A 72,089-nucleotide genomic window follows, 5' to 3' on the forward strand; every position below is an offset into this window, starting at 1 on the left:
CAAAATCCTGGAACTCCCTCCCTAACTGCACAGTGGGTGTACCCACACCTCAGGAACTGCAGCGGTTCAAGAAAGAAACTCACCAGCACCTTCTGAAGGGCAGCTAGTGATGGACAATAAATGCTGGCCTAACCAGCGACACCCACATCCCGTAAATGAATAAAAAATAATCAAGTGTCGCCTATTTGTCCCATCAGTGACCTTCCCTCCATAACGAGGTTAGACTGTAGGTGTTCACTGTTAATTAAACCTTCAATTTCAGAATGTTCAGGGGAAGGGGAAAATGCAGGAAAATAGCACAAATTCAGAATGCTGATTTGGTGAGTCAGTGCAGACATGATGTGCCAAAGAGCCCCTTCTACGCTGTAGCAATTTTGTGATTCTGTGACTCATTGAAACATCGAAATAGAGAAAATAAGAGCAGGAGGAGGCCATTCAGCCCTTCAAGTCTGCTCCTCTGTTCAATATGATCATGGCAGATCACCCAACTCAGTAACCTGTTCCCACTTTCTCCCCCATATCCTTTGATCCTTTTAGCCCCAAGAGCTATATCTAACTCCTCTTTAAAAACAGATTAAAGTGGCCAATTCTTTTTTTTCCCGTAAGGGCAATTTAGCGTGGCCAATCCACCTACCCTGCACGTATTTTGGGTTGTGGGGATGGGACCGATGCAGATACGGGGAGAATGTGCAAACTCCACACGGACAGTGACTCAGGGCCGGAATCGAAGCCGGGTCCTCAGCAGCAGAGCTAACCACTGGGCCACCATGCTGCCTATCGAACTTCTTCTTGAAAACAGGCTGGGCGGGATTCTCGGTTTCTGAGACGAGGTGTTGACGCCAACGCAAAATTCGTGGACTTTCACGACAGAAAAACTGGCACCGCACTTGCATCGATTCCGCTACTATTGAGGGGCCAGCACCAGCGCCACGTGGAACACAATCGATTCCAATGAAAAACGGTGCAGGATACGCCGGGCCCGTGATTGACACTCGGGAAACTGACAAGCTGCAGCCTCACATACACGTTACACGCCCCGCACACACTCATCCCAGCCAACAAGGTGGAACTGGTTGTGTTGGAGCGCACAACTATGGCCATGTTGGATACTTTCCGTACCCCCTCTCTCCCCCTCAGCAGCCGCCACCACAGTTTCATAGTTTTTCAAAGCACAAGCGCACCGTCAGGAACTCGTCCCATCGCAGGCGGAGAATCGCGGAGGCCCCGCAGATTACTGGGTCGCCCCCTCTAATGATATGCAAATGGTGTCTACTGTGCGTGCGTTCCGAAACGCATTGACACCGCTGTCGAGGTGCTGGAGCGTTGCGAATTGGCGTCAAATCAGTGCCTGCCGTGGTTTTGGCGTCGGAACCGATTCTACGCCCAAACGCCTTTCCCGATTTCGGCGTCGACTAATGGAGAGTTACGCCCACAATGTTTCGGCCTCAATTGTTTTCTGTAGTAGCAAATCCCACACGCTCACCACTCTCTGGGTGAAAATATTTCTCCTCATCTCAGCTCTTCATAGCTTATCCTATAACTTCAGACTCTGACTCCTGGTTCTCCCACCATTGGGAACATCCTTCCTGCAACTACATCTCGTCCTGTTAGAAGTTGAGAGGTGTCTATGATATCCCACCTCATTCTTCTAAACTCCAGCAATCTGAACCAACTCACTCTCTCCTGATGCCTGCGTCCTGCCACCCCAGGAAACAGCCTGGTAAACCTTCACTGCACTCGCTCTATAGCAAGAACATCCTTCCTCAGATAAGGAGACCAAAACTGCACACACTATTCCAGGTGTGGCCTCACCAAGGCCCTGCATAGTTGAAGCAAGACATCACTGCTCCTGCAGGGCTGGTTTAGCTCAGTGGACTAGACGGCTGGTTTGTGATGCAGAACAAAGCCAGCAGCACGGGTTCAATTCCCGTACCAGCTGTGAATTCAAAATTCTCCCACAGTGAACCCAAAAAATGCCGGAATGTGGCGACTAGAGGCTTTTCACAGTAACTTAATTGGAGTGTTAATTCAAGTCTACTTGTGACAATAAAAACATTATTATTATTACTCAAATTCTCCAACTCCCCAGATACTAAAGCAATCTGTGCCAAAGTGTAGCAAGGCAACATTCAAGTTCAGGATGATAATTGACAAGTCGTCTTTGTGTCACACACGTGCCAGGCAATGACCATATGCAAGAGGAGAGAATGGCGGACAACCACCATTTCACTTGCACTACCCTCACTGAATCCCACAACATCAACATGCTGGAAGTTAACAGGACGAGGCACATAAATGCTGTGGCTACAAAGTTAAATCAGCAGCTGGGAATTCTGCGACAAATAACTTGGGCTGGATTCTCCGGTCGCCGGCGCCAAAATCGCGTTCGCCGACCGGTCGGAGAATCCAAGTTTCCGATGAAATCGGGGACGGCGCTGCTTTCGCGGTGCTCCGCCCCCTCCAAAGTGGCGTACTCGGCGACGGCCTCAGGACATTGCCTGAGGCCCGCCCTCCGATGCTCCGCCCCCGACCGGCTGCGAACAAGGTGTGGCGGCCGCGGACTCAGTCCACAGTCGGGGGAGGACCGATCTTCAGATGGGGGGGGGACATTATTCGGGGCTGGCGGCACTGTGGGGGGTGGTCTGGGGCCTGCGATCCGGCCAAAGGTAGGGGAATATTTTGCGGGCCGGTCCGCGAGCGGCCACCGCCGTGCGCATGCCAGCCTCCCCGGACAGGCGCCGGAATGTGGCGACTAGGGGCTTTTCACAGTAACTTCATTGAAGCCTACGCGTGACAATAAGCGATTTTCATTTCATTTTCATGCGCGGCCACGGACCCGGTAATTCTCTGGGGCTGCCATCCTGCTAGCCCCCAGCAAAACGGGGAATCGGTGGCCATTTTGCGCCAATTTCTTTTTGGAGTAAAACGCCACCGTTCCCACTCCGGCGTGGGGACATAGCCCCAGAATCGGAGAATCCAACCCCTTGTCCCCTGACTCGCCAAAGCCTTTCCGCCATCTAATGATTGCCTGGATTGTGATGGAACACTGACCACTTACCTGGATGAGTGCAGCTCCAGAAACAGGCAAGGGAATACCACCCAGGACAAAGCAACCTGCTTGATTGGCACCCCATCCATAAACTTAAATGTTCACCGCTGGTATACAGTGGCAGCAGTGTGTAACATATATATAATGCATTGCAGCAACTCAACAACCCGTGACGTCCACCATCCCGGCAAAATAGGCAGTATGGGAACACCACCACCTGCACGTTCTGTTCCATCCTGGCTTGGAAATATCTCACCGTTTCTTCACTGTTACCAGGTCAAAACCCCAGAGCTCCCTCCCAAGCAGCACAGTGGGTGCACCAACACCACAGGGACTGCGGTGGTTCAAGAAGGCAGCCCACCACCACCTTCCCAAGGGAAACTAGGGATGGACACCAAATGCTGTCCTGGTCAGAGACGCCCACACCCCATAAATGAATTAAAATAAAGTGAATGCGCGTTTGAGAATTGGGTTCAGTGGGAAAAATAAACTAGGCCTTTCTCCCAAATTGCAGAAATAGGAGTTCATGGTCTTCATTAATGAGACCGAAGAAAAAGGGATGGACATTTAAGAGTTTCCAAATGAATGTTGATAATGTTCACAGATGAAAGCCCTCGGCTGGAATCTCCTTTTCTGAGACTAAGGGCGGGGTTCTCCGTTGCCCGATGCCGATATCGTAATCGGCGATCGGGCGGAGAATCCCTTTTGATGTCGAAATCGGGGGTGACGCCTATTTCAGATGCTCCGCCCCCTCCAAAACGGCGCCATCGGGGAGTACACCGCACGCCGTTGGATGGCTTCAGGACGTCATCTGAAGGCTCTCCCCTGATGCTCCTCCCCCAAAGAGTCGAGTTTCCGACGACGCGGGGCGCATGTGCTCTGAGCTTTCGTCAACCTTGCATGGCGGCTGCGGACTGTGTCCAACGCCGTCACCGCTTGCGAGGGGCGGGGGAGCCATTCCACTGGCCAGGGGTCTTCGGCGGCACTGGGGGAACTGGAAGGGGGTGGGCTGGGGTGGCGAGGAGGGTACAGGGGGGCACTATCTGGCAGGCCGGGTTGGCACGTGGCTGGCGCCATGTTGTGCGGGATGGTGTACGTGGGGAGTGAAGTGTGTCTATGCGGCTGCAGCTTATCAGCCTCCTGAGTATCAATCATGCGAACCTGACAATTCCTCGGTCATTTATGTCAAGAACACCGGGAACTCTACAGCTGCTAGCCCCCCACCGAGCGGAGCATCGGCCCGGGGGGGTCGCCTTTTCCATCGTGAAACTAGACACTTCCTCCGGACATCACCTCAAAATCGGGGAATTCAGCCCTCAGTGCTGACGTCGGGCAGGACTCGTGGACTTCCACAACAGCAAAACTGGCGATACACCTGGATCAATCCAGCAACTGTGGAGCGGCTGGCACCAGCGGCACATGGGACACAATCAATTCCAATGAGAAATTGTGCCAGTTTCGCCAGGCCCAGGATTGATACTCAGGAGGCTGATAAGCTGCAGCCGCATAGACACACTTCACTCCCCACACACACCATCCCAGCCAACAAGATGACAGCGAGGAGATCAGCACCATGCTTCACTGATGCCGAGCTCGAGACCCTCCTGCACATGGTGGAGGAGAGGCAGGCCACCCTGTACCCTGGCCCGGGAAGGAGGTTGCCAGGTGCCGCTGTTCGCCGGGCCTGGGAGCAGGTGGCAGAGGCGGTCAGTGCTGTCAGCAACACCATCCGGACTGGTCTGCAGGGCAGGAAAGTACTGCACAACCTCCTCAGGATGGCCAGGGTGATTAGCCAGCACTGTGCCCCCGGCACTAACCACTGTCCCTCACCCCCGTCACCCGATCCCCCTGCCCCCACCACCTGGAAGGTGCCCGAACACACACCCTGTACCACACGCTGGCACCCATATCCCGCCATGGCCGGGTGCCCTGGCCACTGAGGCCACCAGCTACCCACCCCCTGGGCTGCAGATGTCTAACACTGTTTTTACTGTTCCCCCCCCCCTCCCCCCGGCACCCCCCGCCGACCCAGGAGACGGCCACCCATAAAAACCGGGAACCTGGGAAAACCGGAAGGGGACTTCGGGCCTGCGGCCCCTCACTGTGATTGAGTAGAGACCCCTGGACATGGTCTGCGGCCCAGAGGAAAGGGAAGCTGCCGGGGTGGAGATCGGCTGAGGATGAGAAAGTAAGACCCCGCTGAGTTACGGTGCCACGTGTGTCAACCCCCCTCAACACCACCCTCAGCCTCACCCCCCGGACCACCCCCACGCTCACCCCCACACCTCCCTCACGCTAAACCCCACTCTCACCCCCACACTTTCCCCATCCCCCTCACCCTCACCCCCACACCTCCCTGACCCTAAACCCCACTCTCACCCCCACACTTTCCCCATCCCCCTCACCCTCACCCCCACACCTCCCTCACCCTAAACCCCACTCTCACCCCCACACTTTCCCCATCCCCCTCACTCCCACACCTCCCTCACCCTAATCCCCACCCTCACCCCCACACTTTCCCCATCCCCCTCACCCCCACACCTCCCTCACCCTTATCCCCACCCTCACCCGCACAGTACCCTCCCCCTAAACCCCACTCTCACCCCCACACTCCCCCCCATTCCCCCCCACCCTCACCCCCGCACCACCCCCACCCCACCGCCCTCATTCCAGCCCAATCATGCATCTTGTCTTGTGTCTTGCAGGACCTGCTGGTGATGGGTGGGTCCATCTGATGCTCCCCCACCCCTAGCATGAGCCCCCCCATGTCCCGAGCAGCGCGCGATGTGAGACCATAAACACCCTGGAGCTCGTGCCTGGGGATGACACGGATTTCCCATCACAGCTGTCTCCAAAACCCTCTACCATCCCAGAGACACGCACCCCGGTTGGGCACTTTATTGAAGAGACTCCTGGGACACCATCTGGTGCACACCACATATCACATCTGGTACAGCAGGTGGAGGTAGGAATTCCTGAGGGGGTAGAGAGTCAGAGGGCAGGCCGACCCCAGGGACTTTCTGCCGTCCAGACAGGTTTCGAGCTTCTGGAACGGACAGTCCCATCCATAGTGGCAATGCAGTCACAGAGCCAGGGGCTACACGAGGGGTTGTCGGCGAGCATCCAGCACCTGCAGGTACAGTTAGAGGAGTCCACCCACGAGCAGGAGCAGGGGCTGGTGCCACGTGCTAGATTCACTTGGAAATTGCGTTGGCGCTCCTGAGCGTGGCCCAGTCACAGTGGACCATGGCCTGGACGGCAGCATTACCCAGGCGCTGGCCGACATGGTGCAGACATAGAGGGAGGTGGTCCAGTCCCAGAGGGAGATGGCTCAGTCACTGACTGCTGTGACACAGACCCAGAAGGTGGTAGCATATTCAATGGGTGATGTGGCGCAGTCCCAGACGGCGATGGTCCACTCCCCGAGCTCCATGGCAGCAAGCATGCAGACTGGTTGAAACCAGAGCATGCCTCCAGGACTGGAAGCAGCAAGTGGTGGGGGAGCCTCAGGGGATAGCTCCGCTCGCACCCCCATCCCATGAAGTAGCCCAGGGGCCATCAGACACCCCGAGGGAGGAGGAGGTGTTGGGGCCCAGGTCAATGACTCCAGCAGCACCTCGGACACCCCCCCACCCCCTATCACTGGCGAGTCTGGTGGGCAGCGGGCAGAACATGGCAACACCACGCTACATGGGACACCCGAGTAGTAGTTAGGCCCGTACAAGCTGATGGGTCGACCCAGAAGATGCATGCCAACGGGGATCCAGGTCACAGGGCGGGAATCACAGCAGGCCGCCCATTCCTGATGTACCATCTTGGAATCCACCTAGATGTGGCATTCGGGTCCGTAAGGCACGTTAGACACGAGTTAGGTTGGCACAGGTGCGGGGCACAGTTTAGTTATAGGGGGTAGGGCACATAGCTGTATATATTCATGCACATTAAACACCTATTAACACTGTTACAACCTGCACCGGTGCTCTGTCAAATTGGTGTGAGGGGTGGACTGGACTGGCCAAAGAGGGGTATGAGGGAGTGGGGGTGGATGGGCAGACATTGCGAGTGGACTGCCCCCCCCCCACCCCCACGCCCCCCCCACCCCCACGCCCCGGCCGTCCCCACCGTGCCACCCCAGGGATCCGGTGACACTGTGTGATGGAATGTCCAGCTTGCATGCAGCAATCATCCAGGTGAACAGTGGGATGTGCTACGGTGTGTAGATGTTAGCTGTTGCCATACGATGTGGGACACCAGAGCTCATCACAGAGCGGGTTGTCATCATCCTCCATCCCATGGACCAGACCCGCTGTTACTGCCGACCCAGGGCCCACAGGGCGGCAGATATGTATCACTGAGGGGAGTATAGGCAGGGGTGGTGAGCAATGGCGGGGTATTGGTGTGGGTTGCAGTGTCTGTGCCCCTGGCCAGTTCCCCCCCCCCCCCCCCCCACCAACCCCCCCACACAGTTGGGAAACATTGAGGCGATCAGAGCGCCCCTTGCACATTGGCACGAGAGCACACGTCATGCAGCCTCCCATGCCTGCCTAAGTCTTATGTACTGCCCATCCTCACCCTCCCCCACATCCTTCTCGGTGATGAAGCCTGGCGTTCATCCTCCTCCTCCAGCACATTGCTCCTCTGCTGTGTGATGTTGTGGAGGATGCAGCAGGCTGCCACGATGCAGGCGACCCTCTGAGCGTCATACCAGGGGGCCCTTCCAGGGCTGCCTGGATGGATGACATAAACCACAACCGCAGTGGATAACAACTGTGACCCAGGAACCAACCCCCCAGAAGTGGGAAGGGGGTAGTCTTGAACATGAATCGTTGAGTGTGCCAGGATGAAGGTGTCTTGCTCACTGCCCGGGTATTGGGCGCAGACGCGTACGATGCGCAGCTGATGGTCACATATCAGCTGCACGTTCATCGACTGGAACCCCTTTCAGTTTGTGTAGAGCAGCCGGTCATCTGCAGGTTCTCGTAGGGGGACATGCCTCCCATCGATGGCGGTGAACCCCGCTGCCCAGAAATCCTGGTGGGCTCAATCCACATTGAAGTGGATGTATTTTGCCAACCAGGCATAAGGCCTTCCTGAAGGCACGGCTGCACCTGTGCACCGAGGTCTGTGAGATCCCAGATAGGTCCCCACTTGTCGCCTGGAAGGACCCCGTGGCATAAACGTTCAGGGCAACCGTCACCTTGAGCGGGTGTCTTCCCTCAGTCCCCCGCGGTGCTAGAGGCGGCAAGATCTGGCAGATATGTCGCACAGTCTCCCTGCTCAGCCAGAGTCCGGCAGCCCGGTCCAACAGGTCCTCAAATGACAGATGCGAGGTCTTGTCCTCCTCGGCCTGTTCGGCGGCCGGCTCTCCATCCTGGGTGGCTGTCTCCTGTTACTCTGGGGCATGCTCCACTGCTGCACACTCCGCTCGTACAGCCGCAGGGTACCCCCAGGGCTGTGGCAACCAGCAGGTTGATTTATAATATCCATTGTCCACAGGGAACGAAAGGCTGACATGTCAAGGCGGCCACCGTGCCTAACCAGGCCCAACGGGCTATGTGGTGCCCCCGGTTGGCACTGTGGACTCTGCCCCCACATGTCTCCCCCCCCCCAATCTCTGCACCCACGGCCCCATTGGTGCCGGCACTGTGGGTACTCTGGCCCTCGCATCCATTCCTACAGCCAGGGTATACCAACGGCTGACGCTGCCCATGCCAACGGTACACTCCGCAGCCCTCATCAGTCGGGGCTACTGCAGGAGGTGCCCTTGAGAGGGCTGCAAGATGCCCCGAGGGGGGGGTGGCGGCCGGAGGGGTGTGGTATGGCGGAGGGCGGGATGCAGGTGTGGTGGGGCGGAGGGTGGGGGCTGGGGTATGGGGAATCCAGGTTGGGCAGAATTCAATTCCCTTATTCCCTTACCCTGGACTGGTACCCATTCACTGAGCTGGAAGGTGACCATGAGAAATTCGCCATATCACAAATGCATTTCTCTCCCCCCTCCCCCCCCCCCCTCGCTCACAGACTGGCATTATCGCAGAGAGCTCCTCTGCTCCTTATTCAGTAACAAAGTTTGCCTTGGCAGTATTTCCAAATAAATAAAAGCTGCCGCAGTTGACATTTCTAGCTTCCATTTATTTTAGACTATGAAGGGCAGACTGTCTGATACAGTGAGCTGCCGTCAAATTTCCCAAAGCAATTACTGTCTGCTACCAGACATGGAAAAAATATTTCGCTTCAATTCAGCGTATGAAACAATAGCAAAGAATTTGAGTAAGGTTTGCTATCCCAGTTGGGCTGGCTGCATCCGATGCCTAGCAGTTAGGATGCTACCCTCCCCCCCCACCCCCCCACCCTGCCGTCCCCCCATCCTCCCACCCCTGTCCTGTGGGAGAGGTGGCAGAATAGAAGGAGATAGCAAGACAACCAGTTCCACCCTCACACACTTCCAAGTAAAGCATGTCTGAATAGTTTTGGAAAATTTGATTGAGTTGCCTCGATGATACAAAATTTTGTTTTAAGTCGTCTGGGAAAAGTAAATTTGAAGATTGTTTCTTTTTTAAATTGTGGTTGTTCAGCAGATGATGATTTGAGAGACGTGATGCAGTGTCCTGCTGTTTAATGTGGGGACATGGGGCGGAATTCTCCGACCCTCCGCAGGGCCGGGGATTCGCCCGGGGCCGCGTAAATCCTGCCCCCGCCGTGGCTGGAATTCTCCGCCACCTGGGAATCGGCGGGGGCGGGAATCACGCCGCGCCAGTCGGCGGACCCCCCGCGCCGATCGGCCTGGCCTCCGCAGCGATTCTCTGGCCCGCGATGGGCCGAAGTCCCGCAGCTGTCAGGCCTCTCCCGCCAGCGTGGTTTAAACCACTTCTGTGCCAGCGAGATTGGCGGCGCGAGCGAGCCCTCGGGGTCCTGGGGGGGGGGGGGGGGGGCGATCGGACCCCGGGGCGATCCGGGCCCACCGTTCGGCGGGCGGGCCAGTGCCGTGGGGCACTCTTTTTCTTTTGCCGCTGCAGAAGAGACCCATGCGCGGACCGGCGAAGGCCTTTCGGCCAGCCCCGATGCCGGGCGGCGTCTTTGCCGCCAGTTTTGGCGCCAGTCGGCGGAGCGGGAGCCACTCCGGTGCGGGCCTAGTCCCTTTGGGGAGGCCCGACGCCGGAATGGTTGGCGCCACACCGCTACGCCAGGACCCCCTGCCCCGCCGGGTAGGGGAGAATTTCACCCATGGAGTTAAGTGTAATGCTCTCACATCTAGCCAGTGAAAAGAATGAAGATAATGGAACTTATTCAGCATAATTGTAATAGTTATATAATAAATAGGCGTAATTTTTAAGTCGTGAGAATAAATCTGCATTTTCGGGCAGCACGATGGCGCACTGGTTAGCACTGCTGCCTCACGGCGCCCAGGTTCGATCCCGGCCACTGTCTGTGTGGAGTTTGCACATTCTCCCCGTGTTTGCATGAGCTTCGCCTCCACAACCTAAAAGATGTGCAGGATAGGTGGATTGGCCACGCTAAATTGCCCCTTAATTGGAAAAAATGAATTGGGCACTCTAAATTTATATTTAAAAAAAATAAATCTGAAGTTTCTGAAATGTTAATATTCATACTTCACTGTTCAGGTGATAGAGGCTTACCTCACCCAGTAAAAATGACACTTATTTTCCACAAATTAATCCAATTTTAAAGCAAGGCACATTCCCAGGCTTTCACATCTTATTTCCAAGAGATACTACGTTAGGCATTAAACATTCAAGTCTTTATTTTGATCCTTGCTAAATTTCTGTTAATGTTTTAAATTAAAACTCAATTTTCAGATTCACTTACTCCTTGTTCCCTTTTCCAATCTAGGCAATCAGCTCTAAAATCCTGAGATATTCTGACGACAACAACAATTTGCTTCTGGAGAGTGCCGTTGTGTAATGAAACCTCCTGAGGTCCTTCGCAAATGCTACATAAAATACCGTTGCTTGTTTTTCTCACTTTAATTCCTGATACCGGGCACAAGTTGGGACTGTGATGGAATCATAGAAATCATAGAATTTACAGTGCAGAAGGAGGCCATTCGGCCCATCGAGTCTGCACCGGCTCCTGAAAAGAGCACCCTACCCAAGGTCAACACCTCCACCCTATCCCCATAACCCAGTAACCCCACCCAACACTAACGGCAATTTTGGACACTAAGGGCAATTTATCATGGCCAATCCACCTAGCCTGCACATCTTTGGACTGTGGGAGGAAACCGGAGCACCCGGAGGAAACCCATGCACACACGGGGAGGATGTGCAGACTCCGCACAGACAGTGACCCAAGCCGGGAATCGAACTTGGGACCCTGGAGCTGTGAAGCGATTCTGCTATCCACAATGCTACCGTGCTGCCCACAAATACTCTCCATTTGCCTGGACGAGTATAGCCTCAAAACTCAAAAAGCTCGACACCATACAGAACAAACAGGTTTGCTTAATTGGCGCCCTATCCATCACTTTCAACATCCATTCCCTCCACCATTGACATGCAGTGCCAGCCGTGTGTACCACCTACAAGATGCTCTGCAGCAACTCGCCAAGGCTCCTTCGACAGCACCTTCCAAACCCACGGCCTCTTCCACCCAGAATAAGAAGGGCAGGAGATGCATGTTAACACCACACCCTGCAACCTCCCCTCCAGGCCACACTTGACTGCCTTTCTTCAGTATTTGTGACTCCCAAACACCAAATCTTACAGATTGGTGTCAGGAATGGAATCCACGGTAGTTGAGTTTGAAGTTGGAGAAGGAACTGTCGTGGGTTGTAGACTTTTTTTATTCTTTCATGTGATGTGGGCATCACTGGCTGGGCCAGCATTTATTGCCCTTCCCTAATTTCCCCTGAGGGAGCATTTAAGAGTCAACCCCATTGCTGTGGAGTGACGTGTCGGACAGACCAGGTAAGGACGGCAGATATAATAATAATAATAATCGCTTATTGTCACAAGTAGGCTTCAATGAAGTTACTATGAAAAGCCCCTCATCACCACATTCCGATGTCTGTTCGGGGAGGCCGGTACGGGAATTGAACCCGCGCTGTTGACATTGTTCTGCATAACAAGCCAGCTGTTTAGCCCACTGTGCTAAACCAGCACAGGAATTTCCTTCCCTAAAGGACAATAATGAACCAGATGGGTTTTTATGAAAATCGACAAGTTTTCATGTTCATCGTTAGACTGCTGATTCTAGATTTTTAAGCAGTTCAAATTTCACCATGGTGGGTTTCGAACCCAGGTGCCCAGCGCATTAACCTGGGTCTCTAGATCACAAGCCCAATGACAATACCTGCACACCACATGTACAGAGTAACTATTAAGTGAAGCAGGAGTCTCAAATGGCATTTGCTGGGAAAGCGGCCATGATTGTTGAGGTTAGTGGGTTAAATGGATAGGGTTGAGGTGTGGGTTTAAAGTAGGGTGCTCTTTCCAAGAGCCGGTGCAGATTCGATGGGCCGAATGGCCTCCTTCTGCACTGTAAATTCTTTGTAAATTCTATGATTGAATGGTGGAGCAGACTCGATTGGCCGAGTGGCCTAATTCTGCCCCTATGTCTTATGGTCTTAGGACTGATAGTCTGAGAACATAAGAACATAAGAACTAGGAGCAGGAGTAGGCCATATGGCCCCTCGAGCCTGCTCCGCCATTCAATAAGACCATGGCTGATCTTTTGTGGACTCAGCTCCACTTTCCGGCCCAAACACCATAACCCTTAATCCCTTTATTCTTCAAAAAACTATCTATCTTATCTTAAAAACATTTAATGAAGGAGCCTCAACTGCTTCACTGGGCAAGGAATTCCATAGATTCACATCCCTATGGGCAGGCATGTCAAGGTGCGAGAGATATCCTGGGAGCTGTAATAGGGCGTGACAGAGATTACAGGAGTATCCTTGATATGCTTTTTAAAGAGATTCTCAAAGGAAAGATGACGTTGAAGAATTTACCAAATAAGTTGGCTGATGGTGCACATGTGTTTGCCTTACAGCTGAATTAAAAGTACAAGTAGTGGAAGGAATGGGGCCAATAACTTTCAAAAACGTAAGTGACTTTGGAAAAGGAGGCATATGACAGAGCACGTTATACGAGGAAAAAGCTAGCCTGAACATTGAAACCCATGAGGGGTGAAGTGCCTCAGGAGAAGCAACTTGAGTCAAAAGAGGCTGATTCTAGGCCATTGAGTTAAAAAGGGTCCTCGACACGCAGTGTGCCAGCCGCCCGTCCTTTTGTCCTGTCACGGGTCGCAAACCTTTCTTGTCTATTTAATTACTGCATCATGTCTAAACTCTTGCTTCTTCATAAACTATCTTAGAGTTACTTTCTCTCTTGATCTTAGGTGTCAATGGCTTTGAGGAGGGTATAGAATGATTCCAATTGCAAGAAATGACGGTGACTTGATAGACAGGAGACACTGGGGGTTGTTCTGTGTACAGCAGTGATGTGGAGATGCCGGCGTTGGACTGGGGTGAGCACAGTAAGAAGTCTTACAACACCTGGTTAAAGTCCAACAGGTTTGTTTCAAACACGAGCTTTCGGAGCGCAGCTCCTTCCTCAGGTGAATGGCGAGGTATGTTCCAGAAACATTTATATAGACAAAGTCAGAGATGCTGGACAATGCTTGGAATGCCCGCTCGGGAATCCCTCGTAAAATGCGTACATTTGCATGGCGAAGGAACAGGAATTGATTCCTGATTTAAATCAGGTGCAAGTCACTTCTGGCGGGAGAAAATAGTCTCCCAAGTGGAAAATCCCGGCCCCTATATACAGGGCAGCACGGTAGCACAGTGGGTAGCAATGTTGCTTCACAGTTCCAGGTTCGATTCCCGGCTTGGGTCACTGTGTGCGCGGAGTCTGCACGTTCTCCCCGTGTCTGCGTGGGTTTCCTCCGGGCGCTCCGGTTTCCTCCCGCAAGTCCCGAAAGACGTGCTGTTCGGCGAATTGGACATTCTGAATTCTCCCTCTGTGTAACCCGAACAGGCCCCGAAATGTGGCGACTAGGGGCTTTTCACACTAACTGCACGTTCTCCCCATGTCTGCGTGGGTTTCCTATGGGTGCTCCGGTTTCCTCTCACAGTCCAAAGACGTGTAGGTTAGGTGGATTGGCCATGATAAATTGCCCTTTGTTTCCAAAAGGTTTGGGAGGGGTTATTGGGTTACGGGGATAGGGTGGGAGTGAGGGCTTAAGTGGGTTTGTGCAGACACGATGGACTGAATGCCTTCCTTCTGTACTATATATTCCATCTATCTATCTAAAACCTGTGGTGAACCTGACAGAATTGTACAGTCATTTGATTTTCGTCTGGGCAACAAGGTACCAAGGGATTGCATTCAGAGATACCTTCTCTGATTAAACACAATTTAGTTCAAGATCCGATGGTCGTCTGTCTTAGGACCGTTACTTTTATTTTGTTACATTAATGATCTACCTAAAGTGTATTTACACCCCCAAGGTATTTTTCTTATCATATTTTAGAAAACTGTTAAAAAAAACGTTGGTTTCACATTGAAACATAATTTAGATATCGTGGGATGGTGCAAAACAGATCATAACTAATCTGCAATCAGTCGCACCCCCCCTTTATTTCCAGAAATAAAAGGTGCAAGAGATGTAAAATGGGTTATTGATTTGCAGTCATCTGTTTTACATGATCACACAAAGTGAAAATTATCATCAGTGAGTATGATCAAAGTGTCTTATCAAAGAGAAAACACAAGTAACATTTATCCTCATTCCCTAGCTATACATTATTCAAATTAAAATACTGCGTTCAACTATATTTACTTCTCATGAATACTGAGTAGCTGGATATGATAAATCAGCTCTCGCTGCAAGAAAGGAAATGTTATTTATTTCCCATACACTGTGTAGCTGGATAATGGTGAATCATTATTTCTGAAAAATGAAAGCAAATTCCATTCCTTAATAAATGACACATCGTAATTTATTTCCTGAAGGTCTAACTGATCAATGTTCTCTGATGATCTGCAGTTGTGAAAATGGCGACATAATGGAAGCTATATTTTCAGTTACTGATGTAAATCAAAACAAAACCCTTGAGCACATGATCGTCGGAAGAATCTCAGAGAGGCCCAATGGTTTTAAGCTTCCGTGGAAAAGGACAACTTTACATAGCCAAGTTTCCATTAATTCAGGGCCATGACTTGAACGTTCATTTAAATGGGTGGACAACATCTGACAGAGGCTTCTGACACCTCAATGAAGACAAAGTGCCCCCTGCTCATGAACCAAAATCTATCGCTTTTTCTCAGGTTCCAATCAAAATCACCGTTCTGAACCTGTAATTGATGTTAAAATCGTAGTCGTTGCTTTTTAGAATGGTTTAGGTTGCAAACAATAGTCAGATAATTCCCAACGTCACACATAATGGTGCAAAACGAAACACAGAGCACAGAAAGAGGCCAGTTGGCCCATTGAACTTCTGTGGAATGTCAGCAATGTTCGAAAAGCCACGTTTATTGGCCATCGACACTTTCAGAGAGGAGGTGGTGGATCACCGTGAATTTGGTTTGGGAAAGCAATGGATAAAGAACCATCCTGTCCAATATAAACTTGAAGGCAGCATGATTACATAGCAGGCAACCACACGAAAAAAAGGACTCAGGTGCTGAAAACCTTATTCAGTAACATTAACCTGCTGGAAAAGTGTTGCAGGATAAAAGATGTGCTCGAATATTTCAGGTATGTACGCTCATCAGACATCTTGCAACAGCACTTGTAGAAGAGAACCTAGTTCATGCATTTAGACCGCAGGCAAATTCATTTTCATTGCAGTACTTTTGAAGTGTCTCTTTAGAATTGTCTGCTAGGATGATCTTTTGATTGTCTTTCCTTGTGGCAATACATTCTCCAAGTCCCTCCATATGTGAGTGGGAAATGCAGGCAAATAGAATTGGAATAAGTTATTTTAAAGGCACCATTTGATGTCTGAAAGGACTATGGTGCACAATTAATATTCAGAGTGTTGGCCAAACACCCACTGTAAATGGCGAGTATAGTTGAAGAACCACACTGGTGTTTTAGTTTTGAGCATGAACACTCAAATCAGTGACCAATATGGAGAAAGGTGGTCTATGTTAGCATGTATGCTCCATTTTCGTCTCCTCCCACCCCTCTATCAGCATAATTGGGGCATTTTTAAAGGATAGGGTTGCAGACCCTAAAGGTACAAACAAACAAGGACTTTATTGGAAAGGGGTTTTCTCACAGCCCACTGTCGTTGACGTCATCAGTATGTCACATGATCGAACTCTTTAAACTGACCTTGTTCCAACTAGGAACAAACATGAATACACAACACTGCTCTCCCCTATTACATCAGAGGTTCCTGCAATGAAACACAATACAACAGTAACAATCAAAATTTCATAGAATCATAGAATTTACAGTGCAGAAAGAGGCCATTCAGCCCATCGAGTCTGCACCAGCTCTTGGAAAGAGCACCCTACCCAGTCACACACCCCCACCCTATCCCCATCACCCAGTAACCCCACCCAACACTAAGTGCAAGTTTGGACACTAAGGGCAATTTATCATGGCCAACCCACCTAACCTGCACATCTTTGGACTGTGGGAGGAAACCGGAGCACCCGGAGGTAACCCACACAGACACGGGGAGAACGTGCAGACTCCGCACGGACAGTGACCCAAGCCGGGAATCGAACCTGGGACCCTGGAGCTGTGAAGCAACAGTGCTAGCCACTATGCTACCGTGCTGCCCAACACGGTTTATCTACAACATAAACAATAAATTAACACAACAGTCAATAAATTAGATGTTCCGGAGGATGCCGTTTTCTGTGTGGTTGTCGGCAAACCTCAGGCGTCTGCTTTTTCCTATTGACTGTTGTTGTGTTACGTACTCTGGATAACACAGGCTGCAACTGGATGCAGCTTTAACCAAAAGATACTCCAGACCTTGAAGTTAGTTCAATCTGATTTATTGAACCAGTAGCACAGTTTGCACAGTTCTCTATGAGTTCGACCCTCTGCTAACGTCAGTGTGGTTACTCTGTCTGACTGAACCAGACTAGCTCTTAGCCACCTGCTGGAGGTGTGATACTGTAAATACACCCTGACTCACTCTGTAGATGTTCACCAGTGGAAAGAGGTGGAGTGTGAGTGCTTTGTGCCTTTTATAGTGAGATACCACCCCTGAGTGTCCCGCCTGCTCATTGGTCATGTCCTGTTCTCTGTGTTCATTAACTGCCTGTCTGTACCTGTCTGTATATCATTATCTGCATGTCTGCATATCATGACAACTGTGAACTCGGGTGTTTTAGGTTGAGTTTAGACATCGTCCACTGTTGTCTCAACCGGAGTCGATGTAGGATTTGGAGGTCAATTCGGTGTTGAAATATCCTCAACTGAGTCTTCCATAGTTGTCTGAGGTATTGTCAGGTTCTCAGGAATGTCTCGGTCTTCACTTGTCACAGTTTGTTGGGGATTCTCGGTTGACTCTGTCTCTGACAACCTTATTTTAGCTGCTAAAAGTCGATCTGTTTGTCTTCTCCACACAACACCGTCCCGAGTTTAACCGTGAGGTTTCCTAGTGTCACACAGGTGGGTTTAGACTAGGATGGCAGGGGGCTGGGTACCGGAGCAATAGGTCAGAAGGTGAAAAAATTGAGGGAGAACTAGGAAATAGGGCCAGTATGGCTCTGAGGAAGAGCAGACAGGGAAATGTTGCTGAAAACAGTGGGACTGGTAGCCTGAAGTGCATATGTTTTAATGCAAGAAGTATAACAGGTAAGGCAGATGAACTTGGAGCTTGGATTAGTACTTGGAACTATGATGTTGTTGCCATTACAGAGACTTGGTTGAGGGAAGGACAGGTTTGGCAGCTAAATGTTCCAGGATTTAGATGTTTCAGGTGGGATAGAGGGGGCTGTAAAAGGGGTGGAGGAGTTGCGCTACTGGTTAGGGAGAATATCACAGCTGTACTGCGGGAGGACACCTCAGAGAGCAGCGAGGCTATATGGGTAGAGATCAGGAATAAGAAGGGTGCAGTCACAATATTTGAGGTTTACGACAGGCCACCCAACAGATAGCAGGAGATGGAGGAGCAGATAGGGAGACAGATTTTGGAAAGGTGTAAAAGCAACAGGGTTGTTGTGATGGGAGACTTTAACTTCCCCAATATTGACTGGGACTCACTTAGTGCTAGGGGCTTAGACAGGACAGAGTTTGTAAGGAGCATCCAGGAGGGCTTCTTAAAACAATATATAGATAGTCCAACTAGGGAAGGGGCTGTACTGGACTTGGTATTGGGGAATGAGCACGGCCAGGTGGTAGAAGTTTCAGTAGGGGAGCATTTCGGGAACAGTGACCACAATTCAGTAAGTTTTAAAGTGCTGGTGGACAAGGATAAGAGTGGTCCTAGGATGAATGTGCTAAACTGGGGGAAGGCTAATTATAACAATATTAGGCGGGAATTGAAGAACATAGGGCGCGATTCTCCGCTGCCCACGACCGGTCAGAGAATAGCGGGAGGGCGTCCCCGACATTTTTCACGCCCTCCCGCTATTCTCCCCCCCCCCCCCCCACAGCCGCCCCACGACACGAATCGCTGCTCGCCGTTTTTTACGGTGAACAGCGATTCTCCCCAGGCCGGTGGGCCAGGTTCCCAGGCCTTTACGGCCGTTGTTATGGCAGCAAACACACCTGCTTGCTGCCGTCGTAAAAATGGCCGCAACATGCCCGTTCTGGGCATCCAGGGCTCCGATTGGCACGGCAGTACCACGGCCGTGCCAAGGGGGGCATGGGCCCACGATCGGTGGGCACCGATCGCGGGCAGTGCGTCCGTAACGGACGCACTCTTTCTCCCTCCGCCACCCCTCAGGATCAGTCCGCGGGGCGGCCGAGGGAGATGACGGCCCTGCGCATGCGCGGTTTGGAGCCGTCCAATCCGCGCATGCGCGGCTGACGTTATCGTGCGCGTCAGCCGGCGTGACGCTTGGCGCGCCGGCTTAGCGACGGTCGCTAAGGCCGCGATGCTGTGGTTCACAGGGCCCCGCTGCTAGCCCCGCCCGGGGGGGAGAATCAGGTCCGGGAGGGGGCGCGGAGGCTGCCGTGAAACACGGCCAGTTTCACGGCAGCCTTTACGACTCGCCGCATTTGCGGAGAATCGCGCCCATAGATTGGGGGCGGATGTTTGAGGGCAAATCAACATCTGACATGTGGGAGGCTTTCAAATGTCAGTTGAAAGGAATTCAGGACCGGCATGTTTCTGTGAGGGAGAAGGATAAATATGGCAAATTTTGCGATCATTGGATAACGAGGGATATTGTAGGCCTCGTCAAAAAGAAAAAGGAGGCATTTGTCAGAGTTAGAAGGCTGGGAACAGATGAAGCCTGTGTGGAATATAAGGAAAGTAGGAAGGAACTTAAGCAAGGAGTCAGGAGGGCTAGAAGGGGTCACAAAAAGTCATTGGCAAATAGGGTTAAGGAAAATCCCAAGGCTTTTTACACGTATTTAAAAAGCAAGAGGGTAGCCAGGGAAAGGGTTGGCCCACTGAAGGACGGGGGAGGGAATCTATGTGTGGAGCCAGAGGAAATGGGCGAGGTACTAAATGAATACTTTGCATCAGTATTCACCAAAGAGAAGGAATTGGTGGATGTTGAGCCTGGAGAAGGGTGTGTAGATAGCCTGGGTCGCATTGAGATCCAAAAAGACGAGGTGTTGGGCGTCTTGAAAAATATTAAGGTGGATAAGTCCCCAGGGCCTGATGGGATCTACCCCAGAATACTGAAGGAGGCAATAGAGGAATTGCTGAGGCCTTGACAGAAATCTTTGGATCCTCACTGTCTTCAGGTGATGTCCCAGAGGACTGGAGAATAGCCAATGTTTTTCCTTTGTTTAAGAAGGGTAGCAAGGAAATCCAGGGAACTACAGGCTGGCGAGCCTTTCATCAGTGGTAGGGAATTTACTGGTGAGAATTCTTCGAGACAGGATCTACTCCCATTTGGAAGCAAGGGGTCGTATTAGTGAGAGGCAGCACGGTTTTGTGAAGGGGAGGTCGTGTCTCACTAACTTGATGTTTTTTGAGGAGGTCACAAAGATGATTGATGCAGGTAGGGCAGTGGATGTTGTCTATATGGACTTCAGTAAGGCCTTTGACAAGGTCCCTCATGGCAGACTGGTACAGAAGGTGAAGTCACATGGGATCAGAGGTTAGCTGGCAAGGTGGATACAGAACTGACTAGGTCATAGAAGGATGAGAATAGCAATGGAAGGGTGATTTTCTGATTAGAGGGCTGTGACTAGTGGTGTTCCGCAGGGATCAGTGCTGTGACCTTTGCTGTTCCTAGTATATATAAATGATTTGGAGGAAAATGTAACTGGTCTGATTAGTAAGTTTGCGGACGACACAAAGGTTGGTGGAATTGCGGATAGCGATGAGCACTGTCAGAGGATACAGCAGGATTTAGATTGTTTGCAGACTTGAGCGGCGAGATCACAAATAGATTTTAATCCGGACAAATGTGAGGTGATGCATTTTGGAAGGTCTAATGCAGGTAGGGAATATATACATTGAATGGTAGAACCCTCAAGAGTACTGACAGTCAGAGAGATCTTGGTGTACAGGTCCACAGGTCACTGAAAAGGGCAACGCAGGTGGAGAAGGTAGTCAAGAAGGCATACGGCAATTTTGCCTTCATTGGCTGGGGCATTGAGTATAAAAATTGGCAAGTCATGTTGCAGCTGTATAGAACCTTAGTTAGGCCACACTTGGAGGATAGTGTTCGATTCTGGTCGCCACACTACCAGAAGGATGTGGAGGCTTCAGAGAGGGTGCAGAAGAGATTTACCAGGATGTTGCCTGGCATGGAGGGCATTAGCTATGAGGAGAGATTGAATGAACATGGTTTCTTCTCACTGGAACAACGGAGGTTGAGGGGCGACCTGATAGAGGTCTACAAAATTATGAGGGGCATAGACAGAGTGGATAGCCAGAGATATTTTCCCAGGGTAGAGGGGTCAATTACTAGAGGGCATAAGTTTAAGGTGCGAGGGGCAAGGTTTAGAGTAGATGTACGAGGCAAGTTTTTTGCACAGACGGTAGTGGGTGCCTGGAACTCGCTGCTGGAGGAGGTGGAAGCAGGGACGATAGTGACATTTAAGGGGCATCTTGACAAATACATGAATAGGATGGGAATAGAGGGATATGGACCCCGGGAATGTCGAAGATTTTAGTTTAGACGGGCAGCATGGTCGGCAGAGTGGTTCACGCCACTCCTCGGCGCCGGTGCAGCCCATCCCGCCGGTTTGGGAAGAATCCCGGCCCATGACTTCAAAAGCCATTTTTATGTTTAAGTTGTTTTCTATTAACAATCTTTTTGGATGCCTTCACTTCTTGACCCACGCACAAATCTATCTCTAATAGTGTCATCCAAGACATCTTCTAATACACAGACCTCAGCTAATTTCTTTCGAGTAGCTGTGGACTGTGAGATTGATTCATCATCTTGTTGGTTACATTTACGGAACCTGAACCTCTCTGTAATCACCAAAGGTCAGAACATCGTCATACATTTTCGAGCCTGCTTTTTCTGGTTGCACCAGACTTCACAGGATGTTTAAAGATTCTCTCCATCCCTCCCCTCCTCCCCCCATCATGCTTAGGAAAGCCTGGACTACTATGTCCAGCAACATTTTGTTCGCCGAGAGAAAGTATTTGAATCTTTCAATGTATGAGCTCCAAGGCACGGTGCTTTTACCATATGGCCCAATGGTACCAAACTCTTCTGCCATTTTACTATGGGAAAGCTTGTGTGAGCACAAATGTGGCACAATGCATTTCGCACTACCTCACTTCTTCCTTTTATCTTTCAAAAAAGGGGATAAGCCTGAGCTCAACCTGTTTCCTTCTAAGTTTAGAATATCCCCAGCTCTAAACGATTGTTACTTCACTTGCTACTCACAGTAGAGGGAGAATGGTTACCCGAACTTTCAGCAGAGCAGCGTGCAAGCTTCTTTTGATGCTGTTTTCAACAAAATCTTGATTTAAACTTTGGTTCCTTTGATGCTTGCTGCTATTATTCGGCACCCCTCCATTGCCAACTTTGATGTGGCAAAATCTTTTAGCTCCTCAATCCTTTTTGTAAGTCTGCGCACAGATCTACGATTTTCTGTATATTTTTCTTCTCCGTGAGTATGTCAACGTGGTGCCAACCTCTTCACTGCCAGTTCTTTGTGGTATTTTTAAAGGATAGACTTGGAGATCACGAAGGTACAAATAAACAAGCGCTTTATCAGAAAGGTGTTTTCTCACAGGCTGATAGAATAGGCTGACTATTAGCACACCTAAACTGACGATGATGTCATCAGAATGTTGAATGTTCATTGTTGTATTTTTGGTTTCCAAATGTTCTTGTTCTTTCTCCTTTTCTAAGTTTTAAATCGCTTTTCCTACCACCAATATTAAACCGACAGGTCTGTAGTTTCTTAGAACTATTTATTTCCTTTCTTTAATTATTTGTATGTTAGTTTTTCTATGGTCCCCTTGCTTTTTATAATGAAATATTGGGTATCGTAAGGGTCCCTCCTGTTGATTCCCTTATTTCCCCTTTCTTTTATTTTGCCGTTATCATTTCTGATCCATGGGTGATTAATGGACATGTAGCTTTAAGCCAAGCAGCAGCGAGAATGAGGAATTTAGATGGTACCGGAGAGTTCACTCTGCTAATTCCTGTTGGTCTGAACAGGAGCTTCAGACTTTTCACACCAGAGGGAGAGCTGGGCTGAGACTCAGTTTGATTGATGGGCTGGTGGCCAAAAGGCCGTACTCTGCCCTGAAACAGGCGACTGGATCCTATCCCAGTGTGATGGTTATCAGAGACCTGAGGGAACAGTTGAGTCCGAGATACAGAAAGACAAGACCTACTTTATATCCTTCTCCAGAAAGCCTGTGATTGTTGTGTTCCAGAAGCTGCAGAGGACCTGAAAATGAAAAATGAAATGAAAATCGCTTATTGTCACAAGTAGGCTTCAAATGAAGTTACTGTGAAAAGCCCCTAGTCGCCACATTCCAGTGCCTGTACGGGGAGGCTGGTACGGGAATTGAACTGTGCTGCTGACCTGCCTTGGTCTGCTTTCAAAGCCAACAATTTAGCCCTGTGCTAAACCAGCCCCTAATTTAATCCACAGGAAAACCATTGCAGCTTCAAGAAAAAGAGCAGGACCCCCCTCTCATTCCAGAAAGGCTATGAGTACTGTATTCCTGAAACCACAAAGGACTGAATGAATCCATCGTAAAACTTAAACTGAAGGCAAAGTTTGAAGATGGGTAAGGTGCTGGAAACACCCTTCTGAAACCAAGACTCTTTTTCCCTTTACTTATGTTTTTTACCCCTTTCTCTCCCCTCTGTGTTTGACATGTGTGTGTATGTAGAGGGTCGGGGTGGACAAGTTAAAGCAGGGAATCAGGAATTAGATAATAGTTTACCAGTTGTATTTGCTGCATATTCCATTACAGTTCTTGTCGTTAATAAAAAAAAGTAATTGTGTCTACAATTACAAACCTGGTGACTGTGATTATTGGCTATCCAAGGGTCAAAGACATCAGGTATTTTCCAAAGAATTATTGGTTAATTCAATAGTGTTGCGACTAACTAGCGACTAACTAACTAACTAACTAATTGACGCGTACTAACTAGCTCGGGTGTCGTAACAGTGTCCATAATAGTGCCTGTGTTCTAACTCTCTCCTGAATTCATTTAAAATGCATAGATTCAATGCTTAATCCAACGCTACATAATGAAATTGAAAGCATGGATACTTGTAGCATATAAATATTAATCACAAAGTATATAATAAATCTAGGGCAAAGGTAGCTGCAGTGAAAACACAATATTAAACCTCCCATACCAAAGTGGGCACAAGGGAATTATACGACAAGATAATACAGAAAGATCAGAATTCATCAATTAGAATCTTACTCGGAAAGCAGGAAATTAGGTGCCTCTGAATTCTGTTTCACTGGAATACTGAAAGAAAGAATTTAAAAGGGAAAATTATTGACATAATTAATTCAATCTCCGTCCCCTGTTATAGTTACACAATGCGATATATCCTTATCTGGAGCAATTAAAATGAAGCTGTGGGTGCTGAAGTGTGATTTTTTATTATAATAAGCATACTGAGATCTGAATCCATTGCATAAATGGAAATCTTAATACAGCGATCAAAATACTTTGAAATTAAGTTTGGCTTCCTCTCTGTGATAATAATGAGTTTTGCTGACGCAGACCGTTGCTTTCCACATCACATTTTGTATTAACAACCCGGTTTCAAATCTCACTGCCGTACACAAATTGGCATACTTCACTCACATAACTTCATGTTTGAATAGATAAACATGAATCCCTCATTTTGTTCTGAAGTTTTAAGCAGTTGCATTTTGTTATTTTTTTTTTCCATTCTGTCTTTGGAGCTAGGCATCACCGGCAAAGCAAACATCTGGGGCGAAATTCTCCCCTACCCGGCGGGGCGGGGGGTCCTGGCATAGCGGAGTGGCGCCAACCACTCCGGCGTCGGGCCTCCCCAAAGGTGCAGAGTTCTCCGCTCCTTTAGGGGCTAGGCCCGCGCCGGAGGGGCTCCTGCTCCGCCGACTGGCACCAACAGCCTTTGGCGCCACGCCGCCCGGCGTCGGGGCTGGCCGAAAGGCCTTCGCCGATCGGCGTGAGTCCACGCATGCGCCGGAGCGTCAGCAGCTGCTGACGTCACCACCGGCGCATGCACGGTGGAGGGGGTATCTTCCGCCTCCGCCATGGTGGAGGCCGTGGCGTCGGCGGAAGAAAAGGAGTGCTCCCACGGCACAGGCCTGCCCGCCGATCGGTGGGCCCCGATCGTGGGCCAGGCCACAGTAGGCACCCAGGACCCCAGGGCCCGCTCGTGCCACCTGCTCCCGCCAGCACAGAGGTGGTTTAAACCACGTCGGCGGGAGAGGCCTGACAGCGGCGGGACTTCGGCCTATCGCGGGCCGGAGAATTGCCGCGGGGGACCCGCCGACTGGCGGGGCGTGATTCTTGCCCCCACTGATGCCCGGGTGGCGGAGAATTATGGCCACGGCGGGGGCGGGATTTCCGCCGGGCCCCGGCGATTCCCCGACCCTGCAGGGGGTCGGAGTATTCCACCCCGATGCCCATCCTGACTTGTCCTTGAGCTGAATGGCTTGCTAAGCCATCTCGGAAGAAAACCATGGCATTGTGAGTCTGGAGTCACATGTAAGCAAGGGGTAGAAGTCCCACCCGGCCTTCGTGTGACACCCCCCGCGGCACGTTATGGCTGCGGGGTGGGTGGGCATGCAATGGGCGGGAGTTATGCATCACGTTGGCTGCATGCCAACTTTGTTTCTGGTGGGGCGGTGTGGGGGCTTGGGAGATGGAAGCTGTCCAACCTTCCCCCCCCCCCCACCTCAGTTTATTCAGCCCAATGTCTCAGTTGGGATCATTGAATACCTATCAGTCGCTTGCTTGGAAGTGTGACATGCTGACCTGAAACATAGGTTATCACATCTGGGGGTCACTAGCTGGCGATAGGGAGAAATGGTGATCCCTACTTCAGTCCAGTGGTTACAGCAGCTTGGCACCGGGTGCCAACAGCGTAAAAACAACCCATGACTTCACTGAAATCTTCCTGTGCAGAGTTTGTGGCAGGAGCTGTCTCTCAAGGATCAGCCTCTTCCTCCATCAGCAATGGTGCGCCAAATGGTGGCACCCCACTCCCCAAATGGATTGTTTGTTGTCTGTCCATCACCTCCCATAGATGACAGAGTGCCGATGCTCCGTTGCATCCTAGTGATAATTTGGTTCCAGTTCCTTTGTATTATCATGGTGAACGTATCTCCATATCTAAGATGGTGGCACCTCCATGCATATTGTAATAAGTTATTAATTAGCGAGAGGTGCGTATCGTAGTCACGCACGTTCACACAGCCCGAGTGAACTGCACACTTCAGGCGCTCGAGTCCTAAACCTCTACGAGCATCGCAATAATTCTGAAGAAAATGCCCAAAATGGTATTACAGTTGAAGCATTCGCCAGCTCCCAATGGGCTTAATTACTGAGAGCAGTTGTTCATAACTAATATATAAACATTATATTCAGCTTTATTAATAGTGTATTTTATCGCAAAAAGACAATTAATTATAGCAAACTGACAAATGAACAAAATGCACACTGGACACAAGTAAAAATAAATAAGATAATGGAGGGCTTTTTGCTAACCCAGCTGGTCCAAAAGATTACACACATAAATCAACATTCACATTAACTAATGGAGCCATCAACCTTGCACTGATCTCCCCCTTTGAATGGCTCCCCTTTTAAGGAAATCCATACCAGATTTGAGAATATATTAATGTGTTGGTTTGCAGTTGAAAGCTAATTCAGTCTGCAGTTAGTAATCCCTGCCGTGCTGTGCTGAGCTATATTGCCAACCCCACTTTGCACTGCGCTCCTCGTTGTGTGAAGATCTTAACTCCCAGGTGGCTCATTTTTAAAGTTACGAGTGAGCAGGTGGCTGGAGCGTTTCTCACATAATATTAAAAAGAGTCAAAAATCAGTTTCTGGAGTCCCAACCAGCTGCGTTAGCTTTTTAAAAATGTGCCTCTGTGTGATGGCGCCACAGCCAATTGTGAGGTCCAATTGATGTGAAAGAGTCGGTGGGAGGTTGTTTCACAATTTAGTGCTTACTTTAGTATAACTGGGGCCATGAGAATGGTCTTGCCAGCTGTGCAATACTCTGGATGCGAATCATAGAATTGTTACACAGCAGAAGGAGGCCATTTGGCCCATCGTGTCTGCACTGGTCTCCAAATGAGCATCATGACTTTGTATCACTCCCCTGCCTTTTCCCAGTACCCCTGCACGTTGATTTGATTCAAATAATCTAATGCCCTCTTGAATGCCTCAGTTCAACCTGCCTCCACCACAGTGCCAGGCTGTACATTCCAGGCTTGAACAATTAATGTGAAAACGCTTTCTGGACTTCCCTCCCTTCCTTGGCCTCCCCCTGAGACTCCGACCACCCCCCCCCCCCCCCCCCCCCTACACATTTCCCTACATCCCCTCCCCATTCCCTCCAGGCCTTCCCTACCCTCCCTGCCCAGGGGCCCGCTGAACTTTCCTGAGCCTCTGATATCCGAACTTGAGCTCTGACATCCCATTGAAGTTCCAGTCCCGTCCATTATAGTGAAGTTGCAGGGACTAAATATCTGCCAGCCAATCTGCCTGCCAGCTCTCTAAGGCGGGGTTTCCACCTGATTGGGAAATGCAAGTCCCGCCTGCAAAAACTTAATGCTCATTCGAGCATGAATTAGCTTGAGAAGAGGCTGCTGATTGGTTGGCAAGTGGACTCTGTCAAGTTAACATATAAGCTATCTATCGAATTTCTCCAAGAGTGTGTTAGGTCCAAAGCTGTGCCCGTGTTCCACAATCGAGAGTAAATTTATGCAGGATGAGATTGAATAGCTTGGTAATAGTTATTAATTTATACCATGCCTAGACTGTGCTGGATCTGAGGTGTGCACATTTCTTTCATTTTTCAATTTGATCCATTTGTGTCGCTATATTGCCTCAACTGATGACCGCACTAGAAACAATACCCGCTTGGAACACACCCATACTGCAAACTCACTGAAGTGGAAGCAGTTTGGCAATGCATTTAATGGCGCCACCAAACATGTAGTAAATCTCTTTGGCACGTACTCTCTGAAAGTGAGGAGTTTTTGATGTACCTCTGTCTAACATCAAACAGGAAGAGGTATTTGCTGAATTTGAACTCTATCCCTAGCTATCCTGCCTCATATGACATCGAGTGAGGACTCTTATGTAATTGAAAGCCAATCCCAGCTAATGCATATTGCAGGGTACACAACGACTTGGCCGGTTTTCACATGCAGAGTGAATGTCTAGTCGCGTTGAGAGATCCCAAGGTCAACCCAGGCTCACACATCTGCAAAGCCAACAAAGGGACTGGGATAACGATCCTTACCCCAGTGTGCTCATATCAACAAAATGCACGCTTTTCTTAATGATGGATCGATATAATGGGGCGGGTTTAGCACAGTAGGCTAAATAGCTGGCTTGTCATGCTTTGCTTGATGCGCTAATTGAGAAATCTGCTGATGAGATCTCTGCCACAGACCTGCCTTGACTGGTCAAGTTATGCATTGGGATTCCTGCAGTTCCACACGCTATAAGATTGGCCTTATCGGCAAACTTGTACAGAGGTGCAGAGCCATTTGCTCACCATGCACGTTTGATGCTGAAATTGAATGCATCAAAGCTACCCTGTGGGTTTATGGCCGACCTGGTCAGACAATTTTGTGCAGTATACTATGCAAAGTCATGAAGGGACCTAAAGCCATCACATTTAGTCCGGAAACTGCCCAGTGTCCCTCAGGTTATCCTGGAAGGTGAAGGTGCCTCGAAAATGGGAGTAAAAGGTGAAGTCAGCCAACTTACCCTGTAGCAATACAAATGGTACTCACCACTGACAGGATACTGCCATCAAGCAAAAAAGACACTCTGCCGACCACACAAATGGGTGACGTGGTATTTGAATTTCAGGTGCATGTGATGACAGACAGGTCGGCCATATGTCCCAGTGACTGGTGGTTTATATCATACCGCCTGTCCCTTCAACTCTTCACAGCAGGTGGAGTATTGACCAGACCCAAGCAGCCTGAACTTGCAAAACTGAAATCATCGGGCTGGATTCTCCGTCGGCCGACGTTGGCATCGGGATCCACGCTGCGGCAGAGAATCGCGAAATCGGGTTCGGTGGTGAGCGTCAGCAATGATCTGAATCCCCGCTGGTGCCGGAATCAAGGTCCACGACCCCGTGCCAGCGGTAGGATCTTAATGACCCATTTGCAATCTACCCACCCCCCTCTCCAACCCCCCCCCCCCCCCCCCCCCCAGCACCCCCAGGTATCCCCTTAATAGGGAGACCACGCCAGCAAGAACTGCAGTAGGGAGATCCCCCCCCCCCCAGGGACCCCATGGGTAGGGAGAAACCCCCAGAAACCCCTGGAATAGGAAGACCTTCCCCCGGGACACCTACAATAGGGGTACACCCCCCCCCTCCCAGGACTCCTGTAATATGGTGACCTCTGCAGGGACCCCCCCTAACCAAAGGGACCCCCCCACATGGACCATCTGATTAAAGGAAACCCCCGTAGGGTCCCCTTGACTAAAGGTACCCCCACAGAGACCCGCTAACTAAGGGGACCCCACACAGGGACCCCCTGACTAAATGGACCCCCCCCCACCAATACCCACCACAGGCCCATGCCCCCAAGACCCACACCCCTCCCCTGTCTGGAAACTAGAGAGTAGTCTAGATGATGGCAATGAAAAATATAACATTTACCTGGAAGATCCATGTGTCCATTCCTCAATGGAAAACAGCTGTGACCTGTGTTTCAACCCCATAGATCCATCAGCTGCAAGCCGCTCATAACTTTCTAGTAGAGGGCTGTGATTGACAATTTCCACAAGCCAGCTGCAGCCATGATCCATTCATCTCCCTTCGTGGATTGGTGAATCTGAGTGGTGCAACCCCAATGCTTACAAACATTGGCCACGTCAAAGAGAGGTAATAGGGAGACCCACCCCCCAACCCCCGGGACACCTGTAATTGGGAGACCACCCCCCCCCCAAGTTTTCTCTCGTGTTTGCGTGGGTTTCCTCCGGATGCTCCAGCTTCCTCCCACAGTGCAAAGATATGCATGTTAGGTGGACTGGTCAGGATAAATTGCCCCTCAGTGTCCAAAAAGATTAGGTGGGGTTACTGGGTTACGGGTTAGGGTGGAGGTTTGGGCTAAAGTAGGGCGCTTTTTCCAAGGGCTAGTGTGGACTCGATCAGCCGAATGGCCTCCTTCTGCACCGTATATTCGATGATCCTATGCTTCTATGACCCCTTTAATAAGGAGGCCTCGCCAGGGACATTTGCAATAGCGAGCCCCCCCCCCCACCACCAAGGGACACCTGGAACAGGGAGACCCCCCATGGACACTGTAAATGGACCCTCCCCCCCAGGACCCCTGTAATAGGGAGACCCTATGTGGGGGTATCTGCGGGTGTAGTCTGTGGGGCTGGGTCCCTTTAGTCAGTGATCCCTGTGGGAGTCTCTTTAGTTAGGGGGTCCAGGGGTGGGCGGGGCATCTGGCTATTGCAGGTGTCCCAGGAAAGGTTTCCCTGCTGCAGGTGTCTCTGAGGGTGTCTCCCTATTATAGATGTCCCTGGGGGGTTCTCCCTATTACAGGGGTCCCTGGGAGCGTCTCCCTATTACAGGGGTCCCTGGGGGGCTCTCCAAATTACAGGGGTACCTGGAAAGGTCTCCCTACTGAAGGTGTCTCTGGGGGGTGGGATTCCCTATTACAGAGGTCCCAGGGGTTCTCCCAATTACTGGGGGCCCTTGGAGGGTCTCCCTTCTTCGGGGGTTCCTGAAGGTGTGGGCTGGGTCATCCCATACTTGGGGGGAAGGGAGGCATGCAGGTAACCTGGGTTGTGGGGGCTGCTTTGCAATGCGGGGGGCCGCCTTGGCTGATTTGCGGTGCATGAGGAGGGGGGGGGGGCGGTGGATGTCTGCGGGATTTGGCTGCCGACCGTCCACTCAAAATGGTGGCCTGATAGCTGGATTCCCTCGGGAATCACTGATATTCCACAAATGTAAACTGTTCCCTGGTGCGTTCTCCTTGGCAAGACCTCTCCCAATCAGAGCCCGCTTGCTGACAAATCACCACCCTCTTCTCATGCAGCATAAAATTGTTGTTCGCTTTGAGATTTGGCGTTCTTGTGAATCTGCCCTGATGCGTGTAAGGTGAAAAGTTTCGAGAGCATGTCTTTTTTTCAGCCACATTCAAGTCCTGTACCACCAAGCAACCAATAACATTACGAATACTTGTGTTTCTAGCGAAGTAACATTAGTTTGACGGAACCATGCACTCTCAACACAAGTAAAATTATGAAATTAAAATGGCAATTATAAAATTGGACAGTTGCAATTTCAACCAAAAGGCACACTGTAAGTAATTCACTCGCCACTCGAGTCATGAAACTGGAGTAACAGCCAACATGCTGGGGTAATATTTTCAGCTTTAACGAAGGGTCATCTGGACTCGAAACATTAGCTCTTTTCTCTCCCTGCAGATCTGCTGAGATTTTCCAGCATTTTCCTTTTGCTTTAATATTTAGAGGGGTTTCAGTCATTACTGATCAAGTGTTCCAGTGAATCTGATTGATTGAAGGACTCTGTTGTTACTTTCTCAGCTCACATATCCCAAGGATACCCTGGAGACGGAACAAAGCTCGATAATTTGAGTGCTGTCGTTCTGTGGCCAACCATAGCTGAAGTGAACAATGAGCATCAGTCCTTCCCACAATAAAATCTGAGCCATTGTCTATGTCTGGTCAACTGAAGGAAGATATTGTTTGCAGTCCATAGTTCCCTGTTCATGCGAGTGCGAAAGTAAATCACTGCTCTCAGGGGTGACAATTCCGGCCAAAAATAAAAAAATAAAAATAAAAACAGGGTTGATTCAATTTATTCCTGGGGGGCTCATCACCTGACATGCCCCGCACTCAAGCCATTGGTTGTGACATACTGCCTTACGACGACGCCAATTGGGTTCATTACCCAATTGCACGATGCTTGACTTTGAGATTAACAGCCTTCTTCGCCATTTTCAGTATTTTCATTTCTGGAAAGGAGAGATGTTCAAAGAAACTGACAAGAGAACAATCTTTTTTAAATGTCCAGGTGATTATTCTCCAGGCTTGCGCAAAGCAGTGTCCTGGAGACTGATATTCAATTCCCGCAGCCTCCAGGCCAATTGTGCAGTGGTTGGCAGCCCGTGATAGTTTAGTGTTTAAAAACAACGCGGGTTCACCTCATACCTCAGATGGTGGGAGGTCCGCTGCTGGGCTTTGTTGTGACTCAATCATGTAATGGTCTCCACAATCCAGTTACAGTTTCTATTCCTGTGTGGTAGTCACCACTGTTTATACATATTACGTATATGAGAAGTAATACGGGTAAGGCTCCTGTACTACAGGTACGGGGGTAGATCCCTGCATTGCTGGCTCCGCCCAGTAGGCGGAGTATAAATGTGTGTCCTCACCGAGCTGCAGCCATTTCAGCAGCAGCTGCAGGAGGCAACACATCTCTGCGTAATAAGGCCTCGATTACACTCTACTCTCGTCTCATCGTAATTGATAGTGCATCAGCCTGTGAAGGAACGGAGCCACGGCATATCATGTGGCCAGGTTATCATGCATGTGGGCAGGCGCTGGTGTTGCGCTCATGTCACTGGGCTAGTAATCCCAAGGCCCAGGCTAATGCTCTGTGAAAACAATGGCAGAGTGGTTAGCACTGCTGCCTCACAGTGCCAGGGGCCCGGATTCAATTGGAGCCTTGGGTGACTCTGCACTTTCTCCCCGTGTCTGCGTGGGTTTCCTCCGGGGGCTCCGGTTTCCTCCCACAGTCCAAAGATGTGCAGGTTAGGTGGATTGGCCATGATAAATTGCCCCTTAGTTTCCAGGTGTGTGCAGGTTAGATAGAGTTACGGGCATAGAACGGGGGAGTGGGCCGAGGTAGTTCTTTCAGAGGGTCAGTGCAGACTCGATGGGCTGAATGGCCTCCCTCTGCACTGTAGGGATTCTATAATTCTATGACACAGGTTCAAATGCCACCACAGGAGCTGGTGAAATTTAAATTCAATTGATAACTCTGAAATTGAAATGCTCGCCTCGCTGATTGTGACCACGAAACTATCATTGATTGTTATGAAAAAACGATCTGGTTTACTAATGCCCTTTAGCGAAGAAGACCAGGGATGGGATTCTCCAGTCGTCGGCATCGAAATTGCGTTCGCTGAATCCCCGGTTGCGCCGATATCGGGGGCAGCAGCACTTTTGCAATGCTCCCCCCCTCAAAACGGGGAGTACGCCGCATGCCGCGTAGACGGCCTCAGGATGTCACGTGGGGCTCTCCCCGATGCTCCGCCCCCGATGAGCCGAGTTCTCGACGGCCTGGGTCACTCGTGCTATTTTTTTTCGTGGACCCCACTTGGCGGCTGCGGACTGAGTCCAGCACCGCCACGTGCCTCGAGGGGGAGCCTTTCCGCTGGTAGGGAGGGCATCATCGGGGGCTGGAGGCACTCGTGGGGGGGGGGAGGGGTGCTCCGGGGGTGGCGAGGCTGGTTACAGGGGGGCAGTTGTTGGTAGGCCGGGTCCTTGCACGACCGGCGCTATGTTGCACGGCGCGGCTGCCGCAGTGCACATGCATGTCCACGGACCCAGCAATTCCCCGGCTGTATCCGCAGGTATACTGCCCATTCGCATCTCTGGACGTCTTGTAAGAAAATGATTCATCTTTACAGTCCACCTGCCTCACTTGCCAGCAGCTAGGAAATGGAAGAAGCTCTCCTCTGTGATTTGGGAGCATGTCTGTGCAGAACACGTGATGTCAAGTGTATGTGTAGGGCACGTGACCTGCTCACTGCTGCCACCTTTGGCTGGAGGACTGCACAGTCTCACTTCCTTCTCATTTAAAAGGTGGCTGCAGCTTCCATTCTCGATAAAGAATGCCAGTAGCAGCCATTGGGCGCTTTTGCCGCTGTTGGGGCAATGCGGGAATGCCGCGTCCGATTGCTCCGTCACCTTCCCGCACGCGCCCATGACCTACCCACGTGTCACGACCCGCACTTTGAGACACCATGCTGTCATGGAAGCTTCGTCATTGGCTGTCAGGTGCTGCATCATGAGTGTACGAACTTGGGTCATCCATCACATCCCCTGCTGGAAAGGGTGGGTTCAGACTCTGAATCTTACTGATGGGGTAGACAGGTGATCAGAGCTCATCTTGAGACCCAAATACAACACCAAGCTTGTGAACATTCCGCTTCAGCCTCCGACAGTTGCCAAGAAGCAGGATGGAGCCTGGTAGCTCCGGGGCAGAGTTTCTTTGTCGGGGACCAAACACAAACGCATTGGCCTTCCCAATATTTAGTTGGAAATTTTTAGTTGGTCGTCGTTGGACAAGTAGTTTGACAATCTGGAGACGGTCAAGCTGAGAGAGGTTGTGGCAAGGTAGAGCTGGGTGTCATTGTCAGCGTATATGTGGAAAATTATGCTGCGTTTGCAGGTGATGTCACCAAGAGGACTGCATGCAGAAGAGAAATATGAAGAGAAATATGAAGAGAAATGTGAAGAGAAATGTGAAGAGATCCAACAGACATAAGAGTGTAGGAGCAGAAAGTGAAGCCATTTTAGTTGATTCTCTGGATAAGATGAGATAGATAAGAATGGAGAGGAGGGCAAACAAAACAAGGGAAAATTCAATAAACCGGCAGAAATTGAGTTGAAGAAGTGAGAGACCTTGAGTGCATGTCCACAGGTCCTTGAGGGTGGCAAAACAGGTGGACAAGGTGATCAAGAAAACATATGGAATACATATCCTTCATGGGTAAGGTACTGAATACCAGCAGTGTTATAATGGAACTGCATTAGACACTGGTCACTCCACAGCTGGAACTTTGTGGTCACCACATTGCAGGAAGGACAGAATTGCTCTGGAGAGAGTACAGAGGAGATTTACAAGAATATTGCCGGGGCTGGAAAATTGAAGCTAGGAGGAGCGATGTTTGTTTTCCTGAGAACAGAGGAGGCCACGCGGTGACCTAATTGAGGTGTATAAAATTATGAGGGGCCGAGGCTGGTCGAGAGGGAAGACTTGTTTCCCCTAGCTGAGGGATCAATTATCAGGGGGCAAGAATTAAGGTGATTGGCAGAAGGATTAGAGGAGACATGGGGAAAGAAATTTTCACCCAGACGGTGGTGAGTGTAATGATATTGTGTTTGTGTTGTAATTCACCGACTGATCTCGAGGAGTCTCATTAGTATATCAGTGAATGTTGGAGTCAGGTGACCTCAGACTGACTGGAGAGCTGGGAGAGAGGTTGCTTGTGCATGTTCATACTGTTATTCATCTGTTGTTTTGTATATATTTGACCCACGGTTACTGTTGATAAATTGCTTACAGCTTTAGCTTCAAGTATTCTCGCAATATAAATCAGGCCATTCGACAAGAACATTACAGTAGGCATCTGCAATTCACCCACACCTCAGTTGATCGTTGAGGTTCAACTCGTTTAAAATGTACCTGGATCTGCATCTGAAGTGTGAAAAATAGGGATTAGAATGATTAAAACCAGTTTCTTTACTCTCTTTGTTGACTGGCATAGACATGATGGGCTGAATGGCCTCTTTCTGCACTGTAACTGTTCTATGGAGCCAGGTGAGAGCAAACCCAACGGGCTTGATGACAGTGGAGAGCTGTTGGAGGAGGATGGTGTGGTCTCCTGTGTGAAAGGTTATAGACAGGATGAGATATACGAGGAGAGTTTACATTTGCCACAGTCTAAGAGAATATCTGTCCTGCTCCTGTAACTGGAGTGAAATTGGAACGAGAGGGATTCAACATGGAATCAGATCAAAGATGTTCAAGTTCAGGGAGGCAGAGAGGTTACCGATCTGAGAGAATATCTAAAGCAGCGTTACAATTTGTAATAGGTGTACATTGGGAATCTTAACTTTAGTTTCATGTGGTAGTTTGTGTTAAGGACCCTGGTTCGGTTTCAGTGAAATTGCGATGAGCCATGTGACGTCAACGCCCTCACCATGTCCCAACATCAGGGAATTCTCCTGACGGCAGCACAGGAAGCAGACAGGCTGCCCGTCACAAAGAATCAAGCCGCCAGTTTATATTCGTAAATGGCCATGTTGCAATTCCATCAAAATGTTGCAAAGGGTGAATCAACCCCTTTGCCACATTATGGCTCCACCAGGAGGCAGCCTCCCAGTGGAACCCTAGCGTCGGTGGATGGTACAATGAAGGAGAGGGAGAGGAGGCTTGCGGATGGAAAAGTCAGCACCTGCGGTCCCAGAAATTTCCTCGGAGGTGCTCCCCATCCAGAGCCAAGCCTGTCAATTTTTTTAAAGGTTTTTTCTTTCCCTACCTGCTGAGGTCTTCATCCCAAGTAGGCGGTGGCTGCCCGCCACACCTGGTGTTGCTGTTTCTCCTCACCCTTCAAGGCGAAGAAGGCCATGTACATCGCCTGGAGTATTTGGCAAGGTTCTGGTGGCTCCATCGGCTGCTGCGAAGATGGTTTTGCTGAGGCTGCAAAGCTGCTGACCTCTGATTGGACTGGCAACTCTTGAGGGCAGAAGCCACCTTAATTGACTGCCACCTGTAAAATTCAGAAGGTGGTCCTGCCAGCTCCCCCGGCCTCCCTGCGTGCTAGTAACACATTTTCACCAATGTCCGGTCATCTGCCCAATTGTTAAAATTCTGCCCCAGACACAGGGAAATGTGGCATGTTTAGTATTTTCATGCTGTTTTTTCAGCTGCTTTTACCGCATCTCCTCTGATCTTTTACATTCAGTGTAGGTGATGATACATTGCAAGACATTCAGAAGAGAAACAACAAAAATGTTTGTGGTAAATGGAGTTTCATTTATTTCAAGGAAAAGCACAGTTTTCATACCAGCTTGTTAACAATCTTGCATCGAGCACAATCAATATAATATATCCACGTTCCTTATCATCTTATTTATTGGAACTGAAAGAATCCGAGTGATGCAACAATTCAGTGTGACGTTTATTATATAGATACATATACGTCGATATATAGAATATAGGAGCAGGAGGAGACGGGCCATTTTAGGCCCCTCGAGCCTGCTCCACGATTTATCACGATCATGGCTGATCATCCAACTCAATAGCCTAATCCTGCTTTCTCCCCATAGCCTTTGATCCCATTCACCCCAAGTGCTTTATCTGGCAGCCTCTTGAATATATTCAATGTTTTTATCTGTGACCACATTGACGTGCAGTGTGGAATGTATCACATGATTTAGTTCATTGAGCTGAGCAGTGGACATGAGCAAAAGCATAATAAGCTATGGAATAAGCATTTAAAAGTAAACTTTTCGGAATTAAATGCAAAACTTAACACTTTAAAATTAAACAGTTTCTGCCATATGCAATTTTCTTCTCATTTACCATCTTCCTTTGCCTCGCCATCTCCAGCCAATCTTAAATTTGCTTCAAGATCTGCAATTTAAACAGCAAAATTAATTCACTGTGACTTTGCAAATCTTTTAGCTGAATATTGGTTAATCATTTATCTAAGTGTTTTGTTCTTTGGTAACGTTATTCCGTTAGCGAATGAGCGGTGAAATCTCTCCTCGCCCCCAGTTGGAAATAACTAACTTTGATGCATGCACGGAAAAGGACAAACACTGGGAAGAATGTGTGTTTCCCATGGGATAATTATGGTGGCCCCATCTGAAAGTGTCCCTTGCTGTCACCAGAGTCACCAAGCTCAGATGTGTGGAATGATTTACCTCTGTTCACACATAGCAGTGCGAATGGAGAGGAGTTGAAGCGTAGTTGGGGAAATTGATTTCCTTTTCACAAACAAATATTTACCAAGTCCTCCACTAGGGGCAAATTCTAGCAACACAGAGCTCATGGTGTAGAAAATAAACGAATTAGTGCGGATAGTGGGTTGGTTACCTAAAAACGGGATTCGGGGAAAATGGGCCATTTTCAGACTGACAGGATGTAATAATAATAAGCACAGTAGCACAGTGATTAGCACTATTGCTTCACAGTGCCAGGGTCCCAGGTTCGATAACCGGCTTGGGTCACTGTCTGTGCGGAGTCTGCATATTCTCCCTGTGTCTGCGTGGGTTTCCTCAGGGTGCTCCGGTTTCCTCCCACAAGTCCTGAAAGACGTGCTTGTTAGGTAATTTGGACATTCTGAATTCTCTCTAGCTGTACCCAAACAGGCGCCAGAATGCGCAACTAGGGGCTTTTCAGAGTTAGTGAAATGAAAAACACTTATAGTCACAAGTAGGCTTCAAATGTCGCCACATTCCGGCACCTGTTCGGGGAGGCTGGTACGGGATTTGAACCGTGCTGCTGGCCTGCTTGGTCTGATTTCAAAGCCAGCGATTTAGCCCAGTGCTAAACCAGCCCCTAACTTCATTGCAGTGTTAATGTATGCCTACTTGTGACACTAATCAAGATTATTATCATAGTTATTTTTATACTCTTTATTATTGTCACAAGTAGGCTTACATTAACACTGCAATGAAGTTACTGTGGAAATCCCCTAGTCGCCACATTCCGGCGCCTGTTCGGGTACACGGAGGAAACTTCAGTGTCCGATTCACCTAACAAGCACGTCTTTCGGGATATGTGCGAGGAAACGGGAGCAGCCGGAGGAATCCCACACAGACACAGGGAGAACGCGCAGACTCCGCACAGACAGTGGCCCAAGCGGGAATCGAACTCGGGACCCTGGCGCTGTGAAGCAACAATGCTAAACATTATGCTACCGTGCCGCGCCATGTGTCGAGTGGAGTACCACAGGGATCAGTGCTGGGGCCTCAGCTTTGATTTGGATGAAGGGACTGAAGGTATGGTTATTAAATTTGCTGACGATACAAATCTAGGTGGGAACGTCAGCTGTGAAGAGGACGTATGGAGCCTGCAGAGGGATATAGATAGGTTAAGTGAGTGGGCATAAATTTGGCAGATGGAGCATGTGGGAAAATGTAACTTGTCCATTTTGACAGGAAAAACAGAACAGCAGCATTTTATGTGAATGGTAAGAGATTGTAGAACTGTGAGGGATCTGGTTGTCCTGGTACACGAATAAGGGAAAGTTCATATGTGATTAGGAAGGCAAATGAAATGTTGTCATTTATTGCAAGGGGAATGGAATATAATAAAAATGTTTTGATGCAGTTGAGCATTGGTAAGCCCACATCTGGAGTATTAGGTACAGCTATGGGTTCCTTATTCAAGAAAAGGATTTAAATGCACTGGAAGTAGTTAAGAGCAGGTTCGCTCAACCAATTCCAAGAATGAAGCGATTACCTTATAAGGAAAAGTTGGACAGACGGGGCCTCTATTCACTGGAGTTCAAAAGAATGAGTGGTGATCTTATTGAAACACATCAGACCCTCATGGGACCTAATATGGTGGATGTTGAAAGGACAATACCCCTGTGGGAGAGACGAAAACTAGGAAACACACTTTAAAAATAGAGGGTCTCCCATTTAAGACGGAGGTGAGAAGAATTTTTTCTCTCATTGTGTCAAGATCCATTGCCATTGTTTCCCCAGAGAGCAGAGGAGGCAGGGTCATTGAATATTGATCAAGCAGAGGTAGATAGATAGATTCCTGACTAACAAGGGAGTCAACAGCTATCGGGGATAGGCTGAAATGTGGAATTGAGGCCACGATCAGATCAGACATGATCGTATTGAATTACAGAGCAGACGCGAAAGGCCAAAAGGCCTACTCCTGCTCATACCTCCTATGTTTGTATGTGATACCTCATTGTACTTAACAATGCTCACAGACTATATTCTGGTCTTTTTTTTATATATTATAAAATCTCTCTGGAGGGTATTAACAAGTAGATTCCACTGGTCTTGCCCTCATATCTCATGCTGGATTACTAGTGCATACCACCACATCCATGACTCTGACAGTGTGCCCTGAGGTAGGTCGAGGGAGATTCCTGAACATGCATATTCATTGCAAGCCGAAGATCAAAAAAAAAACAATGGAAATGCTGAACTATGTAACCAGAACAGCACAAATCAGAGGAAGTGATGCTTAAGTTGAATTGGGTGTGGTGATCTGACCAGACTTGAATACTTTGTCCTGTTTTGATTCCTGAAACCCAAGGAGACACTCATTTCGGAAAGGGAATGTGATCCTGCCGAATCCACAGAATTGAGTGTTCGGTAAACCTGGGCTTTCCTGAGAAATGATCACAGGGAGATATACAAGATCAAAATAGAATAGAAGAAAACAAATTCATAATCTTACTCTATAGAAGGACATCATGATAGACCATTTCCAAATTATCGTTGATGCTGAAATCTTCATGGATGCTGATGTTGGAGATGTCATTGATGCTGATGTTGGAGATGTCATTGGTGCTGATGTTGGAGATGTCATTGATGCTGATGTTGGAGATGTCATTGATGCTGATGTTGGAGATGTCATTGGTGCTGATGTTAAAGATGTCATTGATGATTCACTGGTTACAGGTACCATGGGTGTTGTCAATATTCTGTAACTGCATTCCAGACTGATACGGTCAATATTTATCTGGTCTAAAATGACTTGGCTCGTACAAATTGCAGTTTTCTAAAGATACAGATTCTATTTCAGTAAGAGTGTATTACAACAGAACAGATTTTCTAATGTTGAGTGCACAATAATAATAGAATACTGTAGTAATAGTAACATGATGATGGCCAGGGTACAGTAAACATTAAGAGTTTCATTAACACAGGGCATAGTTTTATTGTCAGAGCGCACATTGCATTTCACATAATAATAATAATCTTTATTGGCGTCACAAGTCTGCTTACATTAATACTGCAAAGAAGTTACTGTGGGGGGAAACTCGGAGCACCCGGAGGAAACCCATGCAAACACGAGTAGGATGCGCAGACTCCACACAGACAGTGCCCCAAGCCGGGAATCGAACCTGGCTCCCTTATCATAAGACCATAAGACACAGGAGCAGAATTAGGCCACTCGGCCCATCGAGTCTGCTCTGCCATTCAATCATGGCTGATATTTTTCTCATCCCCATTCTCTTGCCTTCTCCCCATAACCCCTCCTCCCCTTATTAATCAAGAACCTACCTTTTTGATTTGATTTGATTTATTATTGTCACATGTATTGGTATACAGTGAAAAGTATTGTCTCTTGCATGCTGTACAAACAGTGAGGAAGGAAGGAGAGACTGCAGAATATAATGTTACAGTTATAGCAAGGTGTAGAGAGAATGAAGTTTCAGAAGCATAGAACGAGAAGGTCTGGAGCCTTGGAAACCTCCCCATCAGGAGTGGTGGGCACTGTTGATTCGCTCAGGAGACCTGGAAAGAATCTCAACATAGATGTTCCCTCTGATTATAAAAATAATACAATATAAATTTGAGCGAGGGGAATGTGGCAGCCCCCACGATCTGTGGAGGAACTGGTACTGCCAGCCTATCCCAATGGTTGAGTGGGTGGAATTCTGCCACTGGCAAAATGCCATTGGTGCTGCAAACTTGCCACCACTTGTGAGTTGTTGCTGCTTAAATTACCTGCCTCTCCCTGGAGTGGGAAGGTGATTCAATTCCCAAACGGCCACTGGGAAAATTCCCTGCTGTGAGAATATATTGGGAAGCCATTCCAACTTGGCTGTCAGCGAGCACCCCTCCCCCACCATCAATGGCCACCAGCCCTCCGTACCCCCGTGCTCTATCTTTAATTCAGCCACTATGGAGCTATGAAAATTCGGCCCATTTTTAACGGGGCTAGGAGCGTCGTTGCGTGAAACCCGGCCACCGGGCCTTGACGCTTGCCTCAAGGCGGCGCGCCGAGAATGACGCGGCCGGCGGTGCCTAAGTGACGTCAGCCGCACATGCGCAGGTTGGCTGGCACCAACCCGCGCATGCACGGTTGCCGTCTTCCCCTCCGCTGCCCCGCAAGACGTGATGGCTTGATCTTGCAGGGCAGCGGAGGGGAAAGAGTGCGTCTCTTAGAGACGCTGGCCCGACAATCGGTGGGCACCAATTGCGAGCCAGTCCCCTCACGAGCACGCCCGTGGTGCTCGATCTTCTCTCCGCCCGCCACAGGCCCCACACTTACCTGTCGCGGGCTGTTCACGCCGGCAGCGACCAGGTGCGGTTGACACCGGCGTCAACAGGTCGGGATCGTCAGGCCACTTGCCCCATCCGGGCCGGAGAATCGCCGGTCGCCGTTTTTCACGGCGACACGCCATTTTGGGGGGGGGTGGGAGAATCGCGGGGGGTGCCAGAGCGGCCCTCCCGCGATTCTCCCACCCGGCCTGGGGAGCGGAGAATCGCGCCCCAGATGTCAGAAAGAGCTCATAAACCTCTCAAATAATCTATCCAGCCCACCCTTAAAGCACCACTTGCCCCAAACTGACAGTGCCAACTTGTGCCGTGTGGATTTCCCTCTCCACACCAGGGCTATATTGACTTTTGTGCCCCTCTGTGCCCCCGGAGGGAGTCCCTCAACTGATTCACGTTTGGCCAAACCCATTGTAAACCTTGCTGACGTGATGTCACGACAGCGAGATGTTAATATTTCGTGTGGATGGATCATGTCGCTCAGAGGCCCATTAATAATATTTAAATGTATTCAAATCCATGTGTGAACCTTGTAACATCACCGGCGAGTGGTGGGGAAAATCGGGAAACGTGGGGCTAGATTCTCCACACCCCGACGCCGAAATCGGTTTCGGCGATCAGGCACAGAATCCGTTTTGCTGCACGATTTCAGGACCGGCGACGGTGCCGCTATTCTCCGTTCCCGAAAAACGGCGTACTCGGGGAGCATGCCGCGTTGAGTATCCACCGCCTCAGGCCCGGCCCGCTATTCTCCATTCCCGACCGGCCGAATTCCCAACCGCGTGGTTCTAATCTGGTCCTGCCATTCAGGAACCTCACGAGGCGGCTGCGGACTTCGTCCGGGGCTGCCACAGTTGGGGGAGGGCCGATCGGAGGGCAGGTGACTGGGGGCTATGTGTGCGGGCAGTGTGGGGCAGGCGAGCGGCCGATATGGAGCACTATTTCTGCGGTCCAGATCAGTGGTCTGAGTCCGCATGGAGCACGACACGGCCGCTGGAGGCCGCCGCCGTGTGCATGCGCGGCCTCTGACCCAGAAGTGCAGGTGGCCATATCGGCAGCTAGAGCTGCGAGCTTCACGACAGCTGCCTGCTAGCCCCCTGCAAGATTTTGAATCTGCGGCCTTTTAATGCCAATTTTCCTGGCGTAAAAGACCACGGGCGCGATTCTCCCAAAACAGGAGAAATCGTAAGGCTGGCGTCAAACCCAGGCGGGTTTGACGCCAGCGCGCCCCTTCCCGACCGGGAACCGATTCTGGTCCCCGGTCGGGGCTAGCAGCCCGACGCCGCAAGCTCCGGCATCACGGGCTTAACGAATTTCGTTAAGCCCGCTTGCCGGAGTTAGCGCCGGCTGACGCGTCATATGACGTCAGCCGCGCATGCGCGGATTGGAAGACGCCAACCCGCGCATGCGGGGGTGACGTCATCGCGTATTTGCGCGAAACCCGCGCATGCGCGGGCCGGGATGCCCCTCAGCCGCCCCGCGAATGGATACTGCGGGGCGGCGGAAGGACAAATAGTGCGCGGGCATCGGGCCCATGGCACCCTTGGCACGGCCGTGGTACTGCCGTTCCAATCGGTGCCATGGTTATAAAAAGCGAGTTGTTCCCGCCGTTTTTACGAACGGCCAGATCAGGTGTGTTTGCCGTTCGTAAAAACAGCGTAAAGGGCTGGGACTTCGGCCCATCGAACAGCTGTGAATCGCTGCCGGTCGTAAAAAAACGGCGGCAGCGATTCATGTCGGGAGTTGGGCGGGGGGTGGGGGAGAATAGCGGGAGGGCGGGAAAAATGTCGGGAAGGCCCTCCCGCTATTCTCCAACCCGTCGTGGGGGTCGGAGAATTTCACCCCACAGTTTTCGCGATGGCGTGGGAACATCGTCCAGAAAATGGAGAATCCAGCCCGTGATCCCTCCGGAGAGAATCACGTTTCCTGAGTCTCTCCGAATTTTCCACCCACATTGCCAATCCCAATACGGCTAGTATGGACTCTCTGTCAGGTTGCTGCTTGACGAGTCTGTGGGTCAACTCACCTCATTTTGGCACAGGCCCCCAGATGTTCATGAGGAGCATTTTGCAGGGTTTCCTGTTGTTGCTCCCAGTGCCCACCATTCCTTTTGTAGCAGTTTGATACTTTCTTTAACTGTGCTGCAAGGCAGGAGCCCTATTCTGGAAGAGGCAAGGCAGCACTGAGTCAAAGGGAAAGGGCCTCGGAGCAAGGGCTCCAGTGGGAGCGGTTCAATACAACTAAGTGGCATTTAAGTGTCAACCACACCGTTCCTGGTCAAGTAGGCCTGAGCAGTTAAAGGCGGCAGATTTCAGTCCCTAAAGGGGATTGGTGTACAAAAATATGCAGGTTAGGTGGATTGGCCATGCTAAATTGCCTTTAGTCTCCAATAAGGTTGGGTGGGGTTGCTGAATTACAGGGAAGGGGTGGAGGTATGGGCTTAGGTAGGGTGTTCCTTCCAAGTGACGGTGCAGACTCTATAGGCTGAATGGCCTCCTTCTGCACTGTAAATTCTGGGATTTTATGAACTCAGGTTTCCAGACTGGCTTTACTGGATTATTAGTCTGGTGACATTATCATTGTGCTAACACCTCCCGCTGAATGAGAGAGTTAAAGTATCATTGCCCTATCCCTGATCCAAGCTTGTGCTGACTGTGTTTCCATATTGACAGCTCAACCTTGCAAAATGACCCCTATAATGCTGAGATACATGTGCATGGTTTATTCTCTCCTGCTGTGTGGAGACCAGTGAGAAATAACAACCTAAAGAGTCGCTCATTGTGCCATTTTACCATCAGAGTGAAGATTAATTACGGCTGAGAATGGCAAACATCAAACTTTGTAATACTCACCGCACCTGGAGAAGTTTTCAGTGAACAAGTTGACGGATCCTTCCCAGAATCTGCGAGGCAAGTGGTTTCATGGACATCGATTTTCAAAGTCACATTGAGAAAACCTTTCCCAAAATCAACAGCCTAAAAAAGGAGCAGCTTTAAACTTAATTAAGGGTGCTCGAGATGAAAGAAGTATCAGACAAAAAACATTCTGAGTTTCCTGCACACTAACCCCGTAATCCAGAAAGGATGGGTTCGTGGGGGCAGGGTCGGGGGGGGTTTGGAGCAGGGGAGGTCCGTATGGGGTGGAGGGGGGGGGGGGTGTATGGGACGGTGGTGGTGACTCTCAGTGTTTCCCCACTCCCTCAACCCCCTTTGACCTGCTGGGTCCCTCAACTACTGAGCATATCAATGAGGAAGCCCATCCTGGGAGCCCATAAATAACCCCGCACATGTTTGCTTGTCATGCTCCCAGCGTGGTGAGCCCTCTGCTGGATTGATACCAGTGGGATCAGGCCCTTAAGCTTCTGCAAATTGCCCTCTTAAGAGCCCCAATTAAGAGTGGGGCAAGAAGGCCCCACTTGCAGATACAGAGATGGTGCAATCCTCCTCCTCCTCACATTCCTGACTAATTAAGTTTCTCCTGTTCCCAAGTTTCTAGTGGAGGAGGATATTAATTTCTACTCAATGATGATACGGCACCGCAATCTGAAGGAGCAATCCACCTTTTGCCACTCTCCTGCCTTCTCCTGCGGCCCTACACTTTCTTCCATTCTCACCACTCGCTGTGTGAAAATGTTTTTCCTCATGTCTCCATTGCTCCTTTTCCCCCAATTGCATTAAATCTGTGCCCTTTGGACTTGATCCTTCCACCAATGGAAATAGTTGATCTCCATTTACCCTGTCCAGACTCCTCATGATTTTGAACACCTCTATCAAATCTCTCCTCATTCTCCAAGGAAAACAGGCCCAACTTTCAAACATAGGAACAGGAATAGGCCACCTGTCAAGGCTGCTCCGCCATTCAACACTTTAATGACACGTGAAGTCCACATCGAGTGAAATAAATAACTTTTATTTATTTACAATACGGTATGTACACTTCCCAGTCTCTTTCCAGCTGGGCTGGGCTGGGTGTGCCATTGTTGTTTCCAGTGCCGATGTCAATGCAAGGTAACCGACCCAGCTCTGTTCTTGTAGTTATGTACAGTGCGTTTGACAGGAATGAGTATAGATTGCTATACACCATTTCAGAGGGCAGGTAAGAGTCAACCACATTCTATATGCTTGAAGTCACAGGGGTTTCCAGATGCGATAACAACAGCACGGTTCCATCCCTGAGAGACATCATGAACCAGATGCATTTTTCAACTAACCAGTTGTTTCCTCGTCACCATCACAGTTACTGGAGGGAGAAATTTATGTGCAGCAGCACTATGCCGACTTACATCGAGCGCTCCCACCCCCACCCCCTCAACCGCGCGGGTTGTGTGACCCTGGGAAATCAAAATAATTTGTGTAGTGCTGCTTCACTCACCTTTTACTCCAGATTTATTTGATTAACTGAATTCGATCCCCATGATAATAATAATAATCATTATTATTGTCACAAATAGGCTTACATTAACGCTGCAATGAAATTACTGTGAAAAGCCCCTAGTCGCCACACTCCAGGGCCTGTCTGGGTACAGGGAGGGAGAATTCAGAATGTCCAATTCAACTAACAAGCACGTCTTTCGGGATGTGTGGGAGGAAACCGGAGCACCCGGAGGAAACCCACACACAGACGGGGAGAACGTGCAGACTCAGCACAGACAGTGATCCAAGCCAGGAATCGAACCCGAGACCCTGGCGCTGTGAAGCAACGGTGCTAACCACTGTGCTCCCGTGCTGCCACTCACCATGTTAGTGCCACCGCCAATACACATGATGGGATTTTCAAGTCTAGGACCTCTAGATTTCTAGTCTGCTAACATAAGTTCTATGCGGCCAGACGAGGCAAAGGCCACAGGTGAATTTGGTGTCACTTACCTGCAGCACTGTACAATTTGTCACAGCCAAGAGATTACTATTTGTGAGATTGTCGTTCAATTTTCTAATTGTAGCATTAAGGGCCGCCCCAGCAGGAAAAGAATTTCCACATCGTTCTCCTGAATCAAAATCAGAGGTTGAAGGATGAATACATTTGGTGAATGATCATTTAGGCAATCATCAACAACAAATGGTACTCTAATCAATTAACAGCACAATACTTGCCAGAGCAATAGAGGACCTGGGCCGCAGCAAAAATGAACAGGACAGTTTTCATTTTGTCTGTAAGGATTGGTAGCTGTTAGTCTTCCGTCACTCTTATCTTGTCTGGTTCTTTATTCGATGGTTATATTTTTCAGACGATGCAGAGCAGTAGCACAAGTTGGAGAACAACTTAATCCGATTGCAATCATTGAACTGACAACGCTAGTTTTATTCCTTACAACAACTGACTGATAGCTGACGATGTGACGCCCCAAAGTATCATTGGGAGTTGCACTATTGCTTTGAAAGGAATGACATTTGTCGAATTCCAGTTTCATAACAGATGCACATTCATGCTACTTATTTTAGTCACCTTGAAATTGTTTCTAACCAACTTCAATTAAGAAAGATGTTTCAAAATAAATAAATGAACTCTTAAGTTATCAAATTAATTGGCCACTGTGTGTGGAAGCCACATTTAATCACCAGCAAAGCGATGGAAGGAGTCACAATCAAATCAGTATCATCAATGATCAGCTTGGGATCTGCTGGGACCACTTGTTTCCAGATTTTATTACAGCTTTGACCTAAACATGGACAAAAGGACTGAATTCCAAAGGTGAGCTGAGCATAACATTCCTCAACATCAAGGCAACATTGGACCGAGTGTGAAATCAAGGAACACATGTAAAATGGAAATCAATGGGAATCGAGCAAAACCCTCCATTGGCTAGAATCACAATGAACACAAGATAGTGAGGGCTGTTCTCGGCCAAGCGTGGGATTCTCCGACCCCCGCCAGGTCAGAGAATCGCCGGGAGACAACGTGAATCCCGTCCCGCCGTTCTGACTCCGGCTGCCGAATTCTCCGCCGCCGTTTTTTTGGTGGGGTCAGGGATCACGTCGCGCTGGTCGGGGGCCGTTGGCAGTGGCCCCCCCCAACAATTCTCCGGGCCCCGATGGGCCGAGCGGCCGCCTGTTTTTGGCCGGTCCCGCCGGTGTGAAATGGACAAAGTTCATACCGGCGGGACCTGGCTCTGAGGGCGGCCTGCGGAGTCCTCGGCGGAGGGGGCGGGGGGGGGACACGGGGATCCAGCCCCGGGGGGGGACCCCCACAGTAGCCTGGCCCATGATCGGGACCCACCGATCTGCAGGCGGGGGCCTGTGCCGTGGGGGCACTCTTTCCCCTGCGTTGGCCTCTGTAAAGCTCCGCAATGGCCAGCGCGGAGAAGAAACCCCCTCTGTATGCCCAGAACACGCTGGTGCAGTTGCGCTGGCCGGCGGAGGCCCTTGGGTTGGCGCGGCACCAACCACTCCACCGCCGGCCTAGGAAGTGCGGAGGATTCTGCACCTTCTGGGCCGCCCGATGCCGGAGTGGTTCACGCCACTCTTCGGCGCCTGTATGGCCCCCCACCCTGCCGGTTGGGGGAGAATCCCGGCCCAAATCTTTCAACCTCAGAGCATCATTGCACGGATTCCTCACGATGGGGTGCCAAGTGCAACTATTTCAGCTGCTTCATCAATAACCTCCCTGACTACATAAGGGCAGAATCTGTGGGTGGACACAAATGATTACAGTGTTCAGTACATTCCACAATTACTCAGATGTTGAAGCTCGCCTGCAATGTGATTTTGAAAACATCCAGGGTGATTGCACAACAAAGCTCATAGGTTCCTGTTTGCATTTTCCTTATTGTTAGGAGGAACTATTTCTTCTAATTTATTATTTTGTCAATTGGACAGTGTGGATTTTGTTTTCTTCCTGTTTGGTTGGTCTAAGTTCAATTCTCTTTTCACATTGGCCTGTGCCCAACATGATCCTATTCCCGTACCAGCCTCCCCGGACAGGCTCCGGAATGTGGTGACTAAGTATTTTCACAGTAACTTCATTGAAGCCTACTCGTGACAATAAGCGATTTTCATTTTCATATTAGTCCAAAAACTGCACACGGACCCTAAAAACATTTGGCTGCCTAGGTTGGTTGGTAGAGCTGGAATTCTATAAGCCCTATGTAGTATCTGCCCTTTTGGTACAAACACACAAACAACACATGATACTGTTCTGATGTGGGGGGTGGGGGGTGGGGGGGGGGGGGGGGGGGGGTGGGGGGGGGGGTGAGATAGGTGGTGGGGTGCATTAATCAGATGGGAAGTTGGTGGGTAGGTGGGGATGCTGCCATCCTCCTGTCTCCACTCTGATGAAATCCACGGTGGGAAGGCCTTTGGACCGACTTCCAACCCCACCACTATTTGAGGCCCTTTGCCCACTTCAGGGTTTTGCCTCAGGTATTAACCCATCAGCAGGTGGGAGGCTGGCCATTTCCAGAGCATGACAAACAAACACTAGCCATGTTCAAATGGGGCTGGGTGTCAGTTCAAAGGCCAACAGTGTACGATTAATGTACCCAGCATTTAGGATAGGGTCGGAGGATTGGGAGAGGGGGGGATTACTGCAAACAAATGCCCCCTGTCTTTGCTACTGATCCTCCTATCCAAACTTCCCCGTGACCCGCCTGGCTCCTCCCCCACCCTGAAACCATCCCTCCTCACGCCATTACTCACCTGTGGCTCGGATACACTCGCAACCCTAGGCCTCGAGTGGGTGAAAAAATGAAAATCGCTTATTGTCACAAGTAGGCTTCAATGAAGTTACTGTGAAAAGCCCCTAGTCGCCACATTCCGGCGCCTGTTCGGGGAGGCTGGTACGGGAATCGAACCGTGCTGCTGGCCTGCCTTGGTCTGCTTTAAAAGCCAGCGATTTAGCCCAGTGTGCTAAACCAGCCCAGCAGCAGCAGGCGCACCAGCGGCAACAACTGCTTCAAAAGAACTGTTGATTTCTGATTGGCCTGTGGGACATCCGTCCTTGATCCTGGGGAAGGCAGGCAAGAACCCCGTCCTGTCCATTAAATGTCTGTTAACTCGGTTCTTTTCCATAGATGCCGTCTGACTTGCTGAGTATTTAGAGCATTTCCTTTCAAATCTTAGAATCCATAGAATCCCGACAGTGCAGGAGGAAGCCATTCGCCCCATTGAGTCTGAACCAACCCTGTGAAAGAGCACCCTATCTAGGCCCATTCCATCGCCCTCCCCATATCCCCACTTAACCTGCATATCTCTGGACACCAATGGGGCAATTTATCATGGCCAATCCACCTAACCTGCACACCTTTGAACTGTGGGAGGAAACCGGAGCACCCGGAGGAAACCCACACCGACACGGGGACAAAGTGCAAACTCCACACAGGCAGTCACCCGAGGCTGGAATTGAACCCAGGACCCACCCGCTGTGAGGCAGCAGTGCTAACCACTGTGCCACCCTGGTCTGTCCACTACCTTTTTTGCTTTCCAATAGTATGTGGCAGCTTCTTGCGAAGGTTCATAAACAATGCTGTCAGCACCCCCAAGAGACATCTAACAGACCTAGGGCGAAGAAGGAGAACAACAGAGCTGCAAGTGACACAGTATTTCCGATGAGGTCATGTCCACCCTGAACTCTGAAAGACCAATAATTGAGCTAAATGGACCCTGCATGAATAGAATTGTGAAATTTTGATCATATCTCAACGCCCATGGAATTTAAAATGAGAGTTATCCAACAATGAAACATTAAAATGTGCTGTAAGTTGCACAACTTTCCACGTAAAATTTCTGAATTGTCCAGAGAAATTCAATCCCAAAAGCTTGGAAAACACGTCAATCCATTGTGCTTGTTCCCCGCAGCCTCACAGTTGAGGAAGATTTTAGGAGGGAACACAGAACTTCTCAGTTGGAAACTTCAAACCACGGAGTCCATTTGTCTTGTCTAGTTAAATCAGTAAAGTTATAGAAAGTGTCATCACCAGCGCTATCTGGAGACACTTCAGGGCTGGTTTAGCTCAGTGGGCTAGACAGCTGGTTTGTGCTGCAAAATAAGGCCAGCAGCGCGGGTTCAATTCCCGTACCAGCCTTACCTGAACAGGCGCCGGAATGTGGCGACTAGGGGCTTTTCGCAGTATCTTCATTCTTGTGACAATCAAAGCTTATTATTATTACATTATTATTATTACTCAGCAATAACCTGCTCACTGACGCTCAGTTTAGGTTCCGACAGCTCAGGGGAAAATGCACGCATGAACATAGCTGGATCTCGGGTGGAATGAAGCCCCCTGCTGATTGGGAGCATGCTCCCCTTAAGGCCCGATGACATCCGACGCTTCCCCTCCCCTGCCAACAGCCTATCCCCCATGACCCAACATCCCAGGTGTTCCCTGCTCTAGCCTCTCCATCCTCCGTCCTCTGTCACATGCCTCTACTCTGGTTCCCAGGTCTTAGTGTCAGGCAGCTCCCTGCAGTGCCAGATTCTGTGGCGGCACAGTGATATCATCACTGGGCTAGATATCCAGAAACACAGCATGATTCTCTGGGCTAGAAACATAGAAATTAGGAGTAGATTAGGCCATTCAGCCCTTTGGGCCTGCTCGACCATTCAATATGATCGTGGCTAATCTTCTATCTTGAAACCATATTATTGTGCTCTCCCCCATAACCCTTGATATAGGTTCGAATCCCACCGTGGCAGATGGTGAAATTTGAATTCATCAAAAATCAGGAATTAAAAGTCTGACGATGACCATTGTCGATTGTTGTAAAAACCCCTCTGGGTCACTAACATCCTTTAGTGAAGGAAATCTTTCACCCCTACCTGGTCTGTCCTACATCTGACTCCAAATGTGGCTGGCTCTTAACTGCCCTCTGAAGTGACCTAGCTAACCACTCAGTTCAAGGGCAATCGAGGATGGGTAACAAATGTTGGCCTTCCTAGCGACACCCAGATCCCATGAAAAAGTAAAGAAAAAGAATAAGGATAACGACTGTCGGAAAGGGATAATAATAATAATCTTTATTGTCACAACTAGGCTGACATTAACACTGCAATGAAGTTAATGTGAAAAGCCCCCAGTCGCCAAAATCCGGCGCCAATTCGAGTACACTGAGGGAGAATTCAGAATGTCCAATTCACCTAACAGCACGACTTCCGGGACTTGTGGAAGGAAACCGGAGCACCCGGAGGAAACCCATGCAGACACAGGGAGAACGTGCAGACTGCACACAGACAGTCACCCAAGCCGGGAATCGAACCTGAGACCCTGGTGCTGTGAAGCAGCAGTGCTAACCACTGTGCTACTGTGCCGCCCGAACCGGGCTGCAAACCATAGCACCATGGAGCAGCAGGCTGTCCAAAACGGGAGGAGGAGGAACAGAGGAAGCATTGGACTCAATTTTCCTGGCTCTGGGGAGATAGGGCCGGAAGAATGTGCCAGCATTGATCCTTGATGGTCGCTTGTCACCGGTTGAGCCAATTGGCAGGTGATGGGATCCAGTTTATGCTGTGAAGCATTTGGAATTTTCTCTTCTGGTCCCATCGATTAACAGTGACTCACCAGCTACAATGGGGTAAGAGCACAGTGGGAGGTGACTGGTGCCTACAATTGGCAGGCAATAAGTAGTTCAGAGTTTCTGAGCAGAAAGTCTCCTGGCTGCTATTGGAAGGCAATGTAATTTTTAAAAATGATGCATGAAAGGACTGCTGTGGAGGACAGTCTTCCCAGGACCCCTGCTGTGGTGATATCATGGTTGTGTTGTAATTCACTGACTGACCACGAGCAGACTCATTAGTATAAAAGGGAATGTTAGAGTCAGGTGACCTCAGACTGACTGGAGAGCTGGGAGGGAGGTTGCCTGTGCATGATCATACTATAATTCTTCTGTTATTTTGTACAAATTTGACCCGTAGTTAATTTTAATAAATTGTTTATAGCTTTTGCTGCAAGTGTTCTTGTAATATAAGTCAGGCCATTTGCCAAGAACATTACACCTGCCAAGAGTCCAGGCAAGGCAAGTGGATTGCACCCAATAAGAGTTGAAGGCTGCAAAAGGAGATGGGTTTCCTCCACTCAGAGATTGCTTCCTCCGGTCAGGGAGATTGTGAGAGAGAGGAACTCTCTTGACACTACATCAAGCACTAATGATTGTCCGTGGTGCTCTGCTGCCCTGCTCCCCTCTCTTTTTGCACACGTGGGCCTCCCTGTGCCTGGGGGTTGGACATGTCCCCCATGTTACACGTGCAGGGCTGACACTTTGTCATCACGCATGCCACTCACCATGCCAACCCTGAGCAGGTCAGTGAACTGTTTCCAACATTGCAGCCAGGTTGTTTGCCACCATCCAGCAGGCGCTCACTTCTTCTGCCACCTCCCGTCACGCCTTCTTTGAGAGGTCGGCTGGTATCCTCCTCTTGCCTCTCCCATCCTCTGGGAATAGTACCTCCATTCATCTGCATTACCTGCAGGAGCACCTCTCGGGAGGTGTCACTGAATTGTGAGTCACGCTTCCTCATTGGAAATACTCCTGTTTAGTTAAAGCGCCCTCAAGCTCCTCGCTGGCACTAAGGCCCCTCCGCCACCCTGCACTGAGCGCTATCCACCATCATCCCAGAAGCTCACTGGGACATTTGAACATCTGCACTTGCAGCCACGGTGGAGTTAAAATTCCCCCCCTGGCCTGATTTGCCCTTCCAATTCTGGGTGGCCGGCTGTCTCTTGGAATACCTTTCCACAGGAATATCTTTAATCAGGTTTGGCTGTGACAGAGGTTTTGCAATCGGATTAAATTTCAAAGCCTTTGGATGACATTTATCTGCTCATTTAAGGCAGACGTTAAACCGTTCATTTTAAAGGGATTAACATCTCCACTAAAACAGGAGAGATGAACGTCATGCAAATGTTTGCCTGCTGATATCAGCTTGAGTAATTTGCAGGATTTCAGCCCTGGGCTATCAACCAGGTCCCTGCACTGCAAATTCCTAATAACTGGCTTTGTGTACCATAGTCCCCTGGTTAGGATTGTGCACTATCGACCCTTTATTGGATTTGCATTAACTTGCTCACTGTATATAATACGGATGGGCCAGCATTTATTGCCTGTCCCTAATTGTTCTGGGGAAGGTAACTGTGGTGTTCTTTGTGTTGCTCATTTCAGGATGGTTGGCGTAATGTTTTAAATACTGTTCCTGTGCCGGTGCTCTGCGAGCGACAAGTGTGGTTTGGGAAAATCAGGCCAACAATACTGTCGTTCTCTCTCTGCCAACATAGTCATCTTTAATCGGATTCTGTTGAAATCTACCGTGCGGTTTAATTGCAGTCTTGTACACACTTTTAACTCAGTAGAAATTTAAGCTACACGTCTCAGGTGCAAAATTAAATCTTTTATTGATTATAATTGAGAGTTTGAGATCTTCTTGTGGTTACAAATCAAATGTTCTCAGTAAAGCCCCTGCCAGCAGAAGACTTTCAGGGAAATAATTAACTTAGTGGTTTACAAACAAATTGAATTTTCAAAATGCAGCAATGGTTTGTTGCTCAAAGCAAAACAGCTTGCACAGACTTTAGAATTAGAGTAGAAATATGAAAATACGAAATAAAGATAGTAAACAGCTAGGCAAAATAGTGTAGAGTGATTCTAGAATGAAAATGGCTGCCCGGACCTCTGTCTTCAGGGAAAATGTTATCAGTCTGACTCCATATATCCCTACCCTTGTAATGTGCTGATTGGCTTGGATGAGTCTCAAATGTATTTGATTGGATGGTTAGTTGTATCATCAATGTGCACATAGCTGTGAATATGTTGCATCTTTGGATGTTTGTTGTGTATTGGAATGTGACTTACACTTTTAATCAGCTCAGGTTTCTACAGGTTTTTTTCTGACTGCTATACTTTTTCACAGTTTGGACAATGGCAGATTCATTTTATCCACGTTAAGTTATTGTGACCTGCATTGAATTGTTTCATTTGCTTCGAGTTAGACCGTAGATGTTGTAAATATTTCATATCACTGCTTTCATTATTGCAAGCTGTACACTTTATAATCTGAAATTATGTGTGCAGTCTTATGATGGAGCTCATTTTAAAAAGTGAATTGTGACATGGCTTTTTTATTTACATTAAAATGGCGAAGTCAACAACCATTTTACCTATCGGAAATAGCTGGTTCCTTCAGATTCTGTGTTGGAAAACCCTTGGAGTCTTCTACCTAAAGCTGCGCAGGGTTTGTCAGAGCTCTCTCAATACTTAATCTCATTGCACTGAGCATCACATCGTACTGATCATTCAAAACGCATTGCGGGTGGATTGAGTGAGAAGCCATTTTAATTTAAAATAAAATTTTTATGAGAGGAAATTCCAGCTCAAACACCAGCAGCTTAGCTGGCTGCTCCATGTAAAATTCACACAACGGGTCTTCCACCCGCCCAGGCTTGGCAGCGAGGAACTCGTCTAAATATCACCCTAATTCCTCATTCTCCTACGGCCTCATGCCTTCCCTTCCCTTTTTTGTATTCTTTTACAGGACGTGAGCATCGCTGGATGGGTCAGCATTTATTGTTTGTCCCTAAATGTTCTGGAGAAGGTGACTGTGGTGTTCTTGGTGTTGCTTATTTCAGGATGCTTGGAGTAATGTTCACAAAGACCACAATATAGCTTAAACTTAAACAAAGCTATAAATTTATTAACACTACTAATTTTGCTTCAACACGTGCTCCTAAATAATAGTCAGTTGGACAATAACATTTAACTACACTCATCTACAGCTAATTGTAATACTGACATAACCTATGATCTGCTCTCACTTACACTATTTGTACTTCTGGCTCTCTCTAGCTAATTCCTGCCCACACTCTTCCCCCCTCAAGGCTTAGCAATACTGCCTGATATAGTTGTAACTGTAGCTCCATCTAGTGGCTACTCTGGATGCTTCATTAACTCTTACAGTTCTTACAGTTATGATAATACCACAGTGATGGTGAGCTGACTTATTGAACCACTGTAGGTACACCCACAGTGCACTTAGGCGACAGTGAAGGAACGGCGATACGTTTCCAAGTCAGGATGATGGGTGGTCCGGAGGGGAATTTGCAGGTGGTGGTGTTCCCATGTGTCTGCTGCCCTTGTCCTTCTCAGTGGCAGTGGTCATTGGTTTGGAAGGAGCCTTGGTGCATTGTTGCAGTGCACCTTATAGATGCTGCCGCCATTGTGAATTGGTGATTGAGAGAGTGATGTCTGTGGGCAGTGGAGGGACTGAAAGTTTGTGGCTGGGCTGTCAATCAAGTTGGCTGCCTTGTCATGGATGGTGTCGAGCTTCTTGAGTGATTTTGGAGGCGCACTCACCCATCAAGTGGAGAGTATTCTATCACTCTCCGAACTTAGAAACATGGAAACTAAGAGCAGGAGTAGGCCATTTTGCCCTTAGAACTTGCTCAACCATTCGTCTCTAATTTCCTGTTTATGACCTTCCCTTATATTTCCATTATTGTTTGAGACAACCCCCAACAATGTTTTATGTCCCATTGTGTTTATCATCTCCACCCACACAGATTCCACATTATAATTCAGCAAATGTCAAGGGGGAAATGGTTAGATTCTCTCTTATTGGAGATGGCCAAAGACTGGCCCTTATGTGGAATGAATGTTATTTGCTGCTTTTCAGCCCAAACCTTGATCTTGCTGCATTTAGATATGGACTGCTTCAGTATCTGAAGAGTCGCAAACGGTGCTGAACATTGTATAATAATCAGGGGAAAAAATCCTCACTCCTAACCTTACGGAGGAGAGACGATCATTGATGAAGCAGCTGAAGATGGTCGGGCCTGGGATTCTACCCTGAGGAACCCCTGCAGTGATGTTCTGGAACTAAGGTGATTGACCTCCAAACCACCACAAACATCCTCCTTTGTGCCAGGAATGACTCCAACGTGAGCAGAATTTTCTCCCTGATGCCAACTGACTCCAGTTTTGCTCAAGATTCTTGATGCCACACTCATTCAATGACCTCAGCTTCATGGCTCTCTGTGGAAGAAAAGTTCAAACATAAACAACCACAGCTGGATTTCACAGTTAGAATAACATCGTTTACATGACACGGTGGCACAGAGCCAGAGAGCCGAGTTCGATTCCGGCCTTGGGCGACCATTTGTGTAGAACATAGAACATAGAACATAGAACACTACAGCGCAGTACGGGCCCTTCGGTCCTCGATGTTGCGCCGACCTGTGAAACCATCTGAAGCCTATCTGACCTTTGTGCCAGGAATGACTCCAACCGTTTACACGTTCTCCCCGTGTCTGCGTAGGTTTCCGCCGGGTGTTCCGGTTTCCTCCCACAGTCCAAAGATTGGCCATGTTAAACTGCCCCTACGTGTCCAAAAATGTAGAAGTTAGGTGAGGTGGGGTTAGGGGTTACAGGGCTAGGGCAGGGGAGGTGGCCTACGCAAGGTGCTATTTCAGGGGTTCGATACAGACTTGATGGGCCGAATGGCCTCCTTCTGCACTGTAGGGATTCTGTGGAAATCTATGAAGAAATCTTCCACCACTATTATTTTGTTTCTTTTTATGTTTTCTTTCGCAAGGGTGTGGGCATCACAGCCGAGGCTATCATTTATTTCCCATCACTAATTGCTCTTGTGAAGCTGGTGGTAGCCACCTTCTTGAACCACTGCAATCCTGGCCTGTATACCCACAGTGCTGTTCAAGAGGGAGTTCCAGGAATTTACTCAATAGCAGTGAAGGAAGGGTAGTTTCAAGTAAGGATGGTGAGTGAGGGGAAAGTGCAGGTGATGGAGTTCCCATGTCTCTGCTGCATTTTCCCTTCTCGGTGGCAGAGGCTTAGGGTTTGGAAAATGCTGTTGAAGGAATTAAATATTAATAATTAAATTTTGCAATTGCCAGAACTAGTTCCTTGCGCCTCCTAAAGCAGTGTGTTAACTTTCCAGGCAAACAAATTCCACACAAAATGAGCAATTAACTCAAGTTCTTGCCTGAAGCATCTTCTCGGAGTTAATTTAAATGTTAGAGAGTTCAACGGCACACCCTGTGAAGCAACGTAGAATTGCTAACAGCTACTTCTGGAGTTCTCCATTATCCTCCTGTGCATGGGATCAAGGTGTCGGTAGCTGGGTTAGCATTTATTACCCATCCCGAATTGCCCTTCAACTGAGTGACTTGCCCAACCATTTCGGAGGGCATTTAAGAACTAACTTGATTTTTCGTTTAATTGAACTCAAATTTCACCAGCTGCCCTGGTGGGATTTGAACCCTGGTCCGCAGAGCATTACCCTGGATCTCTGGATTACTAAGCAAGTGACAGTAACACTTTGCCACTGCCTTCCCCCGAAGTATATGAAATGAAATGAAAATCGCTTATTGTCACGAGTAGGTTTCAATGAAGTTACTGTGAAAAGCCCCTAGTCGCCACATTCCGGCGCCTGTCCGGGGAGGCTGGTACGGGAATCGAACCGTGCTGCTGGCCTGCTTGGTCTGCTTTAAAAGCCAGCGATTTAGCCTTGTGAGCTAAACCAGTCCCTAATATAAATGTAAATGTATATATGTAAATGTAAGTCTTTCTTTCTGTCCAACGTTGAACAGGACAAAATTAAAATTCTCAGTTTAAGGACATTAAGTTCACCACATTGTCATTGAGTAAGGTCCATCTGGTTTGTGAGCACACCTGTGCGATGAAACCTTCTGTGAATGCTTCATCTCAAACAGATGAGAAGCTTGAGAACCAATTCTGCTCTATGGTGAAACCCTCTCAGCAAACTGCAGAACAATACCGACAACATCTACAACTTTCCCCTTCTAGCTAAAGGAACAAATTGTTAGGAGGACGGGAGATACATCCCTCATAAACTATTGGTTATACTCGGTACGCCATAGGGTAATTTGAAAGACTCGGAGACTGCGCTAAACACGGCCAAACCTTGTAATCTGGATTTTTGGTTTTACAAAGCAGGAAGGTTTCCTTTCCGTTTTTCGAAAGTTCATGAGCATTTTGGAGCATATATTAGTTCTGATAAACTGGATTTAGAAAAATGAAGACAGTGGCTGATGTTCATGAGAGTTTTAAGTCAAGTAAATTGACTATGATGGAGCTGGCATTGATATTAAAGCTTTATGGTTTACTGGACTGATGCAGTAACTGTATCCAAATGTGGCCTGTCAGCAGAACTGTCACTGAGCTGTGCATTTGATTACAAATGTTGCTTATCACATATAACACATTTGGAAGTATTATAAAAGATAAAATGATACTTTGATACATGACACATGCACTATTGATGGGGAGCTTCACTGGTGTTCAGGTCCCCTCAAGATTCTTCTAAATCTCTCCTGACAGTTTGTCAATTTAAATGTAATAGCCAGTATGTCACAACTCAAACACGCAAATGCGATTTGTAAATTCCTATCTTGTTAACTGGAAAGCTCAGCGTTACTTTGGTTGGAGCATTTGCCATTCCCTGGGAAAAGCTGATTTATTCTGATGAGATATCCGCTCTCCTAACTTTCATCTTGTCCACTCCCCGCTTCAGTTAATGGGCTTACCACCCGAGCTTGGTTGAACAAGTTGCCCAGGCCATTGTACAAACTACACAGTTAGCCCCGCTGGACTAATAGACCATTCGATCAGGAGCCAGTGTTGTCCTCCCTCCTTGCGGCATCACCTTGGGGGACAACATTCCGCGTATATTTTGTAAAGTTATTGCCTTAATCTGCCGGGACAATTCATAATCAAAGCGGAAAGGTAACAATACAATTGATGAATGATGTTTAACGGGGCAGGCTTGGAATGCTGATTTATTAATACTGATTTTAATAATCAGCTTATGAACTGTCACCATTGAAGAAAAGTATTCATTAGTCTCTTGGATTAACTGCAATAGCCACCCTGATTAAACAGATCAGGGAATCCTCCAGTGGAAAGTTTCTTGCAACAATTATAACTTCACCATCTTGCAACATACATTCATTGAATCCTGGATGAAAGAACAGCCCACAGTGCAGGATGATTAATGCATTGTTTAAATGAGCAAATGCTAGGTGTAATGTCACAATATATTTTATTTACTCTGAACTCTTTGTTTTCCATAACCATATCATCTGAAACTGGACAAAGTTTTCCGTTGATAGCGTGTATGCATAATTAGTTGGAAGGCACCGTTGAAGATTAAAGTTGAAGATGTGTGAATAAATTATTCAAATAAAGTAATTGTTCCATGAATGTTTCATGAAGCCACAGGATTTGTTTCTGACATTGAGGCATTATTTTATAAAAGTAGAAGAAATGTACTGTTACTTCCATGGTCTCGGGAATACAATGAACGTTTGGGATTATTAAAGACATTGAATTCGGCAGATAAAGGCATATGTGACCTGCAATGGATGTTTTGTGACTTTTTCGGATTTTTCCTTAAAGTTTGTCATTGAAATAAAAATAAATGGAGTGGATTTTGTAATAGGTGTGACAGCAAATGTAATGTTATTCACTGGTATAATGGAATAAATCAACTCTTGGGGCTGAATGACAATCGGGGTGAACTAGGTCCCGGGTTCCAACCCTGCAAATTGTGTGTTGGGCATTGCCCACCGCAATCTTCAATGCTCCAACAAACTAAAAGGTCAGCGAGTGGATTCGCCATCCAATCAAGGAGGGCGGGTGGGCTCCCGATGCTGGAGTGTAGAGTAAAGGGTTAATATTTATATCAATGAGACAATGATGTCAATGATGACTTAAGCGTGACATCAGGGTCACATGACCAAGAGGCTCCAAGAGAGCAAGACGGATAAAACCATCTGTGGGATTCTCCATCGGCGGAATCCTCCCCTTGGTCGGCAGTGCGCCCACGCCCTTGGATTTCCCCAGGAAACCCCATTGGCTGGCTGGAGGATCTCGTTGCCAGTGGGGGTGCGCCACGCCAGAAAGCAGGGCTGGCGGGACGGAGAATCCTGCCCCATGAACTTGCCATGAGGTCTTGTAAATAGTGTAAATAAAGTTTCTAGCCAAACCTTCTCAATTGACACATAGAATATGTGTCTTTCCGTTGACACATAGAATTGGGGCCTCACGGTAGCATGGTGGTTAGCATCAATGCTTCACAGCTCCAGGGTCCCAGGTTCGATTCCCGGCTGGGTCACTGTCTGTGTGGAGTCTGCACGTCCTCCCCGTGTGTGCGTGGGTTTCCTCCGGGTGCTCCGGTTTCCTCCCACAGTCCAAAGATGTGCGGGTTAGGTGGATTGGCCATGCTAAATTGCCCGTAGTGTAAGGTTAATGGGGGGATTGTTGGGTTACGGGTATACGGGTTACGTGGGTTTAAGTAGGGTGATCATTGCTCGGCACAACATCGAGGGCCGAAGGGCCTGTTCTGTGCTGTACTGTTCTATGTTCTATGTTCTATGTTCGAATAAGCAAACCCCATCAAGGCATGGTAACGGTTCCAAGCATGTCGGGCCAATGGGAGGCACTCCAACGTGCAGATTGGCAATCCCAAGGTGGGATTGTTGGTCTCAGCATGGAGACTGGGAGGGGGAAGGCCAGGTAAGTTGTTTTTTACTTTTCTTTTAAAAATGCCACAGCTGCCTATTCGTTAGCCCGGCTGCTGGTAAGAATCGAGGAGCTGGAGGTTTGACACTTGACATTTCATTCCCCTCGTCCCCTTCCCACCCTGAACCATGGCCCCCGGTCACTGTAGACTGCCGGATTATGGGCTGAAAATCCAAGGAAGAGCAGGGGGATTCTTCGGGATGGAAAGTGAAGTAGTCCAATGCAAAACTAGGGTCCTAAATCTAAACAAAGGAGATTATGAAGGTATGAAGGCTGAGTTGGCTGCAGGAGATTGGCTAGCTTCATTGAAAGGAATGACAATGGATAGGCAATGGCTAACATTTAAGGAACAACTGCACGGCATTACAAGCTATACATTCCTTTCTGGCGCAAAACCACAACAGGCAAAGTGGCCCAACCATGGCTAACAAAATAAATTAAGGTCAGTATTAGATCCAAAGAGAAGTTGCATAAAGCTGCCGCAAAAAGTAGCAAGCCTGCGGATTGGGACCAGTTTAGAATTCAGCAAAGGAGTATTAAAAGGTTGATTAAGAAGAGAAAAATAGGCAAAGCTTATAAGTGACAGAAAAGTGGACTGTACAAACTTCAACATGTATTTAAAAAGAAAAAGGTTAGTGAAGATAAATGTAGGTCCCTTACAGTCTGAGACAGGGGAATTTATAATGGGAAACAAGGAAATGGCAGAGCAATTAAACAACTACTTTAGTTCTGTCTTCATGGTGGAAGACACGAATAACTTCTCAGAAACGCAAAGGAATCCAGGGTCTAGTGAGAAGGACGAATTGATTGAAATTAGTATTAGTAAAAAAACAGTGTTAGTGAAGGTAATGTGACTGAAAGCCAATAAATACTCCAGACCTGATAATCTACATCCCAGGGTGCTAAAGGAGGTGGCCATGGAAATAGTGGATGCTTTGGTTGTCATCTTCCAAAATTCTCTAGATTCTGGAACAGGTCCAGCAGATTGGAGGGTGGCAAACGTAACCACATTATTTGAAAAAGGAGGGAGGGAGAAAACAGGGAGTTCCAGGCCGATTAGCCGAATATCAGTAGTCAGGAAATAGCTAGAATCTAATATAAAGGATGTGACAACAGGACACACTGAAAATATCTACAGGATTAAACAAAGTCAACATGGATTTCTGAAAGGTAAATCGTGTTTGACAAACCCACTGGAGTTTTTTTGAGGTTTTAACTAGCAGAATTGATGAGAATCAAACAGTGGATGTGATGTATTTGGATTTTCAAAAAGCTTTTGATAATGTGCATAAGAGATTAATGTGCAAAATTAAAGTGCATGGGATTGAGACGATATACTGGCATGGATTGAGAACTGGTTAGCAAACAGGAAACAGAGAGTAGGAATAAATGGGCTGACTGGTGGTGGATTAACCTGAGGATCACCACAGCTCAGGTGAGGAGCAAGGTTTGAGAAAGCGGCAAGGGCCTACATTCACCACACCTTAAATGAGGTTGATTACCTCAGCTGGTACGGGAATTGAACCCGTGCTGCTTTCCTCCCTCTGCATCATGAACCAGCTGTCTAGCCAACTGAGCTAAACGTCCCGGTCCCTAATCTGAAAGTAGTTTTGTTACGAACAGAAAATATTTGTTCTCCATTTCTTCATGGACATTATTCTGCATTCAACTGGAAAAATGATTGCTGACAAAACAACTTGTCGGAAGCATGTTTAGCTGCTTGACTCAATTATTGATCAGTGAAAATGATAAAAACTTTGTGCTTGACATTTTAGTAATCTGTACGGTAAATCGTAATCCACTTCACCAGTCATCGCCTTCGTCTTCAATGAGACCTTTCAGAGAGAGTATCTATGCCACATGGAGAAATAGAATTGCGATGGGATTATTGAAAGAAAGAAAGGACAGAGGAAAGAGAAAGAGAGATAAAGAAAGAGAGGGAGAGAAAATGAGAGAGAGGTGACTGACAGTTAACTGCAAAGCTTTGTTTCAATTCAAACTAGGCAGTTTGACTCCGACTGGCCAAGGCATCGCCCTGGAGAACGTCTGTCATCCATTTTGTTTATTCGAAAAAGGCGCAATGTGTGTCCATGTTCTTTCTGTCTGAATAAATGTGGCTTCTAGTATGTGTAAGTGAGCCATGCTGAGAGTTGGACTGATAAACTTGAATTTATTTTCAGTATAATTCTTAGAACAATCAGGGTTATTTAGCAAATGTTGTCCAATCGCGGAGTCATATTTAATTTTGGACATTGTGTTTTGTGTTTTGTCACGAACATCTGAAGGGACAGGCTGCTGGATACAATCCACCAGTTTTTGGGGTGCCATGCCTGCATAGCTGGCATCACACCGTCATTGAAATTCATATGCCACATTTTTCAATTCTGGGTGCGATTCTCCAGAAAGATTTCTCAATGTGGTAGCGAGCGGGAACTACCGCGAGCTTCCCCGCGCTCAGCCCAGAGAGGCTGGCAATGTTATTCAGCGTTAATTGGTCCACTTAACAATGCCCCTTGGGCTTCTTGCCGCAAATGAAGGCTCGCTAGCCGATTCTCCGGCACTGCAACTTGCCAGTCGCCTGCTAACCAGGTCGAGCAGCATTTAAGCTCAGCCAATCCCAGCCAACTTGCAATCAGGGAGCCAAAGAGACAGCCCCCAAAGTTCAGGGTTGCAGATCTAAGGAGGCTCCTAGACGCAGTGGATGCCAGGAGGAATGTCCTGTTCTCCCGAGGGTCCCGGGGCAGCCAGTGCTGCCTGGGTTGAGGTGGTGGCAGCTGTGAGCACCGGGTGTGGCCTCCAGTGCCAGAGAAAAGTCAATGCCTACACCGAGCGGCACGAGTGAGTCGTCACCCATGCCCACCCCCTCCCCCGAGACCTTTCTGCCCCACGCGAGCATCCACTGCCCCAATTCTCCATGTGCCCCCCAACCCTCTCTTAACCCCCTCTCCCTTCAACACCCCCCCCACAACTTTACCTTCACCCGCATCTCCCTTCAATCTTCCCAACCCTCCCTGAACACCGCCCCCCTCCCACCACTGTGAACCATGCATGTGGCTAACGATGCCCTCTCTGTATCTCCTCACGAAAAGCTCTCCTACAATTGCTGGGAGAGGGCTCAGACTGCCAGTGGGTGCTGGACGTCAGAATCCTCATCTCATTTGAGGAGTGAGCCCTGAGGTAGCAATTAACAGCATGTAGAAAAGATGAAAAAAACTCAATCCCACAAATAATATTAAAATTATTACATTTGCGATAATTGGCCATTGAGGCAATTTCAGGTTGGCAACTCAATTTAAAAGGTGCATTTTCCTGTCTCTCATGTCTGTAAACTTTAAATCAAGTTTTGCACCTTAAATTTGATGCGTTGCATTTAACACAATTATATCGCGTACTGAATCCATAGAGTCCCTACAATGCAGAAGAAGGCCATTCGGCCTCAATCACTTTGTCACGTACAGGGGGAGCAGGCCAAACCGCTCCTTCACTGAGCCTCCCACAAGGGAAGAGATAAGCGCAGCTATATGGACATTAGCACGGCAGCGAGACCAGGCCAGCATTTGGCCCATCAAGTCTATTTAAGAAGAAGACCATGGCAAATACATTTTCAGTATTCTCTGTGTGATCTGAGCAAAATTGGGAGTGGATGTAAATATCGTTCTTTTAATTTCTGCACGGCGTGGGCAGAATTCCATTGTGATACAGCGACAAGCCAAAAGCAAAGCTCAGCCAGAGATTAACAAAAGAGAAAATTAGAAATGGAAATCGCATACAGGCTGGTGCAGATTAAAGCATGTCCTGTCATTTGATGGTGCCCTTGAAAAGGAATTAATACAAAGTGTATGATCTGAGAATTTTAATGATATATTTCGTCAGTATTCACTCAGGAAAAAGATAATGTTGTGGAGGAGAATGCTGAGACCCAGGCTATTAGAATGGATGGCATTGAGGGGCGTAGGGAAGAAATGTTGGCAATTCTGGACAAGGTGAAAATAGATAAGTCCCCGGGGCCTGATGGGATTTATCCTAGGATTCTCTGGGAAGCCAGGGAAGAGATTGCTGAGCCTTTGGCTTTCATTTTTATGTCATCATTGGCTACAGGAATAGTGCCAGAGGACTGGAGGATAGCAAATGTGGTCCCTTTGTTCAAGAAGGGGAGTAGAGATAACCCCGGTAACTATAGGCCGGTGAGCCTCACGTCTGTTGTGGGTAAAGTCTTGGAGAGGATTATAAGAGATACGATTTATAATCATCTAGATAGGAATAATATGATTAGGGATAGTCAGCATGGTTTAGTGACGGGTAAGTCATGCCTCACAAACCTTATCGAGTTCTTTGAGAAGGTGACTGAACAGGTAGACGAGGGTAGAGCCGTTGATGTAGTGTATATGGATTTCAGTAAAGCGTTTGATAATGGTCCCCACGGTCGGCTATTGCAGAAAATACGGAGGCTGGGATTGAGGGTGATTTAGAGATGTGGATCAGAAATTGGCTAGTTGAAAGAAGACAGAGGGTGGTGGTTGATGGCAAATGTTCAGAATGGAGTTCAGTTACGAGTGGCGTACCACAAGGATCTGTTCTGGGGCCGTTGCTGTTTGTCATTTTTATAAATGACCTAGAGGAGGGCACAGAAAGTTGGGTGAGTAAATTTGCAGATGACACTAAAGTCGGTGGAGTTGTAGACAGTGTGGAAGGATGTTGCAGGTTACAGAGGGACATAGATAAGCTGCAGAGCTGGGCTGAGAGGTGGCAAATGGAGTTTAATGTAGAGAAGTGTGAGGTGATTCACTTTGGAAAGAATACCAGGAATGCGGAATATTTGGCTAATGGTAAAATTCTTGGTAGTGTGGATGAGCAGAGGGATCTCGTCCATGTACATAGATCCCTGAAAGTTGCCACCCAGGTTGATAGGGTTGTGAAGAAGGCCTATGGTGTGTTGTCCTTTATTGGTAGAGGGATTGAGTTCCGGAGCCATGAGGTCATGTTGCAGCTGTACAAAACTCTGGTACGGCCGCATTTGGAGTATTGCGTACAGTTCTGGTCGCCTCATTATAGAAAGGACGTGGAAGCTTTGGAACGGGTGCAGAGGAGATTTACCAGGATGTTGCCTGGTATGGAGGGAAAATCTTATGAGGAAAGGCTGATGTACTTGAGGTTGTTTTCGTTAGAGAGAAGAAGGTTAAGAGGTGACTTAATAGAGGCATACAATATGATCAGAGGGTTAGATAGGGTGGACAGCGAGAGCCTTCTCCCGCGGATGGAGGTGGCTAGCACGAGGGGACATAGCCTTAAATTGAGGGGTAATAGATATAGGACAGAGGTCAGAGGTGGGTTTTTTACGCAAAGAGTGGTGAGGCCGTGGAATGCCCTACCTGCAACAGTAGTGAACTCGCCAACATTGAGGGCATTTAAAAGTTTATTGGATAAGCATATGGATGATAATGGCATAGTGTAGGTTAGATGGCCTTTAGTTTTTGACTTCCCATGTCGGTGCAACATCGTGGGCCGAAGGGCCTGTACTGCGCTGTATCGTTCTATGTTCTATGTTCTATTACGCAGGCGGTTTTGCGACGCTAACCTGTTTTTTTTAAAGTTATAAACTGCAAATACTATTTGTGCTAATCTTAAAAGAGTGTGGTAAACCACTGCATTGTATTGTATTGTATTGTACTTTTGTATTGTTACATGCCTGGGCTTGTCCCTGCTGGCTCCGCCTGTGTCTCCTCCCCTCGGGCTCATGTATAAGGGTGGCTGGTCTCCACCTCTGATCCAGTTCGGAATCAGAGGCTAGGAGGCTTTCTGTTTAGTGTATTAAAGCCTCCGTTGCGTTCACCACTCGTCGTGTGTTCATTGATGGCATATCAATTTAACAAACTAAACATCTAATATGAATTCGTCACTCAAGCCTGATCGCCTGGAGCTGGACCCACAGGCAGCTGATGCCACTGCAACATTCGAGCACTGGCTAAGCTGCTTCGAAGCATATCTCGGATCCTTCACCGAACACTTCACTGACCTCCAAAAGAAGCAGATCCTCCACGCACGGGTGGGCCCGCAAGTCTTTCTTCTCATCAGGGACGCCACCTCGTGTACGGAGGCGATAATGCTGCTGAAGGGACACTATGTTAAGTCTGTGAACGAGGTGTATGCTAGGCCGCGAGACGACAACACCCTGGGGAATCACTAGCAGAATTCCCGCGTGCCTTGCAGGTACTCTGCCGGAACTGTGACTGCCAGGCGCTATCATCTACCCAACACGCGGAGCTGTTGGTCAGGGACGCTTATGTCGCATGAAATCAAACTACGTCCGCCAGCGATTGTGAAAAGGGGGTACACTCGGCCTCCCAGAGACAGTGCAGCTCTCAAACTCGCTGGAAGTTGCCTTCCAGAATATGGAGGCCAACACCTCCTTAGTGGACCTCGTGGGCGCCGCCATCATCTGACCCGGGTGCGGCGCAAGCCTGTGCCACGCAGCAGCCTGCCAACATCGGAAACCCGAAGTGCTACTTTTGCGGCCAGGGTAATCATCCCAGACAACATTACCCTGCACGGGAAACGCAACTTGCAACGGGTATGGGAGGAAGGGCCACTGTGCGAAAGCCTGCCGATCTCTCCCTAAAACCCCTAGGCCCAGCAGTGCTGCCTGCTGCCTGTCGGGGCTGCCCCCAGGTGCCGTGCCACCCGCCATGTGCGACCCGTGGGCGCCGCCATCTTCGCTTCTATCTTCGATTTTGGCCGCCACATGTGACCCGTGGGGGCCTCCATCTTTAACGCCATTTTGTGCTTCACCTGCCACGCGCGACCCACGGGGACCGCCATCTTGGGACATCTCCGCAGTTTCCGAGAGCCCTGCTCACCCGATCGTATGCTGACGCCGCCACCTCCGACCGGCCTACCCATTACCTTCCGAAGCTTGCCTCCATCACGCTCAACCAGTCTCGGCCTCATCACCTCACTAAGTCTACGATGACCGTCCAGACCAACGGGCACGAGACGGCCTGCCTTTTCGACTCTGGGAGCACAGACAGCTTCATACATCTAGATACGGTAAGACGCTGCTCCCTCCCAATCTTACCTGCGACCGAGAAAATCGCCCTGGCTTCTGGATCACATTCAGTCGAAATCCGGGGGTACTGTGTCGCCACCCTTACTGTACACTAACTTCAAACTCTACGTCCTTCCCATCTCTGCGCTTCGCTATTACTGGGGCTCGACTTCCAGTGCCACCTCCAGAGCCTTACTTTAAAGTTTGGCGGACCTTTGTCCCCCCTCACCGTTTGTAGCCTCGTGATCCATAAGGTCGCCCCACCCTTCGCTAACCTCACCCCGGACTGTAAGCCCATCGCTACTAGAAGCAGATGATACAGTGCCCGGGATATGACCTTTATCAGGTCGGAGGTCCAGCGACTCCTACGAGAGGGGATCATCGAGGATAGTAACAGCCCCTGGAGAGCCAAGTGGTGGTCGTCAAGACTGGGGAGAAGCACCGGATGGTCATCGACTACAGTCAGACCATCAACCGGTACACGCAATCAGATTGCGCAGTATCGGGTCTTCTCCACAGTTGACTTGAAGTCTGCGTACCACCAGCTCCCTATCCGCCCGGCGGTCCGCCAATACACAGCCTTCGAGGAAGATGGCCGCCTCTACCACTTCCTCAGGGTCCCCTTCGTTCTCACCAATGGGGTCTCAGTCTTCCAACGGGAAATGGACCGAATGGTTGACCAGTACGGGCTGCGGGCCACGTTCACGTACTTAGATAATGTCACCATCTGTGGCCATGACCAGCAGGACCATGACGAAAGCCTCCGGCACTTCCTCCACACCGCTAAACTCCCGTACCCTCCATGCCTCCGGGTTTTGACACTCCTCCGTCGAAAAGGAAGCCCAAGCCATTGTAGAAGCTGTGCGACATTGGAGGCATTACCTGGCCGGCAGGCGATTCACTCTCCTCACTGACCAACGGTCGGTTGCCTTCATGTTTATCAATACACAGCGGGGCAAGATCAAGAACAACAAGATTCTGAGGTGGAGGATCGAGCTCTCTACCTATAATTACGATACCTTGTATCGACCTGGGCAGTTCAATGAGCCCCCAGATGCCCTCTCCCACGGTACATGTGCCAGCGCACAAGTAGACTGACTTCAGGCCCTCCACAACGACCTCTGTCACCCGGGGGTCACCCGTTTTTTTTCCACTTTATCAAAGCTCGCAACCTGCCTTCCTCCATCGAGGAGGTCAGGACTGTGGCCAGGGACTGCCAGGTCTGCGCGGAGTGCAAACCGCACTTCTATCGGCCAGACAGAGCACACCTGGTAAAGGCCTCTCGCCCCTTTGAGCGCCTCAGCATCGACTTCAAAGGGCCCCTCCCCTCCACCGACCGTAACGTGTACTTCCTCAACATTATTGACGAATACTCAAGATTTCCTTTTGCCATCCCATGCTCTGACATGATCTCCACCGCCTTCATCAAGGCCCTTCACAGTCTTAGAACTTAGAACAGTACAGCACAGAACAGGCCTTTCGGCCCTCAATGTTGTGCCGAGCAATGATCACCCTACTCAAACCCACGTATCCACCCTATACCCGTAACCCAATAACCCCCCCCTTAACCTTACTTTTTAGGACACTACGGGCAATTTAGCATGGCCAATCCACCTAACCCACACATCTTTGGACTGTGGGAGGAAACCGGAGCACCCGGAGGAAACCCACGCACACACGGGGAAGACGTGCAGACTCCGCACAGACAGTGACCCAGCCGGGAATCGAACCTGGGACCCTGGAGCTGTGAAGCATTTATGCTAACCACCATGCTACCATGCTGCCCCAGTCTTTTCACCCTGTTTGTGTTCCTCACCTACATCCATCGCGATCGTGGTTCCTACTTCATGAGTGACGTGTTGCGTCAGTTCCTGCTCAGCAAGGGCATCGCCTCCAGCAAGACACCCAGCTGCAACCCTCGGGGCAACGGACAGGTGGAGAGGGAGAACGCAACGGTCTGGAATACCGTCCTTCTGGCCCTACAGTCTAGAAGTCTCCCAGTCTCCCGCTGGTAGGAGGTCCTTCCCGATGCGCTCCACTCCATCCAGTCGCTCCTGTGTACCGCCACCAATGTGACCCCTCATGAGAGGATGTTTGTTTTCCCTCAGGGGTCTCGCTCCCTTCCTGGCTGTCCTCCTCCGGAAGCATGTGAGTAGCCATAAGTCGGATCCACTGGTCGAAAAGGTCCTTTTCCTCCATGCTAACCCCCAATATGCCTATGTGGCACACCATGACGGGTGGGAGGACACAGTCTCCCTTCGGGATTTGGCACCCGCAGGTTTCCCAGTGACCCTCACCACTACCTCCGACCCTACACCGCCTTCCCCCATTGCTACTCATCTGCTATGAGACACAGAAGACGACACGTTCCCGGACACGCAGGCCTCGACACCTCATCCGACACCAGTGTCCACACCACAGCCGGGACTGAGGTGGTCGCAGCGGAAAGTCAGAGCCCCCGACAGACTTGATCTATAACACAACCCACCCACTTCACCCCCACCGGGCTCTTTTTTTAACAGGGGGTGAATGTGGTAAACCACTGTATTGTATTGTATTGTACTGTTGTATTGTTACATGCCTGGGCTTGTCCCTGCTGGCTCCGCCTGTGGCCCCTCCCCTCAGGCTCATATATAAAGGTGGCTGGTCTCCGCCTCTGATCCAGTTCGGGATCAGAGGCCAGGAGGCTTTCTGTTCAGTGTATTAAAGCCTCAGTTACGTTCGCCACTCGTCGTGTGTTCATTTATGGCATATCAAAGAGGAAGAAAACCACCTGGATTTTTATATTTCCAAATGGCAGCATTGTGAAACATCAATATGGTGATTTTTTCTGACTTCTTGTTGAAATATTCTTCCAGGTTGAGCTCATTCCCAAAGGAGTATGTGACCAATCTGCACCGGAAGCCAAAAGAACGATGGAGGTATTGAATGGCGACTGAGAGAGCATGCAACTCTTCCCTGGCATATCTGGTTTCCTGTGTGCTTTGTCTGGGCATTAACCCCCCCCCCCCTTTCTCTCCCAAACATGTGGCCAGCCTTTCCGACAGGCTTCGGGGCCTCCACATCAGTGGAGGACCAGACACACCCATGCCTTCAATGCACCCACTTTCACTACATTCCTCCTTCCTAACTGGCCACCTCCATGAGTGTTTCGTGCTATGAAGGGTAGCAGGTGGGCTGGTCAATTCGGAGAGGCCACAGTAATGTCAGGACCGTAGCCTCTCCTCACCCCACCCCATCCCACTGGGGTCATGAACTCTGTGGCAGCAATGGCTGTCGAGCTTGATTGCTAAAATTTTGAGAGTCTCTTTTAAGTCCTCACTTGTTTCTATTGGTTGGGCGTGGCCCGAACAGATAGGATTTGAGGCCTGGTTGCTGTAGGAAAAAAAAGCCTGTGAATAAGTAGGTATTTGCTTACTTTGGAAACCATTACCTTGTGCCATTTGGCATCGGGGTCGCCGAGGGTAAGAAGGCCACTGAGCATCTGCAGCTGGGGTGGCGGAGGCCACTCCAGCGTTGTCCTAGCCCCCTGTGGGCCACATAATGGGGTCCCGGAACGGGCGCCGACGCCGGAGTAAAACGCTCCCGTTTTTACTCCGGCGTTGGCACTTAGCTGCCCGTTGGGAGAATCCCGCCCTAATCTCTGTAATGAGTGGGGCGCTCCGTATAAACACTGCCCCAGCATTGCCCAGCACTTGTTCCAATTCCTGTCAGAGGGATGGCTGCTGGGA

General features: G+C 49.0%; 1 protein-coding gene across 1 annotated transcript; it reads right to left on the reverse strand.

The window, feature by feature from the left end:
- Positions 1-36,590: 36,590 nt before the first annotated feature.
- Positions 36,591-47,194, reverse strand: LOC119971934 (secreted phosphoprotein 24-like). Its single transcript, XM_038808273.1, has 5 exons — positions 46,932-47,194; positions 46,707-46,825; positions 44,694-44,816; positions 40,013-40,336; positions 36,591-37,213 (listed from the first exon to the last, which is right to left on the reverse strand). Exons 1-5 carry the CDS (start codon positions 46,981-46,983, stop codon positions 37,196-37,198), a joined length of 636 nt encoding a protein of 211 aa, XP_038664201.1. The 5' UTR covers positions 46,984-47,194; the 3' UTR covers positions 36,591-37,195.
- Positions 47,195-72,089: the final 24,895 nt, after the last annotated feature.

Source organism: Scyliorhinus canicula, chromosome 9 (genome assembly GCF_902713615.1).
Source record: "Scyliorhinus canicula chromosome 9, sScyCan1.1, whole genome shotgun sequence".
Lineage (NCBI taxonomy): Eukaryota > Metazoa > Chordata > Chondrichthyes > Carcharhiniformes > Scyliorhinidae > Scyliorhinus > Scyliorhinus canicula.

Coding starts and splice junctions, on each gene's coding strand:
- LOC119971934 (XM_038808273.1), bottom strand. CDS start 46,983: ATGAAAACTGTCCTGTTCATTTTTGCTGCGGCCCAGGTCCTCTATTGC. Junction 46,826..46,931: donor CCAGGTCCTCTATTGCTCTG/GCAAGTATTGTG, acceptor ATTTTGATTCAG/GAGAACGATGTGGAAATTCT. Junction 40,337..44,693: donor TGAAAACTTCTCCAGGTGCG/GTGAGTATTACA, acceptor CTGTATCTTTAG/AAAACTGCAATTTGTACGAG.